This window comes from Mustela nigripes, chromosome 7 (genome assembly GCF_022355385.1).
Source record: "Mustela nigripes isolate SB6536 chromosome 7, MUSNIG.SB6536, whole genome shotgun sequence".
Lineage (NCBI taxonomy): Eukaryota > Metazoa > Chordata > Mammalia > Carnivora > Mustelidae > Mustela > Mustela nigripes.
In genome coordinates this window covers 124330771-124392657 of record NC_081563.1, presented here as the reverse complement: position 1 = coordinate 124392657, position 61887 = coordinate 124330771, and the positions used below count along the sequence as shown (strand labels likewise).

At 49.4% G+C, this 61887-nt stretch overlaps 2 protein-coding genes and 1 long non-coding RNA gene across 10 annotated transcripts in view; 1 reads left to right on the top strand and 2 right to left on the bottom strand.

Annotated features, from left to right (window-relative positions):
- Nucleotides 1–2525: 2525 nt before the first annotated feature.
- On the bottom strand, nucleotides 2526–37895 carry L3MBTL1 (L3MBTL histone methyl-lysine binding protein 1). 7 transcript variants are annotated; one of them, XR_009405474.1, is made up of 23 exons: nucleotides 37820–37895; nucleotides 31497–31649; nucleotides 31117–31343; nucleotides 30654–30795; nucleotides 30237–30390; nucleotides 29975–30107; nucleotides 29266–29350; nucleotides 20351–20439; nucleotides 19726–19830; nucleotides 18649–18784; nucleotides 18247–18338; nucleotides 16861–17012; nucleotides 16371–16447; nucleotides 15764–15849; nucleotides 15470–15580; nucleotides 14961–15075; nucleotides 14040–14139; nucleotides 13656–13853; nucleotides 13516–13565; nucleotides 8823–8980; nucleotides 8331–8393; nucleotides 5482–5675; nucleotides 5091–5172 (listed from the first exon to the last, which is right to left on the bottom strand). XR_009405474.1 is itself a non-coding variant. In XM_059407032.1 (22 exons), the coding sequence occupies exons 2-22, from the start codon at nucleotides 31630–31632 to the stop codon at nucleotides 5074–5076; spliced, it is 2544 nt and encodes an 847-aa protein (XP_059263015.1). In that variant the 5' UTR covers nucleotides 31633–31649; nucleotides 37820–37895; the 3' UTR covers nucleotides 2526–5073. The 7 variants fall into 7 exon arrangements, 6 of the variants coding, with proteins under 6 accessions (XP_059263015.1, XP_059263017.1, XP_059263016.1 ...); XM_059407032.1 differs by lacking the exon at nucleotides 5482–5675 and having other exon boundaries at nucleotides 2526–5208; XM_059407034.1 differs by lacking the exon at nucleotides 5482–5675 and having other exon boundaries at nucleotides 2526–5172.
- An 11299-nt stretch (nucleotides 37896–49194) lies between these two features.
- Nucleotides 49195–53798, bottom strand: SRSF6 (serine and arginine rich splicing factor 6). Of its 2 annotated transcripts, XM_059407030.1 has the most exons (6): nucleotides 53539–53791; nucleotides 53166–53314; nucleotides 51707–51831; nucleotides 51353–51561; nucleotides 50991–51074; nucleotides 49195–50895 (listed from the first exon to the last, which is right to left on the bottom strand). In XM_059407030.1, exons 1-6 carry the CDS (start codon nucleotides 53643–53645, stop codon nucleotides 50535–50537), a joined length of 1035 nt encoding a protein of 344 aa, XP_059263013.1. In that variant the 5' UTR covers nucleotides 53646–53791; the 3' UTR covers nucleotides 49195–50534. The 2 variants fall into 2 exon arrangements, with proteins under 2 accessions (XP_059263013.1, XP_059263014.1); XM_059407031.1 differs by lacking the exons at nucleotides 49195–50895; nucleotides 50991–51074; nucleotides 51353–51561 and adding an exon at nucleotides 52178–52445 and having other exon boundaries at nucleotides 51744–51831; nucleotides 53539–53798.
- A 56-nt stretch (nucleotides 53799–53854) lies between these two features.
- LOC132021938 (uncharacterized) overlaps nucleotides 53855–61887 on the top strand; it is a 138293-nt gene continuing 130260 nt past the window's right edge. Inside the window, exons 1-2 of the long non-coding RNA XR_009405473.1 lie at nucleotides 53855–53935; nucleotides 57409–57614. This is a non-coding gene — a long non-coding RNA (uncharacterized LOC132021938). The remainder of the gene's footprint in view (nucleotides 53936–57408; nucleotides 57615–61887) is intronic.

The window sequence follows — 61887 nt, the reverse complement described above, 5'->3', positions numbered from 1 at the left end:
AGAGAGCCTGATGAGAGGCTCGATCCCAGGACCCTGGGATCATGACCAGAGCCGAAGGCAGAGGCTTAACCCACTGAGCCACCCAAGTGCCCCGACTCTCACATTTTTAAAAAAAGATTTCATTTGGGATACCTGGGTGGCTCAGCCAATTAAGTGTCTGCCTTCGGCTCAGGTCATGATCCTACAGTCCTGGGATCGAGCCCCGCATCAGGCTGTCTGTTAAGTGCGGAGCTTGCTTCTTCCTCTCCCTCTGCCTGCTGCTCTGCCTGCTTGTGTTCTCTCTCTGTCAAAGAAATAAAAACAGTCTTTTAAAAAAGACTGTATTTATTTTGCGAGAGAGTGAGTGAGCTAGCATGAATGGCAGAGAGGAGAGAGGGATAAGGAGACTCCCCTTTAAGCAGGGGGTCCAGGAAGTATCTATCCCAGGACCGTTATACTCTCACTTTGATGGAGCAATCCTCCAGGGGGTTTCTGAGGAAAGGTTTATAGGAGATTAAAGTTTGAAACTTTGTATGCCTTCAGATTTAACTGACAACTTGGCTAGGCACAGAACTCTAGGGAGGAAATAACTTTCCTTTGGAATTGTGCAGATGTTGCTCCACTTCCTTGCTTCCAGCATTGCCACTGGGTTCGATGTTATTGATTCATGTTCCTTTGGATGAGACCTGTCTTATTCCCTCTGGAAGCTTTTAAATCTTCTCTTTGTTCTCATTATTCTGATATTTTGCACTAATGTAGCTTAGTGTCATTCCTTTTACATCCATTGTGTTGGGCATTCAGTGTAACGTTTTAGTTTGGCCACTACTACCTTTCAACTCTGTGAACGTTACTTTAAAAAAAAAAGTTTTTAAAAAAATATGTAATTTCTCTGTTCCTTTTTTTTCTTTTAAAGGTTTTATTTATTCATATGACACACAGAGAGAGAGATCACAAGCGGGCAGAAAGAGAGGGGAAAGCAGGCTCCCCGCTGAGCAGAGAGCCCGATGTGGGGCTCGATCCCAGGAATCTGGGACCATGGCCTGAGCTGAAGGTAGAGGCTTTAACCCACTGAGCCATCCAGGTGCCCCTACTCCTCTAATTTTTAAAGTTCTTTCCCCTTTTTCTTTCCTTGTCTTTTTCTTCTTTTTTCCCCAAGATTTCATTTATTTATTTGAGAGAGAGAGAGAGAGAGAGAGAGAGCATGAGAAGGGGGAGGACCAGAGGGAGAAGCAGACCCCCCACCGAGCAGGCAGCCCGATGCGGAACTCAATCCTGGGACTCCAGGATCATGACCTGAGTCAAAGGCAGTCGCTTAACCAACTGAGCCTTGTCTTTTTCTTCTACTTTCTGGGCACTATCAACTTTATCTTTCAACCTGTGTGTTGAATCATCCCTGCCATCAGTTTTAAATTTCCCAAAGTCCTTTCTTGCCTCTCAATGTTTCTTTTTCTGGGATAGCAGCCATGGCTGGTAGAGGGAGAACTTCCACAAGGGGAAGGATCAGTTCTTCTTCTGTGATGAGTAGGGGAGAAGGAAGGAGGGATATGGGTGGAAGAAGACTGGCAGATGAGGCGGCAGGAAGGTGGGGGTATTCCTTCTGATGACTTCCATTTTCTCTGTGAATGAGCATGACAATGAGCACATATATTAAGACAACAAGGGAAGTTAACAGGGCAGGAGGTTTGAAGACAGTGAAAAGGGAAATCAAAGGTAATACACTGTTCAAAAACCCAGCTGCTTCCTGGGCAGCCCTGAGGGTCCACACTGAAGCTGGAGACCATCAGTCAACCATGGCACCAGTGGGCTTAGTCAGATTAGCTCCGGGTAAAGGTGTGGAGAAGATGGGCGTGGACAGCTCCGTGGTTGGTGTTCTAGCCGAGCAGTCTGGAAGAGCAGCGGGGCCAAGAAATCAAGGATATTGACAACAAAGGGGTTGATGGGATTGGACAGGGCATGTCTGCTGCTTTTGTTTGCTCACGGTCTCTGGGAAACTTAATGAAGTTTGACGGTTTAGCTTGACATTTTCCACCTGAAAGTTTGATGTTACCTTTTTTTTTTTTTTAAAGATTTCATTTATTTATTTATCTATCAGAGAGAGAGAGAGAGAGAGAGAGAGAGAGAGAGAACACGCGCACACACAAGCCAGAGGAGCGGCAAGCAGAGGGAGAAGCAGACTCCCTGCTCAGCAAGGAGCCCGAAGCAAAGTGAGACTCGGTCCCAGGACCCTGGGATCTTGACCTGAGCCGAAGGCAGACACTTAACGACTGAGCCACCCAGGGGTCCCAGTTTGATGTTATTTTAAAAACTGTAGGGCTTCGCTGAATTTTCCATCCCTGTCCACTGTTTCTGGAGGTTCCCATTGTTTACGTTTCTCTGTGTAGACAAGTAGACTGGTTTATCTTTACCCTTTGTTCCTTACCTTTAAAATAGAATAAGGACCCCCTAACAATAAAGGGAATGCTTTATTCTCTTCAATAATGGCGCTATTGATATTCATTTTGGTGTTTTCTGGATGTTTTACCATGAAAATAGAAACAGACTCTGACTGTGTATCACCCGAAGTTCAAAGTTTATTTATGTTGTTTCAATACACTGACAACACACCACAGCTTGTAAATTTTTCTCCCTCAAGAGCCAAGAGTCATTTTATCTTAAACCAGAAGATGCTCTTAAAGAACACACACACATGCACACGCACACGCGTGCACACACACACACATACGGAAGATACAAAAACAATCCCACCAAAGTGCATGTGAATGAAAGTGCAAACAGGCTTCGTTTTCAAACTCTGGGTCCGTTCTCTCTGCTTCAGAAATTTAACAGAAAGGTCCTCACTGACCTAAGCCAGGGCCGGGCCGGGGGCTGGGTGCAGCTGTTGGGGGCCAGAGTGTGAGCCGTGTCTGCTGCCCAGAGCAGGGCGCTGGCGCATCACCTGCATCCCCGTCAACGTGGGAGGATCTCCTCTAGGGACAAGATGTGGGTGAAGGGGCCAGAGGGTCGACTGCTTTCCCCCTTTCTTATGGTTTCTTTCTGAAGAGTTTGACGTTGGTGCAGAAAGTGCTGAGGTCTCCAAGTTCGGAGGCCTGGGGCCCCTCTCCTCAAGGCCCGTTGGTAGTCCAGCCTGCCTCTCCCGTCGACTGCGAGTGTGGCCGGCAGATCCGCGTGGCAGAGCTGTCCCAGTCCTGCTCCTCGGGAGTGGGGAGCTCCCACGGCACAGCCGTGCATCCTTGCCGCCTTCTCCTCACACCACAAAGCCAGCTTCTCCTCAGTTTCAAAGAGAAGCCGACCAGGCCAAGTTGCTAGAGAATTCCGCCACCACCCAAGCGAACCAAGGGAAAGAGGCTCGGACTGGCCCCTCCTGCCTCTTGGCCAAGGTGGGGCACCAATGCAACCTCTGGGAGCCTGAGCCTCAGCCAGAGGCAGGGCCTACCCACTTTCTTCCCAGGAAGGCTGTGCTCAGAGCTGCCTCTAAGGGCCGAAAGGGCAGGAACATTAGAAGTCCTGTGGGAGTTCAGCGGGGCGGCTGAATGGCTGCCCCGGCCCAGAGCTGTCTGGGCCCACAGGAGGGAGAGTCCCCTACTGGGCTGTGGCAGGAAATCAACAGAGCTTTGGGTGTCCCACTTCTATGGGAAAGATAAAGCTTCATATTTTAACAATAATAGCCCTTGACATTTTCCCAACACTGAGCCTCACAGATGCACCTGTCAAACACTTCTGGGGGGGCGCTGATGTGCACACACATACCACGTGACTGAGGGAAGGGTCGGGCTCTGCACCCCGCAGGCCCATCGCAGCACCTGGGGCCACGGGAGCTTGGCGGTTGCCCCTCACCTCCCTGTGGGGCCAGCTGCTCCGGGCCCTCTGCCCCTGCCCCACCCTGGTTGGTTTGGCAGCGGCTCGGTGGAGGCTCAGCCCCCACTTGGACAGAAAGGTTGAAGTCCCCGAGCCCCAGCAGACACCCGGCTGGCAGTGCAAGACAGATGGAGAGTGGTAAGAAAGGCTTACGGAACACAGAGAATTCAAAGACAGAAGAATTCACCTTCCCAACTCCCAACTTCAAGGGGGCTTTGTAAGACCTCAAGAGCAAGACATTGACGGGACAGGTCGAATGTGATGTTGTGAGGTATGCGCGCTAGACCGAGCGGCACATCCCCACGGCAGGAGGCCTGGCAGGCATGGGGTCCTCACCCCAGGACCAGTACCCTGGCTGAGATCCATGCCTGCAGGGAAGGATGGTAGGCCCAGCTTCAGGGACCATCATGCTTGCTGGAGATGCCCCTCTGGGGAGCAAAGACTCGAGATTGTCTGACATACCCTTGTGCTGCCTCTTCCCCACACCTGATACAGGAAGGGTATATGGGGAACCCATGTGGAGCCTTAAACTCTTCCGCACAAGTGAAACAGGTCCTAACCATCCACTCTGCTGGAAACAGGGTTTGGCGTGGGCCACCACAATGCCAGCTCATCAGAACAGCATGCTCAGAAAGGCATCTGGGCTTGGCATCCCGAGAAAAGCAGCCAGAGACGCCCAGTGTATCCTAGGACAACCTGTTTCCAAAGCTCACCCATCCACGGGGGAAGAGCCAGTGGGGTCTGGGTGGGCCCTGCCCAGGAAACCAGACAGCAGAGCAAGTACGTATGTTTGTGGCTGGGTCACTTCCTGGCTGGAGCCAAGGCAAGAAAAGCATGGAGAGAGGCCCAAGAGAAATTAGCCTCTGACTCGAGGATTCCCCTTCTAATAGATTGTCCTTAACCGCTAAGATAAAGACCCTTTGGTGATCACACAAGTCAGCTAGAGATGTGGGGCGGCCAGAGGCAGGGCCCCTCCGGTCTACTCCACCGGTAATGTTCCCCCAGCCCAGTCACACCCTCACTGGTGTGCCTGCTGGCAGATGAGCCCCAGGACTCGGGGGCTAGGACTCCCAGGTATCCTGTAGGAAGCAGCCCCAGAGAGAAGGAGCACCAACCCCTGGTAAGTCGTAGAGGGGGGTGGGGATGGGGGTGGGATACGAGGAACTCGAGTTGGGAAGGAAGCGTTGGCTGCGGAGGGAGGCCCAGCTTGGGCTGGAGGTGAGCCCGGCCCCGAGCCACTCACTTTAAGGTGTCATCGGCGTTTTTGAACATGAGAATGGCGTTATAGATCTTCAAGGCCGGACCCAGCTTGACGCTCATGATCTTCACAATGTCCGCCTGTGTCAGCAAAAGGAAGGCCTCGCCGTCAATCATCTGAGGGGTCGGGGGAGGGAGGCGGAAAGCGGAGAGGGTGGAGGGAGAGGGCCGCGGGAAGGAGTGGCGGGGAGGGGGGCGGGGGGATCGACCGGGTGCGGGCGGGGGAGAAAGAGAAACGGGGGCGGGGAGGGGGGAGGGGGGGGGGGGGACAGAGATGGGAAGAGGAAGGAAAAGGAGAAACGAGGGAGGGAGAAAGGAAAAAAGGAAGATCGCGATGGGGACAGAGAAGGACAGAGATCTCCACTGGCTCCCCCACGTTCACCCACATACTCTTTCTTTCTTTCTGCTGCCTGGTCTGAGGTCAGTGTGTGTGCATAACGTCTTCTGAGTCCTCCCGGCCAGTGGCCTCAAAACACCTGCCCCAGGTTAGTGTCCCTGCTGCTGGCAGGTCAACACGCAGACGCAGGGGGCGTGCACAGGGGATGCAGTGGGATGTGCACGGTGTCACCTATGAGCTCTTCTTGCTGGGGGTTTGCGGGGAGAGAGGATGGGAGAGTGATTTCGTCTGAATCTGGGCTGGGCCAACCGCCAGACTGGACAGACTGACTACCCATGAGACCGTCAGTCTGCTTTGCCCTAATTTCTCACGCTAATGACTGGTCTGTGTCCCAGCCAGAGAGAATCTTGACGTTGTGTGTGTCGGAGTGGACCATTTCAGCCCAACCACGGCCACTCCCTGGAGCGTGGTCCAGATCCTGGGGGGTGGGGGGTGATGCCACGGACCAGATCCTGGGAAGGGTCATCTTCAGCTCTCACAGGCGTCCTGCTTCCCACTGAGACCCCATCTGATGCTGGCCGTCCACCCTTTGCCCCTTCTGGCCACTGCTTTTGTGTCCCAGACCATGCCGAACTGAGACACACAGCAGGTGCTCAGGGTGGGAGAGAGCCCTTCTTCTGACAAGGGGAGGATGTTGTAGCACCTAACTTTCGTGTGGCTCTGTGGCTGGCTGAATGACTACACTCAGCAAGGAGTTATGACTGTCGTCACAGAGGGAGACCTCTAACCAGTGAAACAGGTGTGGTAAAGGTGTGGCTGAGTCACCAAATGACAAGGTGTATGACACTGGAAAGGCTTACTGGTATTAGAGATGACAGGATCAAGATTTAAAACAATGAGACTATGAAACCAACAAAATAACATTTAATAGGGATAAATGTAAAGTTGTACATTAGGTTAATAAAAAAAAAAGAACAGTGGTACAAGTAACAAACTGGAAAATGTGGTTAGAATATAATGGAAATTGATATAATAAACGGCACTTGGGGACTTTTGTGACCTCCAAGCTGGTCTGATGTGGCTATAATGAAGCTAGTGCAAACTTAATTTTTGCTTAAAAAAAAAAGAAAAAGAAAAGAAAAAATTATATAGGGTTTGCGTCTAGGGCAAGAGAAAACAACTCAAATATCCAGTAACAGGAGAAGCATGGGCTCTTCATAAAATGGAGCGGTACTGAGCAATACGAATGGACAGACCACTGGTTATACACGGTAACACGGATGAGCCTGAGAAACGTCACACTGAGTGAAAAGAGACAGACACCAAAGGATAAAAGCTGCACCCCCCTTTATGTGACATCTGAGAACAGGTATAACTAACTTACGGTGCTAGAAATTAGAACAGTGGCCACTGATGAGGGCAGGGACTGACAAAGGGGCCAAGAAAGACTGTAAGAACTCCCTGGTATGATGGGAACGTTCTAGATCTTGGCTGAAGTTCTGGGTTCAGGTGTGTTCGTCTCACAAAACTCGTGGAACTGTACTTCTAAGGTGCGTGGATTTTGTTCCATGTACATTTTTAACTCCATTAAGAAACATCTGGGGGTCGGTTCAAGGATTCTAACAAGTGTAACCCTGCGGTGGGTGCAGCTGTTAAGGGGGGGGGCGGCTGTGCCTGGTGACAGGTGGGGGTATCAGGGTGGGGGCTGGATGGGGAATCTCTGTACTTTCCTCTCCATTTTGCTATCAATCTAAAACTGCTCTGTAAAGATAAAGCCCTTTTAAAAACAAAACCAGAAAGCATGTACGGGAGAACTCAACCGGCGTGTTCTGTGCTGGTCAGAAAGCATCTGACACCGGGGTACAGCCCTGAACACATATGTCAGAGTGAGACCACCAGCCCAGCAGGCAAGCACCGGGAGTGGGGTGGCATCTGTGGGCTCCCCCACACGAGGTTACTATGAAGAACTGGCTATGCTGGGTCTAGAGGGAGTGAGTCTTCTCGGGGAAGAGGAAGAGACTTCTTTCCTATGGGCGCCTTTCCCACTTATGGGGAGCTGAGACTATGCTTTCCTGGATGAAGGGGTATGGACGCGTGTATTCTTGGGAGGGGAGATCTAAACAAACTCCAAGCTACCCTTCCAGTTTCAAACTGTGTGAATTCGGAATCACGATAAAAATCTTCACTTGAGGACTTAAGGACGACTATTCAGAGTTAAAACCACCACTGAGCCCCCCTCCCCCACCCCAGTACCAGGCATTCTGTTATAGTGATAGGATTTGTGTATTACTCTATAGCAGGCGAGCGATATAATTATACTAGACATTCTGGTATCACGATCCATTCATCATGGCCATTGTTCAGGACAGCCCTGTGAGGTTGTCACCGTTATGGCCGCATTATCCCTGTTTTAACTCATTTTATAGATAAGAAGATGCAGTCACACACAGTAAAGAGCTCCAACTGGCAGAACTGGGATTCACACTCACCCTGTCTGTAAAGCTATGGTTCTTTTATGTACGACTTACTGCTTCTTGTCCTTGGTAAGCTTTCGGGTCTTGGTACTACGTATGTGTTAGGACCCTGGCGAAAGAGGCAGACCTATGCCTTTCAGGACCCACTTGAACTTACTGTCCCTAGTGAGCTGGGTTTGGAAGGCAGGCCGCAAGGAGAGCAGAGGAGCGAATGGAGCCCCGTCTCCGAGAGGCATTCTCCTTCCTGTGGTGATCTGAACACAGAGGGTTTACAAGCTGGGCCACGGTCCGTACTGGATTTTTCCCAGAGTCCCCACAGGCAGGACAACAGAGGGCCCTTCCTGGCAGGGGGCAGCGCTGCTGAGGGCATCTGCTCCCTGTCGCCTCAGTGACTGACCCTTCTGCCCCACTCTGCACTTGTACCTCACCTCATCTTTGAAGAGTCGTGCCTGGTCCTCACAGCCGGTCAGGGTCTGAACGAAGCTGAAGACCTTGGAAACCAGAGAAGCACCTGTTGCCAAGGGGATGGGGCCTGGGAGCGCAAGGGAGAGGCGGTCCCACGTGCACTGGCTGCTCTCGGGGCTTTGACAATGTCATTTTTCCTTATTAGCCTGCGAGGATGCTTGTGTCCCTGCTGCTGGGTGAGCGAGCCGGGGCCCAGGGGAAGCGTCTCTCCCGCTGGACTTGCCTGGGGACTAGAAGTGCGGGGCGCCCCCACCGGCCAGGGGAGGCCTGCTGAACCATCGATCGGCCCCCGCTGGGCACCCACCCAGAGGGACCACGGACAGGAGACAGGAGCAGCGGATGCTGCCAGGAGCCGAGTCCGCCTCTGCCTGCCCGGGGCCTTTCCTGAGCCCTCCCGCCAGGCTGTGGGGAGGGCACAGTAAGGGAGAGGAACGGGGATGGGTCCTCGCTCTCACCTCATCAATGGTCCACTTGGCAACTGCAGAGGCGGAGATGCCCGCCACTCCCGGCAGGAGCTTGCAGTGCTGTTCCCAGCACACGGACAGCGAGCGGTCCGGGTGGGCTGACAGGGCTGACATGAAGAGGGACTGGTGCATGGCGTCCGCGGCTAGCGCTGCAGGCGGAGGCAGAGGCCGAGGCCAGCAGGCTGACTCTGAGGACGAAGCTGGTCCCCAGGGCCCGCTCGTACCCCTGCCCCTTGGGAGGACCGCGGCCCCTTTCTGAGAGTCTTGCAGAGCCAAGAGGGAGGGCGATGGGACCCCTCACGCACAGCTCGCTCCCTCTGGCCAGGTACGCTCCTCACTTCACAGACTTCTGGGGCTCAGCTGTCAGGAACGACCCCAGCCCCCTGTCTCTGAGGCTACATCACCCTGGGCCCCACGAGGAGATGCTGTAGCATTCCTGACTGTTCTCTAGATGCCCTGCAGCAGAACGGCCTCTACCCGCCAAGGATCTCAGCCCCGGCAGCAGAAGCCCATTCGGTCTGCCCTCCTCTTCTTGAGACCTCCGGGGCCCCGAACCACTGGCGGGGGGCGAGGGAGATTCTGTGCGGGAACCGGGCCTGGAAGCCGCGGCCATCGCCTCCGGCTCCCGTCCTCGTCCCTGTGCTCACCTGAGCCCGGTCCGGTTTGCCCGCTGCCTACGTGGACCTGCTCGCCACCTCCACGCTACCAGCCACCCGCCGCTCTGCCTGCAGTCCCAGCTCCTGGCCTCCAGCCTCGGCTGCTACAGGGTCTCCTGTGGGACTCCGCTCTGCTGGGCCTCCTTCTTGGCCAGGCCTGGCGCCTGCCTGCCTGGACTTCAGTTACCTTTGGCCGCTCTGACAAGCCTGGCCCCTGCCTCTCTCACCAGCCTCGGCAGGCCTGGAGCCACGCGGTCACTGTCCCACGGGGCTTGCCCTGCCTCTAACAGTCCAAGAGAGCTGCCTCTTTCCTGTTCACGGGGCATTGGTTCTGGACACGCGGCTGCAGCTCGCCACCACCCCCTTCCCATGGGGCCTCCCCTGCTCGTCAGACTGTCCTTCCCTGACCTTCGGCCCCTAAGCTTCAGCCTTTCGCCTCAACTCTGCACCTTGCAGCCACCCAGCCACCCCCCGAGCCTCTGGGATCCTATCGGCAGCCCCATGTGCCGTACTCTGCAGCTCCTCCTGCCATCCCTGCTCATCGGCCCCAGAGAGCCCTGCCTTGGGCACCACGAGGCAGCTGCCACCCCGGCAGCCTCTCCCCTGCCCGCTTCCGCCCCAGCGCTTTGTTCCCTGGCCACAGGTCTGGCCTCCTGCCTTTGAGGTCCTGTTTCTGGTTCTCCAGGTACTGGTGGAGGAGTCCTGGGGGACAAGGCCAAGAGGCTGTAGGGAGCTTTGCTCCTTATCTTTCTTCCCCAGAAAGATATCACAGGACAGGAGCTCTCACTCGCCGTCGGGGTGTCTTACCGAACTGCAAACTGCCTTGGAGCCGGTCAGAACCTGCTTAAGTTTGTTTTTTGTTTTGGGGTTTGTTTTTTTTTGGCCTTATAAACAACGGAAACATATTCCTGACAGTCATGGCAGCTGGGAAGTCCAAGATCAAGGCACCAGCAGATTTGGTATACGGCGAACGCCCACTTCCTGGCTAACAGATTGCCAGTTTCTCACGGGGTGTCATTTCGCAGGAGCACTGGAACCTCTGAAGTCTCTTTTATAAGAGCACGGATCCCATTTGTGAGGGCTCCACCCCTATGACCTAATCACCTCCCCAAGGCCCCACCTCCTAATACGGTCACACTGGGGATTCAGTTTCACATATGAATTTGTGGGGGGACACAAACATTCAGTCCATAGCATTATTGTTGTTGTTGTTATTATTATTATCATATTATTGGATAAGCCCTTCTTCACCCTCTCTGGGCTGCAGCCTCCCTCTGAAGAGACTTAAGTTCTCAGGATGCTTCTGGAATGAACACACAGGCACACGCCCTCTGGTGGTCAGAACATGGCTCTGGATGGCAAGCTGGCCAGGTGTCCGTCCCACAGACGGCTAGAAAAGGTGCCCACTACAGTCCCATCCCCAGAAGTCCTCACCCTGGGGCCTGAGAGGCTGGCCAAGCCCCTCCTCACTCAAGCCTGAAGCTGCACGACGTGCCTTCTGCTTCCACCAAGAAGAGTATGGACCGGCAGCACGAGGAGGTCAGCCACACTCAGGGCTAATAATACCAGTAGGGACTGGTGTTAAGCCCTTTACTTGACCTTTTCATTTAAGCCCCCTACTGCCTTCTGAGGTGGGGCGTACTATCAGCATTGCACAAATGAGCCAGCCGAGGCTCAGAGAGGGGGTCACCTGCCCGAGGTCTCACAGCCTGTAAAAGGCCATCTGACTCCAGGGCTGTGCTTTTAACCACCATCCTATACACTGTCCAGGTTGCAGAGACTATTCCTGAAGAACTGGAATAGCTTAAGCGCTGCCCACCAACTAGGCATGAACTAGATGCTCTCCTACCCACTCTTCTGGCCTCAAAGACAAGGGCATTCCACTCGACTGAGGTGAGATCCCCAGCATGCCTGCTGTGTGTCAGGCCCTGTGTCAGTGCCTGAAGCTGTGAGGTCAATCTGTCACCCAACGGGAGGCTCAGTCACCCTGTCCCTCCCTTTGGAACGTGCCATGGGGTTCACTGTGTTCCCCTCAAATTCACATGGTGAAGACCTAACCCCCAATGCCCCTGAATGGGACTATACAGTTAATCCTTGACCGGTGTGGGAGGGGTCAAGTCAGTCATGACCATACAGTCAAGTCCACGTAGAACTTTGACTTCCCCCAAAACTTTGCTGCTAACACCTCACTGTTGACTGGGAGCCTTACCAACATCATATACATTACCATAGGTTTTCTATGTTATATGGATTATATACTGTATTCTTTTTTTTTTTTTTTTAAGATTTTATTTATTTATTTGACAGAGAGATATCACATGTAGGCAGAGAGGCAGGCAGAGAGAGAGGAAGGGAAGCAGGCCCCCTGCTGAGCAGAGAGCCCGATGTGGGACTCGATTCCAGGACCCTGGAATCATGACCTGAGCCAAAGGCAGCGGCTTAACCCACTGAGCCACCCAGGCGTCCCTATATACTGTATTCTTTCAATAAAGGAAGCTAGACAAGAAAACGTTATTAAGGGGCGCCTGGGTGGCTCAGTGGGTTATAGCCTCTGCCTTTGGCTCAGGTCATGATCCCAGGGTCCTGGGATCGAGTCCCGTAACAGGCTCTCTGCTCAGCAGAGAGCCTGCTTCCCCCTCTCTCTCTGCCTGCCTCTCTGCCTACTTGTGATCTGTCAAATAAATAAATAAAATCTTAAAAACACAAAACGTTTTTAAGAAAGTCCCCCCAAAAATACATTGGCAGTACTGTGCTATAAAAAATTCACATGTGGGGCGCCTGGGTGGTTCAGTGGGTTAAAGCCTCTGCCTTCAGCTCAGTTCCGGATCCCAGAGTCCTGGGATCGAGCCCCGCATCGGGCTCTCTGCTCAGCAAGGGAGCCTGCTTCCCTTCCTCTCTCTGCCCGCCTTTCTGCCCGCCTCTCTGCCTACTTGTGATCTCTATCTGTCAAATGAGTAAAAATAAAATCTTAAAAAAAAAAAATTCACATGTAAGTGGACATGCATAGTTCAAACCCCTTTGTTCAAGGGTCAGCTGTACTGGGAGACAGCGTCTTTCAGCAGATGACTAAGTTCAAATGAGGGCATCAGGGTGGGTTCTCATCCAATCTGGTGTCCTGACAACAAGAGCAGTTTTGGACACGCGCAGAGAGACACCGGGAGCACACACGCACAGGGGGCAGACTGTGGGAGGACACAGTGAGAAAGCGGTCATGTGCAAGCCAGGGGCAAGGTCTCAGAAGAAACCCACCCTGTGGATACCTTGATCTGGGACTCTGAGCCTCTGGAAGTGTAAGAAAATAAATTTCTGTGGGTTAAGTGGCTAAGTCTGTGGTACTTGGTCATGGCACCAAAGCTAAAACAAAGGAGCTGGAGGGGTAACTGACATCTGGCTAGGTGCTTCCACACTGTTACACCAGTGGCAAGGGCAGAAGTCAGACCCGAGTCGGAATCCCAGCTCTACCCCCTACAAGTTGATTGACTTCGCCCTCTGAGCCTCCCAGTCCTCTTCTCTCAGCAGAAGAGAATGGTGTCCATGTTATAGGATGCCTGTGAGGGTCAGCGACCGTGTATGTAGAGCGCCTGTGACAGTGCTGGGCCCACAGTAGGTACTCAGTAAACAGCATCACTAAGTAGTTATTCCAGGTACTGGATGCCCGAAAGAAGTATTAGTCATGTCTTCAAATGAGGCTGAGACTCGGAGATATTAAGTGACTTGCTTAGGGTCACGCAGCTAGACAGTGCAAGCCAGGCCTCCCTCCCAGGAGGAGCAGAGCTGGGGGCCTCCGCCTGCTGCACAGTGGGGAGCCTGAGGCCCAGAGACTCACAACAGGGTCTCCGGTGAGGTGGGGCTGGAGCCTGAAGGGCCTCCTGAGCTCTGGCCTCTGCTCTGTGCTCCGCGAGGCGTGAAAGGAAGAGGCGCCTCCCTTCCACTTCCCCTGGGTCCCCTCGTGACTCATCCCACCAATCACTAAGCACTCACTGCGAACACGGTGTGGAGGGCATGGCAGTAGAGGACTCTGGACTTACTTGGGAAATCTTCCTGCGGGATCTTCCGGTATTTAGGAGGGCGTCCAATCCTGGAGAGAGAGGGACCCGGTCCGTGGCAGGGCATCAGGGCCTGGCCTGGCCCCAGAGGACACGAGGCCCTGTACCCTTGCCCTCCGCACCGGCCATGCTGGCGAGGCTTCTTCCTTAGGGAGAAGCCCGAGAGGTTCCTCTTACGGGCCGAGGCCTCTGTGTCGGATAACTCCGCCTTCAGCCGACTCTGGTTCCTCTCAGCCAGCGGGCAGCCCGAGAGGCAATGGTGAGCTGTGAACTTGCCTGTGACGTGTCCGGAACCATCACAACCAGGAGTGGGGCACTTCCTGGGGAAGAGTTAGAAGGAGAAGGCTTACATTGGGCTGAATCCACTTGTCCCCACTGAGCCCTTCCCCAGGCTGGTCCCCTTCAGAGAGTGTTTTGGGGAACCCTGATGGGCCTCACGGAGGAGGTATAGAGGACCCCTCTCTGAACAATGCCTGAGAGTCTCTAAGCAGAAGCCCTTCGCTCACCGGTGGTGAAAGCTGTACTTGGAGGTCCGAGTGTGTGGCAGGCTCCGACAGCTGAGAGGGGGACAGCCCCCGGGGGAGGCAGAGCTGGGCTCTCTGGGTCCTGGGGGAGCAGGAAGAAAAGAGAGTTAGCATGAGGTCCTGGACTGGGGGTGGGGTGGGGGATGGAGAGCAGGGAAGGAACAGTTTCTCTGGGGAAGGTCAGCACTAGGAGCTAGCGCCCACCTAAGGGGCCCTAACGTAGACTGTGACATCATTTCCTGCTAATGAGTAGCGCCCCTCCTTGGGGAATGAGGGCTTGGCTCTTATACGCTTTGTCAAAACCCCAGGCCATGTCCATTGTCTATGAGAGGAGATCCCTATGGGAGAAAATCAACTCCAAGCTGGTGTGGGCACAGCAGTAGCTTAGAAGCCACATCAGGCACAATTATGTTACCCTGTTTGCTTCCCTGTTTCGTTCTTGAGACTCTGGTAACTTTCTTTAGGCCCTACTCGTATTTGGAGAAAAATCGAGAAGGATCAACACCGCATGTGTCTTGGGGTTAAGTAGTCCAATGACCTGACCTCCCAAGCCACCCGCAGGGACCAGGATCTTATTTAAGGGAACCCAGCTTCCTCAGCAAACATAATGTGTGCTCTGTGTGGCTCTGCTGGGTGCTGAGGGAACCCCCGGGGTGCAGAGCTCCCTCCTAGGCACACTGAAGCAACCTAAACCCAACAGCCAGGGAAGCCAGAAGCACAGCTCAGTGTAGCAGAGACCCCTGATACAGGGAGGATGGGGGACCCAGAACTCACTGTGGGCACTGGAGCCCACCTGTGCATGACGGTCAGAATCCCCTGGATTCTACAGGAGGGGGACGGTCAGAGCTCATGGGGTTGGGACTTCTTAGTAGGAAAGGGTCCGAGTGTCCTAAGTGTACGCACGGAGAGGAGGCTGCAAGGGATGTCCTGTCTTGGAGCACCAGCCCGCAGGGTGGATGTCTGGGTGGTCGGCGTCAATCCAGAAGTCATAGGCGTGACTCCAGCCATCGAAGTGGAGCTGTGGAGGAAAGGCCGTTGGCGGTCAGGCGTCATCCTGGATTGGAAGGACCAAGCAGCCAACCTCACAGTAACCCGCCTCCACCACCACATTTTCCAAGGGCATCCTTCATTAAGTTACTGGCATCTTCCATCAATCTAGGCACAGGACAAGGGTCATCAGACCCACGTGGAAGGCTCAGAGAGGGGAAAGGACTGGTCCCAGCTCATCAAGATCACTCACGGACGAGGGCAGAGCGAGACCCAGGATCTTCAACCTTGAGTATAGAGCTCTCCTCCCTACAACCTGCAGCCTCCCTTACGTCTGGCTCCTACCATGCCCTTGACCGCAAAGCTGTCAAGAATTCCTGCCCAGACAGCCTGTGCACTCCCCAATTCAAGGGGCCCAGAGCCACCTTTATCCGATGGTCCTCCACGTCCTCCACACTGGCCACGCGCACCAGGGCTGGGTTCCTGCGGTCCACGGCCTCCAGTTTCATGTTGACCAGAAAGCTGTGTGGGGGTCGCTGCAGGGGGACAGCAGCCTTCAGGCCAACGCCCAGCTCAGGGGGGCCGAGGCCCCAAGGACAGAGGCCAAGTCCTGTGCCTTGGAAATCATGGTGTGCCAAAGGGGCAGCCTTCCATTGGGCTGGCTGAGTGTTCCATGCCTTCCCAGAGGTCAACTCTGAGAGCAGAGAGAGCTGACTCACCACCTTGAAGGCCCAGGTGGGCACAGCAGATGCCCCGGTTTCTTCCAGATACTTCTCCCAACAGAAGCTATCAGGGTCTGGGTAGTCTGGAGGAGAGGATGAGAACAATGTCTCGGCATCCCTGCACACCAGGGGAGCTCTCTCTCCCCAAAACAGGACCAGGAGCTCAGAAGGGGTACAATCCCCCTCACCCCCAGCACCACCAGCACCAGCTCCAGGCAGGGGCTCCTGAGGCAGAGGGGCACTAACCAGAACTAAACACATCACCACCCCACAGTTCACTGTGGGTTCCTGGGCTATCTTCCCCCCTCCCCAGCCCTACTGCTGCAGCCCTAGCCCCAGCCCCCATGGGAAACTTTCTTTGCTTTGGATTCCTGCTGGGGCTGGGGAGGGAGTCATTTAACTTTCTTCCTTAAACCTCAACAGAATCGGGGGCTGACAGGTCTCTCCTGACATCAAAGACTTCTCAATTCCCAAGCCAAAAAGATGAGGCTCTAGGACCCAGATCCTAAAGGCCCTGCTACTGAGGCCCTGTGAAGGGGTTGGCAGAGGAGAGGGCTGTGGGGCCAGGCCTGGGAGGGGGCATCTTCTCAGACAGCAGGGTCACCTTGTGGAGGGGTGAGGGGCTTTCCTTGCTTCTGGCACCAGCCCACCGGGTGGATGTAGGGGCTGCTGGGGTCACACCTGAAACCGAGAATGCTTCACTGTCCCAAGGGCCACTCAGGACGAGGACAGCACGGCCTCAGTGCCCATCCTCATTTTGCTGCTTGGCGACAGCTACACAGACGGCTGGTAAAAAAGTCAGAAAACTGCAGCATTAACTACAAACTATAATAAACCATAATATCGCAGGGAAAACCATGAAACACAGCAGCTTGCTCATCCTAACCTTGGTATTTTTAGATGAAACATCTGATATTACACCGGGTTGCTGAGGATACAACAGATCAAAGCCACAGGACAGTCAGTGAGCCCCAGAGCAAATATCAATGTCAGGACCAGGCAGGGGCCACATGGGGCCTAAGGTCTGAAAGCCCTGCCTTGGGCCCCAGCCTCCCACCCCCCGACCCAAGGCCAAGTCTGGGCCCTCTCACTACCAGTAGTCGTAAGTATCATCCCAGTTGTCAAAATGCACTAGGAAGCGGCTGTCCACCACGTCGGTCACGCTGGCCACACAGACGAGGGACGGGTTCATGCGGTCCACTGCCTCCAGCTTCATGCCCACCTGGAAGCCCAGGGGTGGGGGGCTCTGGGGGCAAGAAGAGGGGCTGCCATGGCCAGCCCCAGGCTGGCCAGCATGAACCCAGAACCCCCTGGCCCAGGAAGGAGGAAGTTCTCTAGGAGTCATCCCTGGGGTGGGGTGGGGAGCAGGAGAGAAATCAGCTGAGAAAGAGTGTCCCCCAGGGCAGAATCCTAATCCCCAGCCCTGAGCCACTCGGGAGCTTCTGCTCTCCAAGGGGCACTAACAGGCAGCCTCACTGAGCTGGACGAGGAGGGACAGGCAGGAAGTTACACATTCCCCTAGAGTCCGTCAGGGTGAGCACAGCCTCTCCTCCCCAGGCAAGCCTGGCCAAGCTTGCACTGCTGCCGGCTGGGGCGTCTGGGTCAACACCAGGCCACTGGGGAGGGAGGAAATGACATGACGGGGGAGAGGGAAGGGAGGGCATCTGTCAGGCATAAGCTTCCAAAACTGTCACCTCCCTGTTGACCTTTATCACAACCCCATGGAGACAGGTACGATCATCTCCATTTCAGAAGGTAAATAACTTGCCCAGAACCACAATGCTAGTCAATGGTGGGACCAGGATTTAAACAGTTTGACTTAAAAGTCTGGATTCCCTGTCCTCATAGTGGGTAGAATGCCCCCAGTCACCTGGGATCCTGGGGCCAGACCACAGTGGGGGAGTAAGGGTCCCTGTCTGCATGGCACGGGACCCTGCCCTTTTGATATAGTGACAACTTTAATGGGGGTTCCTGAAGTCTCTCGGACCTTTGGCTGGGGGTCAGGAGCTACTTTAACTGCTGGATAAAGCTGCCAGCCGCCTTGAACAGAGAAGAAGGCAAGGAGCGAGTGTTGGGACTAAGTGGGAGAGCTGCGGTATGGGTCAAAGGGAAGGAAAAAGCAGCTTCCAGAACAGAGGCTTGGTCCTTAACACCAAGACCTGCAGAGCAAACCAGAGCAAGAAACCAGCACAGTGACATCCCTGGGCCTGGGCCAAGCTGGTGGCCAGGGACTCGCAGGGGGTGCTAGGAGGAGAGGGCTTCTGCAGTGGGGCGGAGGGGAAAACAGGGTGGAACCTATAACCAGCTCTCCCTCTGGCCCTGGGCCAGCCCAGAGGCCCCGCCTGCTGGGTGGGAGGGACCAGAACAAAGCTGAGAGCACTGGTAGGAGCACTTTCTCCTGGAGGAGTCCGGACAGCCAGGCCCGAGGCAGGGACTCTGTCCCGGAGGGTGGTGTCCACTCTTGCCCCAGGGGCACTCACGTGGCTCTGGCTCACGAACAGGTGCTTGGGGGCGGCCTGAGCTCGTGTGCTTCGCAGGTACTGGCCCCAGCTGAACTCCTCCTCCTTGTAACCTGGGCCCCTCAGTGGGGGAAGAAGAGAGGGCCGTGCAGACAGAGGCTAGGCCGCAGCAAGGGTGGCCCGTACCCAAGCACCAGAATAGGGAAAGCCCAAGGACCTCCCAACCCTCAAGAGCCCACCCAGGAAACCCTGCTGAGGCAGGATGTGACCTGGGTAGACTCCCAAGGGGCAAGCGCAAAGCAGAAGCCTGGGTTCCTAGTCATAGTGGGACTGCATGAAGGCCAGCTGTGGAATGGGGAGTAAGGAAGGGCGACCGACGGGCAACAAGGGAAGGTCACTGTAAGCAACCCAGCCAGGCCTTACCTTTGGGGGGCTGCAACTTGTGTCCAGTCTTCTCAAACCAGCCGGCAGGGTGAATGTCAGGGGAGTTGGCATTGATCCAGAAGTCATGGCATTCGGAATACCCATCAAAGTGCAGACGTAGGCGGTAGCCACACACCTAGCCCCATGATGGGGAAATCACAGGGACTGACGCCAGCAGACACCCACTCCCTCCCCCTCACCTCTCCTAGCCCAGGCTGGTGGTCTCAAGGGTCTCAAATGCTAGCAGATTCCCCACCCCACCACTCTTCCCCCCGATCCCAAACGTGGCTCTGAGCTCTCTCATCCCACGTTGAGGACAGATCAGGTACTCATGAGCCCTGAGCTCTGGGTGTGACAGGCGGAGTCTAGGACATCCTCTTGCCCTTTGGAGCCCTGGACAGAACCCCACGGGCACCTACCAAGGCTCAGGCCTGTTCAGGGCCGCTGACAGCCTTGCCTTCTGCTACCATGTCTCCCTGCTCTCTGCTCACACACTGCTCTGACCTCACCAAGCTGATGGCAGCTCCTTGAACGTGACACCCTTGTCCATGCCCCAGTACTTTTGTTCCTTTGCTACTTCTGCCAGGAACACCCTACTCATTCACAACTTATCCCTCAAGGCTCAGCAGGAGGACTTTCCTCTATGAAACCCCTTCTGCCCCCTCGGTGCTGCCCTGCGCAACCTCAGTTGCTCCACTCTCATCCCTGCCGCCCCTGCCCGCCTGTGCCGCACGTTGCTGTGTTTCTCTCACTGATTCCCACACCACAAGCTCCCAGAGGACAGGACCTTGGTTGGACACACACACACATCCCTGCTCTCAGCCCCTCTCCTCCTCGGGCTGCCCCCCACCCCTGCATGGAAGGACACACCATTCAGTAACATCACCATGCCCAATACTCTGGTGTTTGTTCCTTTTTTAGCTTTCTGTGTGTTCCACTATAAGCCCCTAAAGATTGTGCTTTCTGAGGGCAGGTCAGCATTTCCCTCATCCAAACCAGGCCCTCCGTGCCCCCAGCAGTCCCCATCGGTCTACCCAAAGAGACATCGCCAGAATGTGGGTGCCTGCCTCAGCTCACCTCCGCCACGGTGAGGATGAAGTACATGGACGGGTGTTGAGGGTCGATGCCTTCCAACTTCATGCCCGGTCTGAAGCCATTCTTATTATGAGTGACGGCCTGGTACTGTCAACGCACAGATTGGGGAGGACCCAGCCTCCATCCAGCCTTATCCTTGCCTAGTGGGCTTGGGGTGAAGGAGCGGCCTTTAGGCCCCACCCGCCTCGTGTTACCAAAGGGTAACTTATTTGGGGATCTTCAGTGCAAGGAGCAGGACAGACCAGCTCCCGAGTCCTCTGAAAAATGTGGGCTAAGTCAGGGCTGGTCTAAAGGGCTCCCCCTTACCCACGCCATGGGAAGATGAGCGCACAGAACTGGGTAGAAGGTGCGAGGGTTGCAGAGTCCACAGGTGCGGGATGGGCAAGCCTGGGTCCCACCCCTCTACTTTCTCCTACCCTGAAAGCCTCTCACGGTGAGTCCCTTTTCTATTCTGGGACCCTAACCAGTCTCTCCCCCTTCTATTCTGCCAGGTTTTTTTTTTTTTTGAGGGTTACCAGACACAAAATACACCAGAAGGTCTGAGTTTGGTAGTGAGTTCCTGGCCTGGGCATACAAGCTCTTCCCAGGTAGAAATTATCCGACTCACGTCCTGGAAGAGGCTGACAGGGGCAGTGACAGCCTTCTGCTCCTCGAGGTAGGACTCCCATGACCAGCCTTCTTTCTTCTCCCCTGATGCTGTGAACAGGAGACAGACAGACTGACCCCTGGACTGCTCCTGACAGATTTTTCTTCTCAGTTTCCCCCGAATCAACTTTACCTTACCTCCAAAACAAACCCTTGTCTATGGTTGTGTGCCGCCCTCTGGGCCCTCCCAGCCATGATGGCCCCAGGGGCTCAGACTTTAGGTGAGCCTAATCTCCGGTGGGGCTACGCCAAATTCTGTCCGCCCTCATCCCCAGGCCACTGTCAGGAAAAGTACTTTGGACTGTAGAGCACGTAACTGAGGTTACAAAGTCTCAGTCACAGAGGGACCCTGCTCTCTGACAAAGCTGAGTGGCAAGTCCTGAGCCAGAGGACTTCATTGCCTAAGCTCATGGGAGAAAAGAGGAAGAGAGAAAGGAAAGAGAAAAAATGGAAGGAGGAAGAAACAGAGGAGCAAGATCACAGGGAAATGAGAAACTCATATTTCCATCCTTCTTCTGAACACAGAGGTACGCACAGAGACACAAATACTTATCCATGTGTCTGGCGTGCCCACAGAATAGAGACAGATTGTATGGCCCTCCCAGACATACACACACTGTACGTGCACGTGCACCCCCCCCCCCAAGCACATGCACGCACGCTACAGCCCGGGCCTACAGCCCTCAGAGCTCCAGGTCCTGGGGAGTGCGAGGGGAGACCAATCCCCTGAAGGAACTTCAGGTTAGCCTGTGGTGGGGACCTGGCCAGCAGCAGGGAAGAGAAACATCCTTTAGAGACTAGAACAGCTGGCAACGTGTGAGGTAGGCTCACGAGGTCAGCCTGGGCTGCCTTCAACTGAAGGCCACGGACAATGAAAGAGGCAACTACTTGCAAAAATCAATTCATGTCCCTTGGGTAAACAGCTCCAGCTTCTTCTAGTAACTTCTCTGCCCCCCCATTTTGTCATCTGCAATATGCAAACGACTTCATCTACCACAGGGAGTCGTTGGGAGGAGTAAATGAGATGCTGGGAATAAAAGATCCTCACGAAATGCAAAGTCTGGTCTTGAGTTTCTGGATTCCCAGGGCTCCCCTGGTCTGTCTTACCTGGATTCTAGCTCTGCCATGCTCTGGCCCATTTGGCAACTGCCCTGGGTCATTCAGATGTGGAGGGCTCTGTCACTCACAAAGACGCTTTTTTCTTTAGTTGGAACCTAGGTGGCTAGAAGCTCCTCCCCGGGAGCTACCTAAGGTCTGGGGTCACTGGGCTGAGCCTGACCCAGCTGGGCCAGAGCAAGGATTTTCTTCATCATCAAACTCTCAGACACCCACAGGGACACACCAGACAGAGCACATCCTCTGTCCTGAGTGAAATCTGGATTGTTCCAAGAACACACCACCTACTGTGCTCCGTCAAGAAAGCCTTGCTTTTCCCACTTGGCCTTTCTCCAGACTTCCTGAACATGCCAGGGGAGAGAGCAGGCTTCGGGACCCCAGTCTTTGGGACAGTTTCTCTGTCTCTCGCCACTAGTTCCACATCATCCTGGATAATATCTCCCCACTTTTTCCAAATCGCCACTTCTACCACTAGCCCTTCCCAGCACTCATCCCTTTCTCTCTAGAGATGAGATGACATTCTTCTCTACTCTTTTCCTCACCGTAACATGAGCCACTTGTAGGATTTCTCCCCTCAGGTACCTCTGCCCCTCCTTGGTCCTAACTCCCAAGTTCATTGTCTGTTGGCTGTACCCCAAAGTGGCTGAGTCCAAAGACCCCCGTGCTACAGCAGAGGCCTCTGACTTCATCTTCTGTCCCTTGGCCTCCCAACCCCCAACCTTGTCATTGGCTCTTTAATTATCTGGATTCTCTCACTAGTCATGATGCATAATAGGTATACAGACGGCGCAGTTTGTTCTCAAACGCCACTTCCATTAACCTTAACCGTTCCTTTACCACTGAGTGGGACCTCCTGTGTGACAGGGCTGGTGCCAGAAACTGGGGGTACGGGAATGCCTCAGCGACTTCACATCCACGGACCCCTTTCATTCTCATACAATGCCTTGAGGAGAAAGGTAGGATTCATAGTAATCCTTTTCACAGATGAGAAAAGAAATTATCCAGGGGCACCTGGGTGGCTCAGTGGGTTAAGCCGCTGCCTTCGGCTCGGGTCATGATCTCAGGGTCCTGGGATCGAGTCCCACATCAGGCTCTCTGCTCGGCGGGGAGCCTGCTTCCCTTCCTCTCTCTCTCTGCCTGCCTCTCTGTCTACTTGTGATCTCTCTCTGTCAAATAAATAAATAAAAATCTTAAAAAAAAAAAAAATTATCCAGAATCCACTGGAAAAGGGGCCCGATTACTAAACCTTTCAGTCCTGATTAGACCTCCCCTCCCTGACCAAAACCCCAGCCTCCTCCAGTTGCCTGCATCTGTCTTCCACGGTGAACAATGGGCTGAGCTGTTAGGTACAACCTCCAGACCAGAGAAGTCCCAAAGCTCCTGGGTACGGGTGTGCGGTCTGTGCACTGCACACAGACACCCAGCAAGGAGGGTGAATGTGGGCTGACATTCAGTTGGGGCTCCTTGAGGAGCCATGTTGCTGTCTACTCAGGTTGTCTTTTTCTAATTGGGTCTGCTCAGAAAGCGCACCTTTTTACGATGTGTCCCAAGGTATGATACAGACTCCCTATGGTCCTGATCCTCTCTTGACTTCCAGAAATGCTCTTTTGCTTACTCCTGCTTCCTTAGACCTAGCGCTCTCGGCTAGCACTTTCTTCGGCTAGCCCAGGCTGTAACTAAGCTCGTTGCTTCTCTGGCCTTCTTGGTGCAGTCTATTTCAGTCCGTGGCATCCGTTCAACCAGCCACATAAGGCACGGACTTGGGAGGGATCCTTCAGGCCTCTCTTTTCACCCCCAAGGATCCTTCAGTCCCCGAGACCTGTTGACTCCAGCTCTACCTGGCTCTCCAACCATCCCCACCTCTCCGTGATCACTGTTCGTCTGGCTTTGAACCTGGTCCAAGAGCCTCTGGATTGATCTCTCTGCCTTAGATTCAGTCTATTACCAGAAAAGCTCTAAAATAAAACCGGTTTATTTCTTTGCTTTAAAGTCCATGATGGCTTCTGATTTACAACCAAAAAAAATTTAAAAATCCAGACATCTTTCTGCAGCATACGGAGCTCTCAGTGAACTAGCCTGATCATGCGTTTCCAAGACCCTGGGTGCTTCTGCGCATGTGCGCACCCTAATCTCCCGACCTCATAGATCCTGCCCATCCTATCCCTTTACCACAGATCCTGTCCCATCCCATCTTCTTCTCATCCTTCAAGACCCAGCCATAGCTCTGGCACCTAGCACAGGGTTTTACACAGAAAGATGATCACCGAATGTTTGTTAAATGGATGACCAGAAGGGTGGATATATGCATACATGGATGTACGGATGACTGAACGCATGGATGCTTGGATGCGTGGACAGATGGATGCAGAGATGGAATGTCACCCCACCTACCTACCCCATGAAGCCCTCCTTGACTATATGAGGCAGTTTGTTCTGTGACGGTCCTTTGTACCTACACATCTCAAACATAACACTTACTCTACCATTGCATGATAACTACCTGTTCATACATCTCACCCTGACATCAGACTACAAGTTTTCTAAGGGCTAGTACTGTGTTTTGCTTAGTCTGAACTCTTCTATCTCAATAGAGCTGGGGGAAAAAAAGAAACAAAGGGAGAAGGCATGCATAGTATTAAGAGAAATTTTAAAAGGGATATCACCACATATCCTGCAGACTTTAAAAGATAAGAGGGTATTATGAACAACTTTACATCCTTCTGACACACTTCCTCCTGCATCACCCAGTCTCAGGCCCACCTCTGCGCACTAGTGAAGTTGTTCTCGAGTCACCAGAGCCACAGTCCAGTGACTTTTTCTCATTCCTCAACTCTCTTGATCTCCATGTGCTACCAACACCCCTTCCATCTGCGCATTTCCTTCTTGCCGCGCTCTCTTAGCTCTATCTTCCTCCTCTTCTTTTGCCATCAGTGGTTCTTCTGTCTCTGACCCCAACCCTGCTCCTCAATGGTGGATCCCTCGAAATACAGTAAATCCCCCCGATTTTCTCTCTTTCTGCTCAATCTCTTAGGAAGCTTCTTTGGCACTTCTTCAGTCATTTAAGTAGAGAGAATTTGTTGGGGCACTTGGGTGGCTCAGTTGGTTGAACAACTGCCTGCAGCTCAGGTCATGATTCTGGAGTCCTGGGATCGAGTTGCGCATCAGGCTTCCTGCTCAGCAGGTAGTCTGCTTCTCCCTCTGACCCTCACCCCCTCATGCTCTCTCTCTCTCTCTCATTCTCTCTCTTTCTCAAATAAATAAAATCTTTTTTTAAGAAGATGTTTTTATTTTTTTTTATTTTATTTTTTTTTTTTAAAGATTTTATTTATTTATTTGACAGAGCGAGATTACAAGTAGGCAGAGAGGCAGACAGAGAGAGAGGAGGAAGCAGGCTCCCTGCTGAGCAAAGAGCCCGATGCGGGACTCGATCCCAGGACCCTGAGATCATGACCTGAGCCGAAGGCAGCGGTTTAACCCACTGAGCCACCCAGGCGCCCCAAGAAGATGTTTTTAAAAATTTATTTATTTGACACAGAGAGAGGGAGATCACATGTAGGCAGAGGCAGGCAGAGAGAGAGGGGAAAACAGGCTCCCCATTGAGCAGAGAGCCCGGTGTGGGGCTCAATCCCAGGACCCTGAGATCATGACCTGAGCCGAAGGCAGACACTTAACCATCTGAGCCACCCAGGTGCCCCACAAATAAATAAAGAAAATTTTAAAAAGAAAAAACATTAAAAAAAAAGAGAAAGAAAGAAAAGGAAAAACATAGAGAGAATTCACAAATGGTTCTAGCCAGACTTTCCACTGGGAACACAGAACTGAAGAGGGTGAGCTCCAAAATGGTATGGTCTACTTTTTACCTGGCCTTCAGTTTCCAGTAAATATAAATGGACCTTTCTGAAAACCTAATGAAAGCCATGGACCATCTCCTCAGAAAAATAAATAATTCACAGAATTTTGCATGTAAATTTGGACTAGGGACCTCAGTTAAGAAGGCATCTAGAAGAGTCATACTGATTAATGACTTATACTAAATCATTCCCAATTTGTTCCCCAGCTCTGTAAGGGATTCCTTGTATTTTGATTAAAAAATATGTTTCTTCTATGTCATTAAAAAAATGGCATGGCTCTGAATAAACTTTCTTTCTCCAAAGAAAATATATACATGGCTAATAAGCACATGAAAAGATGCTCACCATCATTAGTCATCAGGGAAATGCAAATCAAAACCACAGTGAGCTACCCCTTCACACGCACCCTTCACACCCACCCCGATGGCTATAATAAAAAAAGATAAGGGCGCCTGGGTGGCACAGTGGGTTAAGCCTCTGCCTTCCGCTCAGGTCATGATCTCAGGGTCCTGGGATCCAGCCCCCCATGCCACTCTCTGCTCAGTAGGGAGCCTGCTTCCTCCTCTCTCTCTGCCTACTTGTGATCTCTGTCAAATAAATAAATAAATAATAAAATCTTAAAAAAAAAAAAAAAGACAACAGCAAGCCCTGATGAGGGTGTGAATAAACGAACCCTCATATGCTGCTGGGGTTGGGGGGAGAGATAATGGTACAGCCACTTTGGGAAACAGCCTAGCAGTTCCTTGAAAGGCTAAACGTAATTAAAAAAAAAAAAAAGCTAAACGTAGAGTTACCACATGATCCAGCAATTCACTCCCGGGTGCATACCCAAGAAAAATGAAAACATATCCACACAAAAACTTGTACACAGGGGCGCCTGGGTGGCTCAGTGGGTTAAAGCCTCTGCCTTCGGCTCAGGTCACAATCCCGGGCTCCTGGAATCGAGCCCCGCATCAGGCTCCCTGCGGAGCAGGGAGCCTGATTCCTCCTCTCTCTCTGCCTGGCTCTCTGCCTACTTGTGATCTCTCTCTGTCAAATAAAGAAATTAAAAAAAATTAAAAACAAACAAACAAACAAAAAACTTGTATACAGATATTCCTACCAGCATTACTCATGATAGCCCTGAAGTGGAAGGAACCCATATACCTATCGATTGACAAAGTGTGATACAACCATACAATGGACTATCATTCAGCAGTAAAAAGGAATGAGATACTGATGCACGCTACAATGTGGATAAACCTTTAAAACACAGGGCTAAGGGGCGCCTGAGTGGCTCAGTGGGTTAAAGCCTCTGCCTTCAACTCAGGTCATGATCCCAGGGTCCTGGGATCGAGCCTCACATCGGGCTCTCTGCTCAGCAGGGAGCCTGCTTCTCTTCCTCTCTCTCTGCCTGCCTCTCTGCCTACCTGTGATCTCTGTCTGTCAAATAAAAGAAAAAACAACAACAACAACAAACACGGGGCTAAGTGAAAGAAGCCTGTCACACAGGGCCATGTATTAGATGATCCCACTTATGTGAAATGTCCAGAACAGGCAAATCATATCCGCAGAAAATGAACTTGGGGTTGCCTAGGACTACAGGAGGGTGGTGGTTTGGGGGGAATGACAGCTCATGGGTACAGGGCTTCTTTTTGGAATGATGAAAATGCTTTAAAACTGAATGTGGTAATGGTTGCACAACTCCGTGGATACACTAAAAAACACTGAATTTGTATAAGTCAAATGGGTGAATTACATGGTATGTGAATTCCATCTCAATAAAGCTGTTCGACACTACTTTGTAAAGTTATGTATGAAGCACTAACTGCTTAAAATGGATAAAGTCGACATCATCAAAATGAAAACATTCAGTTCCTCAAAAACCATCATTTAGAAAGGAAAAAACAAGCCACAGAGTGGGAGAAAATATTTGTAACATATACATATGACAAAGGACTTATATGCTGAATATATAAAGAATAGGAAGAAGATAAACAACCCAATTCAGAATGGATAAAAATGTGGGGTGCCCGGGTGGCTCTGTTGGTTAAATGTCCAGCTCTGGATTTTGGCTCAGGTCATGCTCGGGGTTGTGAGATCGAGCCCTGCACTGGGCTCTGTGCTCAGCAGGGAATCTGCCTGAGATTCTCTCTCATCCTCTCCCTTTGCCCCTCCACCTCTCTAAAATAAATAAATAAATAAATAAATAAATAAATGAATGAATGGGCAAAAACATATGTCTGAGGTAACTAAAGGGAGACAGAACAGGAATTTTGGGGGGCTGCTCTGAATCTGAAAAGGCTGTAACAGGTTGACTCCAAAGAACGCCACCACAGATACCCGATCTGGACGTCAGCAGAATGAGAGATGACGCGAGAATATCAAAATAGCTATTAATAACGACATATATTGTGAAGACTTTAACCACGGTATGTTGGAAAGATTCCTTACACGAAGTAGCCGTTGAAAACGTAATGTGGATACATGAGAGAGAGAGAGAGCCCAAGTGCATACACGAGTTACAAGGCTCTAACTCATGAACTACTGGAACATTCTGTCAGGACTAGACACGTCAGGCCGTTCAGCATGGACCCAGGAGCTCGCCATCCAACTGCCAGAGTGTAGCTATAACGTGGATTCTCCACACACACAGGACACTCAAACAACCCTGCTACCCCTACCCCTCATGCCAGATTCTTCTGCCAAAAGACCCCAAAAACAACTGGAAAAAAACTGAGCCATACATGCAAACTTCTGCCAACTGATAGAGTAGCTTCCCTTGGACAAAGGAAAAAAGACACAAGGAGGAAAGTATCCAGAAATCAATGCCACACCAATGTTTATTTACCGTTGAGATGGCAAGAGGTATGAATCAAAAGATAACCATACTGGCCAACAGGACCCAACTAAAAGAATGCTGATTAATGAATGGATTCCCTAAGTAAGAGCAGCTGAGCCACTGTCTTGGGTGGTTGGACTGTCTCCTTCTTCTAGGTAAGACTTAAGAAGCCATAAACCAATGAGAGCTATGTTTTCGGCTTCTGATGTGAGAGCCTTGGGTTGAGAGACAACAGTGAAAATGTGGTTTGCTTGCAGTGCGCAGAACTTCTAACAGGCACTGCAGAGTTCGGAGCCCAGGACATAGACTGGGTTCCTCTGGCTGGTACTGGATCCATCAAGGCAGAATGTCCTAAGAACTCACCTCATCCTCTGGCTCTCCTGAGACAGGAAGGACAGTCACTCAGGCAACTACGCCACAGTCCGAGCGGAATCACCAACACACACCTCATGCATTCCTGAACCGAGCAAACACTGAGAGTCTACGTAATACCAGTCGCTGAGCTAAGCACCGGGGATACAATGATTAATCAAATAAATTCAGTTTTGAGGGAGAAAGATAGACATTAAACAAGCTGATATACAGTACCTACGTGATTACAAGTGTGATGAATGTTACTCAGCTCCAGCTGACTGCTGTCACATGGAAATGGAGAAGGCCTGAGGGCCAGAGATGACTATAAATGGCCTTTGTTTCCCCCTTTTTTTAAGAACCAGAAGGCCAGAATGGGGGCTCAGATAGCAAGGACAGACCAACGGCCAGCACAAACTTGCTCACACCACCAAGGGGAAGCCATGCCATGTGATGCCATTAAAAGCTGCTTAAGTCTTTGGGTTCCGAGCCTGGCTGTGAGGCCTATTCACGACTGGCTAGCACATGATACAATTCCTCTGCAAACACATATACTAACGTGTAAACCAGAAACATCGTGTCTCATTTTTCTCTCTTTCCCTCACACATACACTAATTTCTACTTATCTCTATATGTACAACACGCCACCACATACGTAACCCATACTTCCAGCCTCACACCTCCAAAGACGTATACACACATTACAGCAACGCAGACACACAGGGAGACCACCGTACCAGACTGGCTGTTGTTCCACTCCTCACTCTCTGGGGTGCTAGCAGCCGGCTGTCCCTCTGGATCCTTTCCTTCTTCTTGCTTCTCCTGTGGAAGGCAAGCCTCATTCCTGTCCTCACGGGTTGGAGTGAAGCCCCAGACTTATTCCAGGCCCCCGCCTGGCTCTCTGGTCACATGGTATTCTGCCCCCAAACAAGTGGAATCTCTTCTAGATTACCAGCAGGAGCATGGCTCCAGCGGGCAACCCCCTACCACGTGGGCACAAACTCACATGACCATACAGCCCCTAGTTACACAGTCTGACTACAGTCCCCTCCATTCCTCAGACCAGCTGTGTCTTGATCTTTCTTGTCCACTGGAATTTTCATGCTCTGTCTCTTCCAGCTTCTCTGCCTCTGGCTTCGTGACGGGGTTCCAGTGATGGAGCTTTCCATCTGCCTACTCATCTCCTTGGGTGCTGGTGTATGTGAATGTGACTTAGCCCTGACGCTAGACTGAGATGGGAGCTCCAGAAAAGCGGGAAGGTGATTTAATCATTTTCCTCTAACCCTGTACAGGACCTGAGTTAAAAACGGGACCCCCAAATAGAATGAGTGAGTCATCATGTGTCTTCTCTGGCCCTGCCCCACAGCCTTGATTGATGGAGAGGATAGTGGGAATAGACGTGTAGCCTCTAGCCTCCCCTTCCCCTCCCCACAGCCCTCTTCCTACCAAGGTCTCAGGCTCTGACTCCTCCTCTGATGGGCTGTGGTATTCCCTGCGCTTCCTCTTCTTCATGGGTTTGAGAAGCTCAGAAGCGCTGGTGCAGGAGTTCTGACCGGAGGAGTTCTCCACTATGACTGACCTGAGGGACAGATGGCCTGAGAGAAAGAACCACCCACCCTACACCACCCAGTCCCTCTCCTAAGCCCAGAACAGGGGGAATGGGATCCCTAAATCAGAGCAAGTAGGGGTGCAATCCCCTCCCCCTTACCGCTCTTGGAACAGCGGCGGGCAGTCATCATTGGAGGAACCAGCAGGATCTGGAACCGCGCTTTGCTGAGGTCCACACTCCTGGCACTGACAGGTGCCATCATCTTCTGGGGGATCCTGGGGGGAATCTTCTGGAGGATCCTGGGGGAGGTCCGCTGTGGAGGCCAAAGGGGCCTCAGGCCGCCCATCCATCACAACCACACTCGGGCTCCGCCCACCTCGGAGCTCACGCCCCCTCAGGCTCCCCGGGACCTTCCCCCCAACAGTTTTTGCCATCTCAGGACCAACCTCTGGGTGCACCGGCAGAACCCAGGTCACCCACCCCAACCTCCCCCTGCAGCCCCATGAATACTCCTTAGGGAGCTCGGGCCATGCCCCACCCGGGCAGGGCCCCAGCCTGGGGACTGGGGGTTCCTACCCGGCTGTTGGGTGCCCGCATCGCCACCTCCCGCCGGGGCCTCGCCATCTTCATATTCGGCCACACCTTCGGGCCGTAGCTCTGGGCTCGGGGGCTGCTCCGCTCCTACCATGTTCAGCGGTGCGTACTCGCTTATCCGGAACTGCAGCGTGGGAGGGTCTGAGGACGGGACTCCCGCACCCCCTCGACCCACCTCCGACCCGCAAGGTCCTCTCCCGCCGCCTTACTCCGCAAGGCTCGGCTCCGGGAGCCTCGCTCCAAGCCACGCCCCCGGCAGCCCGCCAGACTCCCAGCGCCTCCACCCAAGCCATGCCCCTAGAGTCCCTCTGTCAAAGCCGCACCCCAGAACCCTCCATCGCGGGCTCCTTCCTCCTCCCTCCCCTCGGGCCCCGCCTCCTGCCCGCTGGCCCCGCCCCACAAGTGCCCCTCACCGGCCCCTCCGCCAATCCCCACAGACACTGACCCGAAGGCCGCTCCCAGGAGGCGGGGCCGCGGCCTCCGTCCACTCCAGGAGCCGCACTGAGGTGGCACCGGAGCTGGCCGCAGGCCCGGGGCTTAACTGCGGCAGAACGGTGGCCGTGACAGGTACGCTGCCCGCCACTCGCTCCGGAGTGCCCACATGGATGGGCTCCCGTGGAAAACAGGAAACATCCAGGGCACTGCTGGGCAGGCCAAGGGTGGCCGAGCCGGCTACGAACAAATACACAGACATGACACAGGTGAGCCTGGCGGCCCTGGCCCATGCGTGTGTGTAGGCAGGTGAAAGCATGTCCTTCGCGGGATCCACACCTGCTTAGGCAGGTGTGGGGCTGCTCCTCCCCCCAGGCCCCTGGCTTGGCCCACCTGGGATGATGAAGGCGGTAGCGGGCAGGTGAGAGCTGGAACCTGGGCTGTCTCTGGCCACCAGGTGCACGTTGACCTCTCCTGTGGAGGGCCCCTTCAGTGTCCTCAGCATCTCCATTTCGGCATTCCCCTCCATCCTGGTAGGCCTACAAGCTGAACACGACCCCCACGGTGATCAGGGAGGGAAGAGCCTTCTTTGAGGAGGAGCTGGTCACCCTGTAGAGAAAAGCCTCAGCCCTGAGGAGAGCACGGTTTCTTAGGAGACCAACACTAAGTCTGGCTCCTGGTTCTAACCAGGTCACCCAGGTGAGGGCTCTGGCCAGGCCCTGCCTCTCCCCCGGACGAAGATGGGCATGTGTGAGGGTGCTTTGTAAACTGTGATGTACAGGTGCACCACTGACTCTGGGAGTAGGTCTCAGGCCAAGGTTCTGTCTGGCCAGCGTCAATGCAGAGCTCAGGCTAAGTCCAAACTCCCCTCTTCTCAAGCCCCACCTCCAGCCCCACTAGACTCTTCTTCCTGTGGGGACTTAGAGCCCTCAAGTACCAAACTCACTCTCACTCTTAAGGTCCATTTTCCTGGGAGGTCATTTTCCCAATCACATTCTTTGATGCCCCCTGGCCACAATCCTTCCAACCCTAAGCACAGAGTGAGCACTAGAAGGTCCGCTGAACAAACGCACACATGTGAAAAGCAAAGACGTGCTCTTGGAGAACCCAGATAGTGCATGACTCTTCCATATAATAAAGCAAGGGCAAGAAAGTATTTAATAAAGAGGTGGGTGGATAAGTAAATATATGGGGAAAAAAGACCTAATGATGTAACAACTATACTTAATAAATACCTATCATTTACTTAACTCCTAAAACGTATTGGCCACTGCCCTAGTGGCTTACCAGTCCAGGAGAATTTTCTGTGATGATGTAAATGTCTTATGCCTACATTGTCCAACACACTAGTAGCCACTAGCCACATGTGGTTCCTGAGCACCTGCAATGTGGCTAGTGTGAATGAAGAACTGAATTTTTAAAATCTTAATTCAAATTAAAATTTAAATAGTCACAGTGGCCATAGTTACTGTACTGGACAGCAAAACTTTACAGATAATATAATTGGCCTGTCGCCTCTATTTGCAAAACACCTCTCAGAGTCTGACTTCTCTCCATCTCCTTGCTGCCTTGCAAGTCCCAACTCCCATCAGCCCTCCTTGGACTTCAGAAACTGCCTCCTGCCTCCTACAGTTTATTCTCCAGTAAGAGAAAGCTTTAAAAACGTAAAACAGGGGCGTGGCTCAGTGGTTAAGCATCTGCCTTCGGCTCAGGTCATGATCCCAGGGTCCTGGGATGGAGCCCCACGTCGGGCTCCCTGCTGAGCAGGAAGCTTCTTCTTCTCCCACTCCCCCTGCTTGTGTTCCCTCTCTCACTGTCTCTCTCTCTCTCTGTCAAAAAAATAAATAAAAATCTTAAAAGAAAAAAAGATGTAAACCAAATCACATAATTTCCCTACCTAAAATTCTTCCATGGTTCTCCACTGCCCTTAGAATAAAATCAAAGAGTTTTACCCTATAGAATCTGACCCCTGTGTTCCTCTGACCTCATCATCCACCACCTGTTCTCCACCCCTGACAAATATTGGTTTCCTTCTACTCACTAATAAACATGTTCACTGCAGAGCCCTTGATCCTTGTTCTAAACTCTGCTTAGAATGCTCCTCCCCAAGCTCTCTGCTTGGCTACCTGCTTTCCATGCTCCAGGCCTCAGCTCAGTGGTCACCTCCTCAGAAGAGGTCTTTCCTGGCCACTCAGTTTAAGCAGCACACCCCTCACCCATGCCACTACTGCTCATCCCATTATTGTGTTTCTTTCCTTTGCATCCTTCATTATAATCAGTAATGATCTTCATTTACTTATTTGTGTGTCATTAGTCATCCCTATAGAAATCTAAGTTCCACGAAGGCAAAGACTTTAATCCGTCTTGTTCCCTGCTATAGAGCCAGCCCCTGGAACAATGCCTACACACAGTAGGTGCTAAATAAATCTGTGTTGGATTTCAGTAATTTCAACGTGTTAATAAAAAGCTCTGGGTGTGTGATTGATTCCTGGTTGCTTTAAGGTGTTGACAGTCCTTGACAATGGCTTGTGGCATTAAGTTAAAGGAAAACATGGCCTCAGCTCAAGACAGACTTAAGACAGTGTGAAACTCAGCTCCAGGGGTGCCTGGGTGGCTCTGTGGGTTAAGCCTCTGGTTTCGGCTCAGGTCATCATCTCAGGGTCCTGGGATGGAGCCCCGCATAGGGCTCTTTGCTCAGCAGGGAGCCTGCTTCCCCCCCCCCCCCCCCCCCCCTTTTGATTTCTGCCAAACAAAAAAAATCTTAAAAAAAAAAAAAGAAAGAAAGAAAGAAAAAGAAACAGCTCCAGAGCTTAACTCATGGGGCTCTGAGTAAGAAACTTACCTGACTGAAGCCTCAGTTTCCTCGTGTGTAAAATAAATACAGAAATGATATCTGTCTCAAAGGGTTCTAGTGAATATCACATGTAAAAAACAGGTAAAGTCTTGGTAGCAGCAGGTCTTCAACAAACACCAATTCACTCCCTTTTAACAGAAATCCCAGGGGTGCCTGGGTGGCTCAGTGGGTTAAGGCTCTGCCTTTGGCTCAGGTCATGGTCTCAGGGTCCTGGGATCGAGTCCCCACATCGAGCCCCGCATCGGGCTCTCTGCTCAGCAGGGAGCCTGCTTCCCCAACCTCTCTCTGCCTACCTCTCACTCTACTTGTGATCTCTGTCAAATAAATAAATAAAAATCTTTAAAAAAAAAGAAATTCCAGGGAGCTGGGTCACTTCTGGTAACATAGAAGCTGCCTGCTAGCAGAGGGGGCTGCTCTCTCTCCCACCTCCTCCCACCTGCTGTTCCTGTGCACTCGTTTACTTTCCAGCTTTTCCTCTCTAAAACAGAGAGTCCATCCTCTGTATTATATCATCAGGTAGGTGAAGACTAGATATATAACCTGATTAATGAAGGCAATACTCAAACCAAGGTGTGTTTCCCTTTGTTAAGATTGTAAAATAGAATTCCCTGAATTTCAATTCTAATTATTTTGCTTTTCACAGATGATGTACTTGGACCACTTTTAAGTTCTTTTAGATAGAGTCAATCTTTTTATTCAAAACCTTGGCAGTCACTGAGAGTGCATGTGGTTACTCCTGGAAGAACTCTGTTCCTGTTTCAGAACCTCTCACATGTTTTGGGGATGTCCAGAAAGGGAGGCCAGGGGAATGGCCTTCTGCTCAGGGTTGTTGTCGTTGTTTCAGCAAACACTGGAGGGCAACTAGGTGTCAGCTCCATTCTGTGCTCTGGGAATACAGTCTCAAACCAGACAAAAGTGCTCTCACGAAACATATTGTAGAAATAAGGGGTGAAGTTGGGTTGGAGATGTAAACTGGACAGGCGTTGTGGATAGCTGGCATTGAAAAGCACAGAACTGAGTATAAAGAAACAGGTAGGAGCTTTGGAGCTCACCAAGATTTATAGGTTGGGAAGAGGAAGATCTGGTAAAAGAGGCTGCCTTCAAGTCAGAGGGAATCCAGAAGAGTCTGAACTTCTGGAGGACACAGGAGGAAAGTTTCAGGACCGTGGGACTGCTCAGTGTGAAATGCCCCTGACAGATCAAGTCAGATCTTGAGATCTGACCACTGACCAAAGGAGTCACTTCGGAGGAGCTGTGGACACATAAACCAAATTGGAGTGGGTTCTAGAGAGGGATCCTGGATTAGCTCAATGTTTACTGAACACCTACTATGCACCAGTTACTGTTCTAGGCAATGCAGATTTGTCACTGAACAAAACAGACAAAAACCTCTGCCCTCTGCCACAGACTCTACATTCTAGTGGAGAAAACTGATAATAAAGTTTGCGCCTCACAGAAGAATGAAAGATAGGGAAGTGAGCTGTGATATCAAGAGGAATGCATGGAATTGGGGGACGGCTGTTTGGAGAGTGATGTGGTCTCAAGGAAGGGGCGTGGTGTGTTTGTTGTTGTTTTTTAAAGATTTTATTTATTTATTTGTTAGAGAGAGAGAGAGAGAGAGCGCACAAGCAGGCAGAGTGGCAAGCAGAGGCAGAAAGAGAAGCAGGCTCCCCACTGATCAAAGAGCAAAGCGGGGACTCCATCCGAGGACTCTGGGATCATGAACTGAGCCAAAGGCAGAGGCTTAACAGACTGAGCCACACAGGCGCCCCTGGTTTGTTTAAATAGGAGATATTAGAGCATGTTTGTATTTGATGAAAATGAGCCTACAGAGAGGAAAAAACGGTCAGTGAAGGGGAAAAGAATAATTCTAGAAGACAAGTCCTTAAATATGCAGGAGGAAAGAGGAGCTGGTGCATCTGAGCTGTTGGGACCCATCACACCTACTTGTGGCCTCCTGGCTCGCGGCACCCACTGCTTCCGTGTCCATCCTCCCCAGCTAGACCATGAGTTTTTCTGAGGCCCGTACCTGCCTTCTCTGTGATCTGAATTCACTCTTCCTCTCCCGCTGCCACCCCTTGTGTTTGCAGCTCATGCAGCATTTTCATAAACATCGTCTCACTCGGTACATACAGCAGCACAACCAGTCTGCAATGGCTCCCAGGCCCCAGCCACGTGCTAGGAAGCCATCTACTCCTACCCTATGGCCTGATCACACCCTCAGAACCCCACTCCTCTGTCCTCTGCACACACCTCTCCACATCCCATAGGTCTGGAAATATCTCAAGCAGCCTCCCAGATCCAGCTTGAGTGACACCTCTTCTCTGAGCTTTCCCAGAATCCACCCCCAAACAAAGTTAATCATCCCCTCGGCTGTACTCCACTCCACCACAGTCTAACTATGCATTAACTTGTCTGTCTCCCCCAGGGATGGAACAAAGCTGCCGACGTGCGAAAAGCCTGACAGGCCCGCTCAAATCGGCAGTGCATGAATGAATCAGAGAGCTGGGAGTAAAAAGTGGTCAACAGTGTAAGAAACAATGGTACTGAAATTCATAAAAGGTTTAGCCATTCTTGCCTTAGGGGCTGGAATTCGATCCACCCCTCCCCAAGCTGTTCAGGGACTCCGGGAGGAGGGGATAAAGTGGGAGGTCCCAGCTGCCCTGCAGGTTGTCAGGGGGCAGTCCTCAGCTTCTCTGGGAACTGCCCTTAGCCAGGGGAGCTGCCTCGCCCAAGTGCCCTCTCCTGGAAGCAGCCATCCTGTTAGACCAGCTGATAAGGGGAATGAAGACCTCGCCCCCTAGCCTCAATTTGAGATTATGTCAGCAGCGCCCTCCCTTGTCCACTCCAGAGCTTCCCCTGGGACAGGCTGGGGCCTGTCCCAGGCCATTGGCTGTTTAACTTCTGCCCACCACCTTGCTGTCTTCCCTGTCCTACAGGTGATATTCGCAAGGGCACTCCAGTAAACCTGCGCTCACATCTCCCTCTGGGAGTCTGGTTCCAAGGAACCTAACCCAAAATACCCATTTGGGTCCCCGGGCCAGAGCGGTGTCCGGCCCATAGCATATGTTCAATAAATATTTATTGCATGAGGATGTCCCTGTTTATTTTCTCGTCGTCTCTCTGCTAAGGTTCCTCCCAACCGCCTGCCCTTCAAGGCCTCGTATACAACAGACGCTCAATAAAAGCCCTGGCTATAGGGGTTGGGGGTGGGGAGCGACACACACTCAGAGCCCGGGTCTGACAGAGCGCCGCAAACTTGGGGCCACCCCCCCCGCAGCTGCGGCCGGGACGCGGGAGGCGGGGCAAGCCGCTCCGGGTCGGGACCACCGCCCGCGAGCCCTCGGGGAACCAGCACACAGGGCTGCGGGTGGGGCGGCCACTGACCCGTCAATTCCGCGCAACGGTTACTTTTTAAGACGCCAAAATGGCGGAATTCTTTTTATTCTTTATCTTTATGGCAAAATAGTAATAATCCCATTTCCCGTTATAAAAATCGGAAATCAATGGTAGGAAAAAGAAAGTTTGCCAAATGACCCATTTCCTAAGAAACCTCAAAGCCCGCCCTCTACACCCTCCGTCGTATTAATGGAAAACTCTTAATTGACTGCATTTCGCTAAAAATCGGAGCCGCCGCCTCCCCCGCTCGCGGTCGCGGCCCCCAGCCCCGCTGCCGTTGCCCCCGCCCCGCCGCACTCTGCCCGGACCCCTTCCGCTCCGCTCCCCTGCTCTCCTCCCCAGCCCGCGCCCCCCGCCGGCGGCGTTCGCCATGGGCCGCGCGCTGGGGCCGCGCACCGGGCACTGGCGGCAGGGCGGGCGGCGCCCCGCATCCCGGGCCGAGCCCCCGCCGAGGGCTCCCTACCTGCGAGGCCCGCCCGTGGCCGCCCAGCGCCGAGCTGCCGTCCGAGACCCGCGCCGCGCGCGCCTGCGCGCACAGGGGGCGGGCCCGCCTCCCTGCAGGACGCGGGGCGCGGAGCGCGCGCAGAGCGGGATCGGGGGGCGCGGGCCCGGCCGCGTGGGCCTGGTGGCTTCTCCCCGCCGCGACCAGAGGGCTGCGCAGGCGAGGCGGGTGGGGATTCATCCTGCCCTCCGCCGTCCGCGTCACGGCCAGCAGCTAGCAGGGGGCGCGGGGCCCGCCGAGCCGAAGAGCGAGCCTGCCGGCCCCCCGCTGAGTGGTCAGTGACAAAAGACGGGGTTGCGCTCCCGCACGCACGCCGGCTGGGTCGCTGAGCTGTCCAGTGCCTTCCCACCGCGACAGCTCCATCCCCTCCCTTGAGAAGTGGAGCCAGGGAGCGTCCGAAAACGGTCCCAGAGGGGGCGAAGGGCTTTGGGGCCAGAGGATAGGAGGCCCAGGGCAGCGGGTTCCGATTCAGCCCCTGACAGGCATACAGGGCCTCATTAGCCGCGCCTGCGTTTAGATGACCTATTGCCATGGCTTCTAGTGTGACCTGGAGGACCTCACCTTATCCTCCTGGTACTTCATTTCTCCATTTGTAAAGACTCACTGCTTCATGGCATATCGTTCCCGCTGCGGTGTTACCTTGAACAAGTCACTGCCGCTCTGTGCTTAAATATCCTTGATCTAACTAGTTACATCTCTGTTGTTGGTTCTTATAGCACAAAATACCTCCTTTCACACTTAACACAGCTGTAGCTTCACATAGATTTGTGTAATTAGAGAGGTTAAGAGACTGCAAGCTCAGGACGCCTAGGTGGCTCAATGGGTTAAGCCTCTGCCTTCGGGTCAGGTCATGATCCCAGAGTCCTGGGATTGAGTGCCCCATCAGCTCTCTGCTCAGCGGGGAGCCAGCTTCCCCTTCTCTCTCTGCCTGCCTCTCTGCCGACTTGTGATCTCTGTCCTTCAAATAAATAAAATCTTAAAAAAAAAAAAAAAAAGAGACTGCAAGCTTTAAGAGACATTTTCTTGTATCCTTAGCACTAAACTGGATACTGAGTGGGTGCTCAATAAATATTTGCTAGTAATACGCTGCATGCAGATAACAGGGAAACTCTTGGTATAGCCTAGAGCTGGGGGCCCCCCTCCCACACAAAAGGATTAAACCTAATACCTTATTTTACAGAAGAGGACATGGAGGTCCCTTTGGCCTAAGGTCATGGACACAGGTCAGACCTCCAGACTCCTGACTTCAGTCCAGATGAGAAAAGAATTCCTAATTAATCGTAGACAAATTCCCCAAATTGTGATCATCGGGTTTAAATTTATGCAGACTTTATTCTGGTTGCTACACCAACGCATTACATGTGTTCTTCCTTGCTGCAATGTCAATTTTTAATCACATCTCATATTATTGGGAACAGAACAGCATAGTTGAGGATGCTGGTTGCCATAACAATAGTGGTCTCTTCATACACACCAATACACACACAGCCATCCTCTTTTTCTCTCCTCTCTACCCAGACTGCTTGTTCTAGATTTTCCAAAAGATTTATTTTAGGTATTGGATTATAAGAAAGTGATGAAACTACACAAACACATGGCTTCTCAATTACAAATGTGTCTTACAGTGATTCAGACAGACAAATGGAATCTGAGCTAGCAGGATGCAGGAACCAACAGGAATTGCTGAGACATCATTGTTCTGCCCATTAACAGTCTTAACAGGTGGTCCTAGCACTTTCAGTAGTCTCGCTTTGTTGAACATCTTCAGGGATGGAGAGCTCCTCCCAAGCTGATGGGATTTGGGGATGGTGGCTTCTCCTAAGGCCACCCTTTGTTCCGCTGTTCCAGTATGCCTTTAGGAGCAAGGAAGCAAGTCCTGTCCTTCCCTCAAGTGACAGAGCCCTCTTGTACAAGTCAAAAACCTCCACTGTCTACTCCAAGTTGAACTTCTACCAAAGAATGGACCCAAATTTGTTTGAAATGTTAACAGAAGCACTGGGAAAATTGTTAAGCCCACATCTGTTTCTACAGAATTCACCATTGAGGCAGTCTATTTAGGAAAATCATTAAAATGTGCCCTTTTTGTTCAATGTGAACATACTTCTGGTTACAACCTGACAGACTTTACTAATAGGGAGACTTTTCTAGCATAAACACCCCAGATTCGTGGGTAAAATATTACAAGAAAAAAAGCAAACAGAGGAGGAAGAGTAAATTCATGGCTGAAAAGGGTAACAGGAAGAGCCAGAAACAAAAGAGGGAAACAGAGCCATGGAGGTGGGGGTGCCCTGGTGTCTCTCCTGTCCTGGAGGTGGTTATTGATTAGAGATGGGGACCAGCTGCTAGGGACTTGGGTTTCATCACACACTTAATGGCAGGAGATGGGATCTTAGGTCTAGCCAATACTGGGAGTAGTATGAACTGAAACCAGCGTTAAGGACTGGACACTTCTCATACACAGACTACGTATTTGTGGGTCCATAGTGGGAAAGGCAAGGGAGACCCAAGTTCCCAAACATGATCAGCTTCAGGTCTTGCTCTCCCCGACGCATGGCTTTGTTACTCAGAACTTCATTGATAAAATTTTATTTGGCTTTGGGAATGGAAGCTTATGTTTGTAATTGCTAGAACTTGTTTCGGTGAGGGCCAGAGCCTCAGCTATTTCCCTTACCCCCATCCTGCTAAACATTTGAACCTTGTTCTCAACATACTGATAGAATTCCTGTCTTAGGACACTGAGGTGCCAACAAAAAAGAATCACTCAATCAAGGCTTATTTACTTTTGTGGAACAAATTAGTGGCTTAGAAAAGCACAAATTACCTTGTAGTTCGGGAGATCAGAAGCCCAAACTGGTTCTCACTGGCTCTCAAGGACTTTCTTCCCAAAGAATTGCTTGTCAGTGGGGACAAATACCACTTAGGAAAGGTGATCCAAGATCCTGGTCTCTGTACAAGGCAGTATGTTGCTTTCTTCTGGCTCTATCTGCTCCAGGCCATCTTCTGATTTCATTTTTCAGATACCTTCATGTCCTAGTGCACTCGGGCTACTAGGACAGAACACCAGACAAGACTATGGCTTACAACAACAGAAACCTATTTCTCCCAGTTCTGGATGCTGGAACATCCAAGGCGCTGCAAATTTCATGTCTAGTGAAGTTTTCCTGGCTTCACAAACAGCCATCACCTTGCTGTATCATCACATCGGGATTAGGCTGCCACATGAATTTTGTGGAGAGATACAGAATCCATCGCACTTCCCAACACACAATCAGCTATTTGGAACTTCTTCCACTCAAGGAACAAAACACACTGGCTTTCTGGTACAAGCCAGGTACTTGGACAATGTTAGCCAGATATGAGGGTGGCAGAGTGGGTGGGTATGTCCCTCAGAAAAGCTTATCTACTGAGAGCTGAGAATAAAGTTCCTTGGTGTACTTGTTAAGAGAACTTTTCCTGGCTTTGGATTGCAAATGAAAAAAGCAAACTTCATCAAGTGCGTGCGATGTTTTATACTTTATTGAAATAGGAAATATTTACTTTTTTCTGTTAGGGTCAGGAAACACGGCATACACTCTAAGTAAATTTGAAGAGAATTTAATAAAGGGTCTGCTTTTAAAGGTATACGTCAGTTGCTGGAAATTCACAACTGTTAGCAAAAGATCACTGGGGCTAGGAAAATGTGACAGTGGTTATCAGGACTTGTAAAAAGAGGGCTGTATGTAGAAGACAGTATGTCCTTCCGATGAGGGCCACCAACCTAAACTCCAACCACTTCCAACCTAAACTCTACAGGGAGGGAGCTGTTGGAAGTACTCCAATCTTAAAAAAAAGAAAAAAAAAGTCAAGTATCTCTTTAGGCAAAATGAAATAACCCCCTAAGTTTTCCCTTTTCATTCATCTGCAGGTTGGTGGATTTAGGCTGGGCTGTTGTTTCAAGCTATAGGTGGCTGAGGCTAACTGACAGCTTGGCCCCACTGGTCTCATCTCTTACCAGCAGGCTTACAAAGGGTATTACTGTCATGGTGATGACTGAGATGCCAAAGACCAAGCCCATTTGTACAAGTGCTGCTTAAGCCTTTCCTTGTGCTGCAGTAACTACAACTTTGGTGGCTTAAAAGAAAAATGTGTTACCTTAGAGTTGTAGAGATCAGAAGTCCAAAATAAGTTGAAGGGCCTGTTTAGCCTGGAGAGGACCTTCAGAGTCTAGCTGTGGGTAGGCCTGTACTCCGTCCAGAGGCTGTTGACAATTTAGTTTTCTTGCCTAGTGGTCCCTTCCATCTTCAAGGCCCGTAGTGTAGCATCTTCAAATCTCTCACTTTGCTTGTTTTCACATCAACCTTTTCTGATCTTTTTACTTTCAACCTTCCTATTGTAATTACACTGGACCCACTTGGATAATCAAGGATAATCTTCTCATTTCCAGACTTTAATCACATTTAATCACATTTACGTTCCTTTTTCACGTAAGGTAACATAGTGATAGGTTTACAGGATTAGAAGGCAGGCATCTTTGGGGAAGAGAAGGGTAACATCTGGTCTATTTAACATGTTATGCCTGCCAAAAATCCACTGGCCAAAATCAAGGGACAGGTGGTATTCTGCTCATAAAGCAGGGGGCGGGGGGGAAGATTTATAGAAATATATGTAGATCTATGAACAAATCTGGCAAGGCTCTTACAAGTGTTTACTGAGTTTGGACCATTATGACTCAGGATATTACACCGATCAGCTTACTACAATCACAGCCACAGTTATCGATGCTGGGTCTGCAGAGGTATGTCATCTATAGCAAAGGTGTAACTTTAAGATTTTACTCATTCCAATTACAATGCTGTTGTGTACTCTACAACCACACTGAAATTCATGCTCTGAATTTCCTTCTCCCCCTATTCCTGTTACCCAGAGCAGGAGAACACAGTATTTGCTTAAACACTCTGAAGGAGCAGAAGATATTTTTTTTGTTTGTTTTTTAATTTTATTTATTTATTTGACAGACAGAGATCACAAGTAGGAGAGATAATACAGGCAGAGAGAGAGAGGAGGAAGCAGGCTCCCTGCTAAGCAGAGAGCCCAATGCGGGACTCGATCCCAGGACCCTGGGATCATGACCTGAGCTGAAAGCAGAGGCTTTAACCCACTGAGCCACCCAGGTGCCCTGTGGAAGATATTCTGTAGGGATATTAAAAAGTTTCCTCACTCCTTTGCCAGAACTGACCCAGAATTAAGCTAAGCATCTATTAGGGCAAGGTGTCCACATACTACGTGCTCGTTCTGAGCAGTTTATTCATGATTTTAAAATTGGTATTCATTCATTCGAGAGTTAGAGCACGTGTGCACACATGCACAAGCCGGTGGCGGGGGGGGGGGGGGGCAGAAGCAAAAATAAACTCTCCATCCCAGGACCCCAGGATCAGGATCCAAGCTGCAAGCAGACACTTAACCAACTGAGCCACCCAGGCACCCCTGCTCTGAGTAGGTTAAAGCAAATCTGGAGTGCTGTCTCTAACTAGCAGGCCCCGCTCTGTAAGAGGGACCTAACCACCCAGAATACAAGGAGACAACAGAGATGGTTAGGGGCTTTAAAACTGCCACACTGAGACAGCTGAGGGGATGTTTAGCCTGCAGGAGAGGACCTTCACAAGAGCAGAGATCCAGTAAGAAGCAAATAACACCCAAGGGCCCAGGTTGTGCTTGCTAAATACCGTTTCCAAATAAAGATAACCTGGGTTCATTAGAGAAATGGCTGCTTCCACATCTGGGACTAGAAAGTTTAGAAATCCCACCATATTAGAAAGCAAGGAAACTGGTAAGATTACTAGGGCTGCTTTGAACTCAGGAGGCAACCTGAGTTGACTTCCACTGACTAAACATTAGAAAAAGGCCACACCAGTAAGGAGAACTGCCATGGATTGAAAAAAAGCTCATGAATTCATGGTTTAATGAGCCTAGGCAAAGATCATCAATGCCTCCCAACGACAAGAGATATCCAAGTAGTTTTGGGAAGGAAAAAACCCCCCACCAGAATCTGACAAAGCCTCTAGAATAATGGATCTCCAACTTGAGCATGGACCAGAATCATTTGGAAGGCTTATTATAACACCACTATGGCTGGGCTACAATTTAGTTTCTGATTCAGTGATCTAGGGTGGGGCTTGAGAAAATGCATTTTAAACAAATTCCCAGAGGATGCTGCCGATATTACTGGTCCATGCACACTTTGAGAACCACTGTTCTTAGGTCCAGAACATGCTAGATGATACCATGAGAATGCAGTCAGCAAAATCAAGACTTAGAAACTACTCAACAGTGACCATGAACAAATATACTACAAAGAAGAAACTGAGGTGACTTAAGATGTTTTTTAGAGGTATACAGTGAACTACCCTCAACTGGAATGTCTAGGATTTCCTTCAAAATTATCTGGGGAGGAAGCAGACAGATCTATATTGTTAAAGCCAAGTAACTACCCAAGTTTCATCACTATTCTCTATTTGGTGTCTGCAATCTTCTAAAATCAAAAGAACAGCAATATATTTAAATAGCACACTCAAAGCTGTTTAGGATAGCTAGAAAGTAGTAGTGGTCAATGACTCTCATACTTGGGCACCATATTCAGCAACTCTGCTTTGCCTACCTTCTCCTCCATTGGCTAGAAATGTTAAAGTTTGACTATTTACAGAATGTTTTAGTAAGAGCAGCTAATTTTTAAGGATCTGCCAAGAGTGCTTAGGTAACAGCATTTACCCCCACAACACTAGAGGGCACTATTTTCTATGTGAGGCCGCAGCTTATTTTCCAGTTCATCTTTGCCATCTCTCATCTATTTAAAGTGGCCTTCTGCTCCTTTTTGGCCCTGGGCTAGAATCACTCTCCTGCTTTCAGGGGTAATGGGGTATTATCTGCTGCCAATAAAGCTCTCCCTTCAGCAGCTCTTAAATTTGAAAATGACTGGCTCCCTCCTTAAAACCAAAAACTCCTTCTTTTAACTTTTTCTTTTTAAGGTTTTATTTATTTTACAGACAGAGATCACAAGTAGGCAGAGAGAGGAGGAAGCAGGCCCCCTGCGGAGCAGAGAGCCCAATGTGGGGCTTGATCCCAGGACCCCGAGATCATGACCCGAGCTGAAGGCAGCTTTAACCCACTGAGCCACCCAGGCACCCTTTCTTTTAACTTTATAAGACTGTCTATTCACAGAAATAGTGACTTACAGGTTATTATTACAAAATGACTAGATATGGTGCACTGAGCACAGTCTCATTCTTGTGACATTCCTGCTAAAAATGCAATCACGAGTACGTATCAGACAAACCCAAATTGAGGGAAAATTCTACAAAGTTAACTGTCCTCTACTCTTCAAAAATGACAATGTCAAGAGGACCTGGTCTAGATTAGAAGAGACCAAAGAACCAGGACAACAAAATGTGGCAAATGATCCTGACTAATGTAAAGATTATTAGCAGGCCACTAATGAAACAGAACTATGGACCGTGGAGTAGAAACTACTGATGCTATTTTTGGTACGCACTGTAGTTACATAGACAGTGTCCCATTACTAGGAAATAGTTTTTAGGGATACAACAGCAAGATGTCTCTACTTTCCTAGGAATCAGGAGGGAAAAAACCAAAAAACCCATGTAAATGAAACAAAGTATAATTAATGAATTTGAAAAGGGCAGTTTTTCGTAGAGTTTTCCTATTTACCAGAATAATTCTGCTTGAAAGCATGTGCATTCTGTACTTTCTGAGCCTTCCTCAATCTAATTTCTTAAGTGCTTTTCACTAGGAATTATCTGACACACATTTTTTTCTGATGCTTCAAGGCTGTTAGGAACTGAACTAGGCTTTAAATCCTACCTCTGCTTATAAATCGTAATTCTAGGACTTCCTTAGAAATGATACTGGTAATAGGTATAAAAAGATGGATGTTAACAGTAAAAATTTAATTACAAGTAGTTTCCTAGTGTTTGAGCTCCAATACTTATGTTACTTGTCTTTGTAAAATTCCAGTGACCTATGATAAACTATCTGGGGACTATCAATTTTTCTAGATTTGCATTTCCAGAAGGATACACAAAAAACTAGCAATCCTGGCTTCCTCCAAAGGGTCAAAGGTGGAATTTGCTGGTATTAACTCTTATGCTTCTCTTCCAACTTCTGAAGGAACCACAATTCCTTCCTGCTCAAGTATAAAAACTTAATCACTAGGGCACCTGCATGGCTCAATTGGTTAAGCACCTGACTCTTCATTTCCACTTAGTCACAATCTCAGGCTCCTGGGACAGAGCACCCAGTCAGGCTCTTGAGCTCAGTGGGGAGTCTGTCTGGGGATTTCCTCTCTTCCACTCGTGTGCTCTCTCTACAATAAATAAGTAAATCTAAAAAAAAAAAGTTAACCATTTATTAAGTACTACACTGTGGGCCCATCTGTGGGCTGCTGTTACACAGCCAAGACAATCTAAACAAGCTATTGAGGACCTACATCAATTACATAATCCCATCAACTCATCCCTTCAGCACACAGAAGCATACATGGTATTAAACATACATATATCCATCTTATTCCGGAAGTGGTACTGCTTTAAAAAGTTCAAACTTTAATGTTCGTAAATTTACCAGGTACTAAACTATGTTAAAACTCTCTATATTCTCATTCTTTGATATTTAATGTTAAAAGTAGTATTTTTCATTCCTGCCACATAAGCCAAGGGATTACTTCAATGAAACAATGTTGATACTGAAAAAGTATGTTTATACATTCAGGAATATACTTGTCAGTCATTTAAAATAGCAGATCTCTAAGTAAAAACAAGTTGTAGGATACCACTCATGGCAAGAACAGCTTGTTGGAACAGATTTTAGGACCAAAATCTAGGCACAGACATATTGTTAATAGCAGCTACCTTAGACAAAGGGCTCTAAGGAAAGACACTTTATGTTCCTCAGTACGTATACTTTTGTAATTAAAATTAAGTCAAAATTTAAGAACATTTGGGGCGCCTGGGTGGCTCAGGGGGTTAAGCCTCTTTGGCTCAAGTCATGATCTCAGGGTCCTGGGATGGAGCCCACATCCGGCTCTTCTGCTCAGCAGGGAGTCTGCTTCCAAACCCTCCCCCCCAGCTCTCTGCCTACTTGTGATCTGTCAAATAAATAAATAAAATCTTAAACAAAACAAAACAAAACAAAAAAAAAACCCTTAAAATCATTCAAGTGCCACAGGACTGAAATTGAATAGTGACAAAACACTTTCTGAACACAATGTGAAGTTTCCTAAATGTAAACTGCCAAAGTTTAGAGTGCTCCAAGTCCTAAATGAAGGAAATTAGATTAAGGACTTTGGAAAAGGTGATTAAAAGCTTCCTAGTTTTCCTGAGAAATAATTATTATGGAAAATGTTCAATCACTACAAGGTAACAAGTAAATTTCATGTGAAAATAAGGCAAGACAATATAGAAAAGGTTTCGTATGCTTAATTCTTCACAGTAGCAGATAGTACTCATTATGGTACTAAACACTTCCCTCTTACTAACCTTTATTTTTATTTATTATTTTTAAAGATTTTTATTTGACAGTGCGAGCGAGCACATAAGCAAGGGGAATGGCAGGCAGTGGGAGAAAGCAGACTGTTGAGCAGAGAACGCTACATGGGGCTCAATGCCACGCCTCTGGGATCTCGAGCTGAGTGGAAAGTAGACCCTTTAACTGAGTCGCCCAGGCATTCCTAACCTTTGTTTTTAAAGATTTTAAAGCAATCTCTATACCCAACATGGGGCTCAAACCTACAACCTTGAGATCGAGTCACATGCTCCACCAAGCCAGCCAGACACCCTAGATATTAACCTATCTTCACAACTCATGACTTATGCTTACCATTTCACCCATAACATTCAAGACTGACTGGATTAAGACCTTCCCCCAAGATAAGCCATACACTATGTTGATTCTAAACGCAGGTCTCTGGGGGACTGAAAACAAGGCCCTTTTCTCCTACTCAAGTCAGGAATGGCTTGCCAATGGCCAACTCTAGTTCAAAAAACCATGTGCCAAATGTTTGGCACTAAGTGGGAATACAAATAAATTCAAAACGAGCCTTTCCCTCAGTAAGCATTTTATTGAGATAAAGCATAAAGTGGGTTAACAAAGTGGGAAAAAGAAGATACCAAGATGAAGGTAGTAACAACACAGGACTGGAACGTAATCACAGGAACTGGTAGGACTCAAACTGGCCTTAAAGGCACTATGGCGTATCAAACAACATTATCAGGTAAAAGAAAGGGGAATCCTCATGTTGCTCATTTCTGTTTTTGCTGTTTAAATTCTCTATCCAGCCACAGATGTACACATGGCATGTTGTAGACTCTCAGATTCTACTTATAAGTTAGCAAGGAACTAAACATTTCAGTTAACTCTGCTCTTAAGTGGGTCAGTGTTCCGGGGCTTCAGCATATCCAATGATGTATAGGTCCACAGGTATGGACTAGGACTAGGTTTTCACTAAGTTGGTCTTTACTAGTACCAGAAACTTATGGGTATAGGCATTTACCTTCCAATTACCCACTTTGGGGGCAGCTAACAACGTACACAAAACCTATTACCATGTGATGTTACACTAAAACAAGAAAGCCCAGTTGAAGGATGACTTTACAAAGTCAAATTTCACATTTTGATATTCCCTCCCCTTCCTTTTTAAAAGGCTGTGGTTTTAAAAGCTTTTGTTTTTTCCCTGAAAACAAGAGACCTTTGGTCAAAGCCAATTCTTAAACCAAATTTTGAAAGGCAGCTGGAGATGTGCCTCTTCATGTAAGAGTTGTAATTTCTGTTCTTTCAAGTAGGCAAAATAATGAACTACGACTGCAGACACCAGTGTCTTCTCTGAAATCCTGAAGTTTATACTGGAAAAAAAAACCCATTTCATATGAATATCTAAATTTTAGGAAGTAAGAACATAAAGAAAATAAGGTTATGGAAGAAGCATCAATCTTTTGGGGCACTATATTCCTAAGAGTAGGTTCTAAGATTTTGTAACAGGAAGCCCAGAAATTTCTCAATAGCAAGTCTTTTTACTCATTATCAAGTACTCCCAGCTACTCTGATTTTGATGCCTAAAATCTTTTGACTCCTTTTTTTTTTAAAGTACCTCATTTTATCAGGTATGCCTTCTGGATTATATGAACCTATAAACCAACTCTAGATTATCATGCTTTCTAGTCATACTTGCGCCATGAGCACCGTACCATCATGCCCTATTTATATAGTACAACCCAGCCCTTGATACCTACAGTGACAGCTCCTGAAAGATAGAAAAGCTGAGTCAAATAACCTACATCTCAGTTCCAAACCAAGGTTAATGAGTGCTTTAATTTCATTGAAAAGTACCTGAACAAAAAGATCTAAGGTCATTCATTTCTCAAACTGCAATTTCAACTAATTAGGTCTACAAATACAGGAACTGGTTACCCAGTACCTCCTAGAAATTTGCAGTATAATTTGGCTTCCATAGCATATTACACTTCATAATAAAGTACAGAAAGGTTAGGGTTTATCTATGTAAATCCTTTTCAAATCAACCATTATGTCCTAAAGTTACAGGGATGATCTAACCCATTATTACATAACCTCATCAACTCTAAGGAGGACTGACTGTTGGGTAGAATTTTACTTTAATAAGCAACTGATTTTACCAAGCAACCTGTTAAGTGCCTGTTAAATGTAATGATCTTCCAGCAGAAAATGCAGTATTTGCTTTTCTACTTTGAACAAGAATATACTAAATTTCCAATCAAAGAAAGGCTACTTCCATTTTTATGTAACAAACATTGAAAACCACAGAACCATACTCTAACAAAACACTAATTACACTGACCACTTCCAGAAAATAGAATTACTAGGCTAAATGGGATCCCAAGTGTTAAGAACTACTTCTTCCAAGAGTTTGAGCAAACTTAAGTTTAAAAAGTTTCATTATTTAAAACCTACTAATTTAGGCAAAATCATGTAACTGACTACAAAATACCTTTTATTTTTAACTTAACTCAAAGGGGCAGATAGACTTTGGCAAATTTGATTAACAGCACAAATGTTATCCAAATGGAATAATTTATTGCTGGTCTGAGACTTGCCTTCTTTTACACTTATGTAGAATTTACACTGTTTCACAAAGAACAAATTATCAATATTTAAAGGAACTTAAGTGACCTATTCAGTAAGGCAATCAACTTGGTAGCAAATTTTTATTGAAATCTTACATAACTCAAGCTTTATAAAAAGCCAACATAATTGAAAATCGGGATCTCCCTCTAAAGCCTTAGGTATTCAAAGCTTGAAACGGTTAATTTAAAAGCAAACAAAACAACAAAATCCCTGCAGCAGATCCTGCTGAAATACTTAAAAAAAAATCTAAATGAGCTTAATCTTTACAAAAGTTATTTTAGCTCAAAAGCTATAAAATCAAAGTTATCTTAATTCTACAAAGAAGGGAGAGCGTCTTTGACTTCATGCCACCATTTCTTTAGAACCTCATTTTTTTTTCATCAAATTTGGCCACAAATTAAATTTCTGTGTGCCCCATTTTCAGGAGATTCCTCTTGCAGAAGAGGCCAAGTACAAACATGGAAGAGTAACTGCCTAAGCAAGTAGGAAAGTGTTCCATAATAGTGTGCAAAGAATATAGAGTTCTAGGTTAATCTCTGGAACTCGATCTGGACCGTGATCTTGACTTTGAATGAGATCTAGAGCGGGATCTTGAGGCTCTTTTTGGTGGAGGGGACACGGATCGTGCCTTTGAGGGTGGGGCAGGTAGGGGTGAATTGGAACGAGACTGGCTTCTTGATCTAGATTTTGACTTTATATCACCTTTTCCATTTTCTTTGGGGGAACGAGATCGAGAACGAGACCTGCTTCGAGATTTCTCATACTCCTTAGATCTGCTTCGAGAGCGCGAACGGGAGCCCCGATCAGACTTGGGCTTTGATTTGCTTTTTGATCTAGATTTCCTGCCTTTTGATCGAGAACGTGATCGACCTTTGCTCCGAGACCTGGATCTGGACAAGAAGAGTCGATTTTTTTTTTCAGTACCTTGCCAGAACACACAAGCACAGTAACAATCAGAAAAAAAACTAAACAGCTTATTATTTACCGGGAGCGGCTTTTTGAGATACTTCGAGATCTACTGCGGCTGCTCCTGCGACTCCTACTTCGTGACCTTCTTCTAGACCGTGACCTATAACCAGAAACACAATAAAAATCTTAATCTCAATACATCTCAAAACGAACTTTTGGGTCATTTACAAAAAATAATACGCAAACAAAACGTAATCGTTTACTACAAATTAAATCCACCTGAAAGCACCCTGGAAAAGAACCCAATAATGCACAATAAAAAGGACACCAAATACTGAACTTGTTTCAATTAAGTTCCAATTCAAGTACTGCCATTTGATTTTCCTCTACTCTTGGCAAGTATTGTTTCCTCTCCTTTCCCCTCTTTCAACAAATTACCTTGATCTGCTTCCAGAGTAAGATCGCCTATGGCTCGTTCGTGGTTTATCCTCAATGAGCCTAATATTCCTGCCATTTATTTCTGTACCATCCAGTTTATCCAGAGCACGCTTCATGTCAGAGTAGGAACGGAACTCAATCACGCCTTCATTTGTGCGTTCTTTGTGAGCATCCGCATAGGTTACTTCACCTGCTTGTCTCATGAAATCCTAAGAAAGCAACAAGACTGGTCAAACCTAGAAACGTAAAGAAAAAGATCTACATACCGTACTCAATTCTCAGAAGTAAAATGAAAGAAAAGCCTACCTTTTCAACATTAGTCATATTATTTTTATCTCAAATTATAACACATACCTTTAAATCTTGCCAACTGCAACGACTAGAAAGGTTTTCTACAATAAGCCTGAATTCTGTACGAACAGGTGGTCCGTATTTGTCTCTGCCAGAGGTTCTCCGACTGCTGTATCCACCTCCACCACCTTTATCACATGAAGAGAATAATTAGATGCTTTGTAATGATAGGGATGCATGTTTTCTTGAAAGTTAGTACAAACATATCAACTTTTATTTACTGGAGTAGGACTTTGCTATTATATTGCTAAACCTTCGATACAGTTGTGATTTGCCATAAATTAAATTAAGGGCAAGTCAAATAGACTAAATCCAACTAAACTTCTCCTACAATCTGTTAGAGAGTGACTGCTCCTTTATTCAATTTACCTCGCTAAGTTTTATTTTACAGAACATTGTAAAATATAAAACTTAACTGATTACATGCATTTCTACATTTTACAAAAATGTTTACTAGTTACACTAAGTACTTACATCACAGTGTGAGGTTTTTGGTGGTGGTTTGGCCACAAAACACGCAAGGTAACAGTCACCTAGTTCAGATTAACCAGTTTTGTCTAACCCTTGGAATCCTCACCATCACCCTGCGTCTAATGGCAAAAGGCTGCTGTCGTCATGGCTTCCGGTAAGGTCAGCCAAAGGGTCATAGGGCAAGGGTCACACAATGTATGGAAAAGCCAAGGCCAATCAGGAAAGGCAGTCATCTTAGCCTCAGTGGACACAGCCTCAGCCCCATTGGTCACTTTCAAATTGAAACATCAAGGACTTGTTAAAAAGTTTGAATTCAACATGCAACAATTTCAACATCAACATTTAACATAACCAAACCCCTCCCACCTCCTCCCAATAACATGCCCCAACTAGTTCGAATATAGCATGAAGCTCATTTAAGTCGACTTTGTGGTACTATACCACATTACTTCAAAACAGCATTTTCTTTGGCCCCCGCCAATTTAATTAAATCTAAGATCTAAACTTAACACCCTTCCCCTGACCCCGTCCCCACCCCCCACCGCCACCCAGCCTGCCCTCAAACTTCTACACTAACACATTCCCATTTCTAGCTAAAGCACTGTCAGGTAAGCAAGGGGAATATAACAAATACAGCCATCCCTCACTTCCTCCGTGGGCAGAGCCCACGACAGTGCTGACAGGGGCCCAAACCACCCCCCCTCCCAACTTAGCAAATAACCAAAAATAAGAAAATTTAACCCGCCCCCTCCCCAAACACCCCAACCCTGGCTAAGCAAAACCCACAACCCAGTCCCCGCGCTCCGGCGTCCCGTGGCTGCCCCGGGCAGGCGCGAAAGCAGCAAAGCCCGGGGACACTGTAATCAATGGACCCCTGCCCCCGCGCCTGCCCGGGCTGGGAGGCCCCACTCCGCCCACCCTAAGCCTGCGCCCACCCTAAGCCCCGCCCCCAGGGTCCCAAGGACGCGGAGCGCGCGGGGGTGGGACTCACTGCGGCTTCCGTAGCTGTAGCCGTCGCGATCGCGGCGCGGACCCCGAGCGTGCTCCACGATCACGCGCTCGCCGCAGAGCTCTTTGCCGTTCAGCTCGTAAACGGCGTCGTCGGCGTCGCGGGAGTCCTCGAACTCCACGAAGCCGTACCTGGGGGCGGCGCGAGGGCCGGGAACCGGCAGGCGTCGTTAGGCCGAGGACGCGCACGCGCGCGCTCCCACTACCCGCGCGCGCTCCCGCGCCCCCGCGCCGCCGCCATCTTGGAGGCCCTGCCACGCGGCGCCGCGGCCTTGGCCCTCTTCCGTCCGGCAGAGCCCTGCCGCCGCCAGACCCGGGGCGTTGCGGGAGGACGCGGGCGCCCAGTCCCGACTCACCCATTTTTGAGGTCTATTTCGAGGAGGCGGCCATAGCCACTGAAAAAGCGCTGAATGTCCTTCTCCCGGACGTTGTAGCTAAGGCGTCCTATGTAGACGCGCGGCATGTCCGTGGCGGGCAGGGGCCCCGAAGGCTGGCTATCGAACAGCGGACCGCAAGTCAAAAGCCGCGGTGCGGGTGCGGGGACGGCGAGAGCCTGTACACGCGCCTCACACCGCAGCGGCGGCCGAGTCCAGCCACACAATGGTGCGCGCGCGCCAGGGTTACGCTATAAGGGCGGGCGGGCTGGGGGGCGGGGCCGGCGCGTGACGTCAGCGCGCAGCGCGTACCCTCCCGCGCTGGAGCCCTGGGCTAGGGGGTGACTGGCAGGTCCCCCGTCCGCGAGGTTTCTGTGAGGTGAGGTTCTGTTCGCTCACACTGTTTTCTGCACGCAGTGCACTGTAAGCGCAGTGTCCCGTTGTCGAGCCACAGACTTGTTTTCTAATTTGTACTTTCTACAAAACTTCCTCTCGGTGACTCTCCCGGGACAGTCGCTCGGGAGGCCGGCCGGGATGATTCCGGCTTTTCATTGGTTCTCGAGGTTGTCACACTAGGCCTCCGTGGTCTCTGATTGGCTCCTGAAAGCGAGGCTGCTTGTTTCTGCCGCTGGTGCGCTCACGGTCCCCTTGGCGGGGAACCGGCGCGCGGGGCGCGGATGATTAACTCATTTCACCGCTTTCTCGGCTTGAGCTCCAAAGTCGCTGTGGCCGGGTCGGGATCGCGTTGTGAGCGCCCAGCCCTACTGGTCTCTGTCCCTGGTGGTCTCACTCCCAGCCATCGTCAGCCTTGACCGCCTCGCGGCACATCCCCCCTCTCCCTCCGTGGGCCTTTCTGGAAGCCCCGGCAGCTGGAGTCACCTGTAGATTGCTGTGTACCTGGTCATTCCACGCTCGCGGTGGGCGCTCGCAAAGGGAGCCCCTGGCCCAAGAAAGTCGAGCGAGACCTGACAGCCCTCTTGCAGAGGTGCGCTGCCCCCGGGTGTCCCAGCGCCCTCTCTTCCCCCACCAGGTTGGAAGGCACCTTTTCTAAATGTGGCAGAAATATACACTTTTTAAAGTGCATTTATAGAGATACCTTTTAAAGCTGGAGAACTGTATGAAAACCCCGAAGAAGTAGGTTTCAGTGGAGAGCAGAAGGCCCTGGTGTACTCTCGAAACTTGACTACAGCAAAACAGACTGGGAATGAGGGAGCAGAGAGACGGGGAACACCCGGAGAGCACAGGGTCACAGAAGCCAAGAGAGGAAACCGTATCAGTGAGATACCACTTGCTGTTCAAGTATCTCCGAATACTCCAGCTCTTTTTGAGTGGTCCTACCTCAATATTCTTAAGAGGGTTGAAAGAGGGTGATTTTGCCCTCCAGAGGACTTGTGGCAAAGTCTAGAGGCAAGCTGGTTGCAGGGACAGGGGGAGCAGTGTTAATACTGGCATCTAGTGGTAAAGGCTAAACAGCCTGTGGTTAAAGTTAGGTAAATACAATACAAGTTAGATCTTTAAAAATTCGTGGGCTATATTAATTAGGGAAAAGAGAATTCAACGATGAGACATTTTCACACTCATCAAATTGTCAATATTTAAAAACTCGTTAAAATTCATTATGGGCGAGAGGTGAATCAAGAAAAGCACCGATACAGTGTTGGTTGTACTGAACATTCCTTTTGGGAAGGTAATGGGGTAATATCCTTACTAAAGGATATGTACAGGAAATGGGGTGTTGCTGCCTCTTTTTGCAGTTCATTTGTCTAAAGAGAAAGGTGCAGCGGTGTCATCCTGTGCTTCCTCTCACCTCTCTTTCCCCAGAGCTCAATGGCAACCCCCCTCCTTTTTTTTTTTTTTTTTTAAATAAATAATCTCTGTACCCAGCGTGGGACTCAAACTCATCACCCTGAGATCAAGAGCCACACACTCTATGGACTGAGCCAGCCAGGTGCCCCACAATGGCTACTCTTACAAAAAAAAAAAAACTACTAACGCACCAGCTACAGACAAAGACACAGTCTCAAATATCATCATTAAAGGGAGTTTTGGGTCCTCAGCATTCTGTGGAGTCTTAATGATCTAACTCACCTCTGTTGATATTTCGAAAGAACAACTCAAAGGAGAAATCATAGATGTACAGCACAGGAGTTCCATTTCTTTAGATACCTACAATTGCAGCAAATAAAGATCACTTTGTTGCTAATTCTAAAATTGTGGGGAAAACTGCTGAAATCTGTCATTGAGAGAGAGTGTGTTAATAACTTTGAATCCATAATTTCCCAGATTGAACAGTTTAGAGCCCACATTGTGGTTTTCAATCCCAATGCCATCTGATTGGAAGTGTGTGTAAGCTGGATTCTGGTCGGTTTTGCTCTATGATGTCTGAAAATATTAGCATCCCAGAAGCTGTCATCCTGAGTGGATTTGGTGTGAACCATGGCAACTCAAGTATGTTTACTTGGAGTGAAGCAAATGTAGCAGGAGTTGTTGCAGAAATGGAATTCAGTAATGGAAATTGTCATGGACATAGTTTTTTTTTTTTTTAAATTTAATTTAATTTATTTATTTGACAGACTAAGATCACAAGTAGGCATAGAGGCAGGTGGTGGGGGGGGGGGGGGGGGAAGCAGGCTCCCTGAGCAGGGAGCCTGATTCGAGGCTTGATCCCAGGGACCCTGAGATCATGACCTGAGCCAAAGGCAGAGGCTTTAACCACTGAGCCACCCAGGCACCCCAGGGACATAGTTTGAAAGAGATGGGAAGTACATGATTGAAAGAACCTCAGAAGGGATGAGATTAAAGGTATTTTCCAAATGCAGTATTAGATTAAATATTGCCAATGTTGGGGGTCAACGAAAGTGTCTTGACATGTTGACAAATGTCTGCTGAGACACAGAATTGCCCCCTGAGGTATTGCTTGTGACAGTGAGGGCATGTATGGCACTGAGAATGGGCTGCTTCTGCATTCAAAGTGTTCAAGGATTAACCAGAATTCTCACCAGAAGTGGCAGGATAACAAGGTTTCATCACTCAAGGCAATGGGATATACTAAACTATTTAAATATCTGCTGTCATCCGAGCAATATGATAAGGAAATGTAATCATCCAATTATGATTAACTGTGAATGTGCAGGTTTTTTTTTTTTTTCTTTTCTGAGTACATGAGTTTGGGCCAACAGCATCCAAGCCCATGCCCAGTAAAACATGCATTAAGAACCTATAAACAAATAAAATTTATTAGTGTCAAGTGGGAAAAAAAATGCACACAGTGGCCCAGAGATATAAATCTGTGAGTCACAAACTGGATGGAAACCCCAAAAGAGTACATTTAGATGGAGAGCAGAAGAAAATTCAGAACTACACTCTGGGGAACTGTATTAATTCCTATATATAAAGCGAATGGCGGCTCTAAAAATTACCACCAACTCCATGGTTTAAAGCAACACAGATTTATTAGCTTACAGTTTGGGAGGTCGGGAGTCCAAAATGGTTCACTGGGTTAAAACAGGTTTCAGCAGGGCTGCATTCCTTCTGGAGGCTCCAGGAGGGTTTTATGTTCCTTTGCATTTTCCAGCTTCTAGAGACTGGATTCTTTGGCTTGTGGCCCCTTCCTCCATCTCCAAAGCCACGAATTTTGGTTGAGATCTCCTTGCATCCAGTTACTTTGACCCTGACCCCTGCTTCCATTGTCAAATCTCCTGATGCTGAGCTTCCTGCCTGCCTTTTAGGAGACCCTACTCCCACCCCACCCCCATGATTACATTGGGCCCACCTGGATAATTTGGGATACACTCTCCATCTCAACATCCTTGACCTAATCTCTTCTTCTTTTTTTCTTTTTTTTGTCCTAAGATTTTGTGTATCCATTTGTCACTGAGAGAGAGAGAGAGAGAGCACAAGCCGGGAGAGAAGCAGACAGAGGGAGAAGCAGGCTCCCCACTGAGCATGGAACCTGATGAGGGACTCATCCCAGGACCCCGGGATCATGATCTGCGCTGAAGGCAGCTGCTTAACCAACTGAGCCGCTCACTTCTGCAAAGTCCCCTTGGCCATGTAAGGTAACATCTTGCATTCTGGGGAGGAGGACGTAGACATCTTCGGTGGGGGGGCCTTATTCTGCCTGCCAGGAAGACTCTGGAAACTTCAGTGTAGGAAAAGAGACGGGGAAGAGAGGTAGGGAAATAAACCATAGTGTCACAGAAGCCAAGAGAACAAAGGGATTCAAGGAGGCAGTGAGCCACCAACCGATAAGCTGAAAGTTCATGAGGCTTTGACCCAACCACCTTACTCCTGGAAATCTTTTTTTTTTTTTTTTTTAAAGATTTTATTTATTTATTTGACAGACAGAGATCACAAGTAGGCAGAGAAGCAGGCAGAGAGAGATGAGGAAGCAGGCTACCCGCTGAGCAGAGAGCCCGATGCGGGGCTCGATCCCATGACCCTGGGATCATGACCTGAGCCGAAGGCAGAGGCTTTAACCCACTGAGCCACCCAGGCGCCCCTACTCCTGGAAATCTTGATAAGAGGATTAATTTGTAAAACCTCAGGCCCTAGGACGATATTCTAGCAATGGAATACTCTGTAACCACTTAAAAAAACATTAAATTTATTCATTTAACAAATATTTTTTGTGTGCCTACTATGTGCCAGGCACTACTCTTGGCATTGGGAATATAACACGGAAGCTGCATGTCAGGGTATGGAAGCCACCACCTTAGGTGGTTTCCTGGCCTGTCACCCATTTTGTAAGTTAAGTTCTGTTGGAATACAGCCATACCCACCCTCTCACATGTGGTCTGTATCTGCTCTGGAGTGGACGAGAGCAGGATTGAGCAACAGCCACGGATGCTGTCTGCCCACAGAGGCTCAAGTATATACGAGCAGGGTCTTCAGAGAAAAAGTTTGCCTGCCTCAATTCATGCTATGAACTTTAAAAAGATGCCCATGGTACGTTGTTAAGTGAGAAAGGCCAGTGTTAATATACACATGATTGCATTTTTATAAATAGCAGTGGGTGCCCCAAGCCTTCAAGCCCCAACACTTTGAGTATGTATGTGTGTGTTGGGTTGGGTTTATAGTTATCTTCGAGCATCAGTGAGGGCAGGTCCTACATAATCATGGCCTTACTAACTTTCTCCCAGCATTCCTTACTCTTCCTTCTACTTGCTTCTCACTGTGCCTTGAATGTACCAAGCACACACGCACCACAGGGCCTTTGCATTGAATGGCTCCCTGATTCTGGAGCTCTTTATTCCTATGGTTTCTTTCCCCATCTCTGGTTTCTATTCAAAGTCACCTTATCATTCCTCTAACCACTTATTATTTTTTTAATTCTTTCATATTTTATTTTTCCCCAGATTTATTGAGATGTTATTAACACACAACATGGTTAAGCTCATGGTAGAATGTGTGATGATTCAACACACAACAGTTCAGCGAATGCAAGTTGGTCGCAACAATCAGGCTGGTTACCACCTCTAGCCCCTCACGTCATTACCATTGTTGCATGTGGGATGAGGACACTTGAGGTCTACTCCCGACATTTTCCCAGTTGTTAATACAGTGTTGTTAATTGTTAATCCTAGTCACCATGTTGTGCATTAGGCCCCTAGAATTTACTAATCTTACAGCTGGGCATTTGTACCCTTTGGCCAATGTCTTCCCATTTTCCCACCCCCTCTCCAGCCTCTGGCAGCCACCATTCTGCTCTGTTTTGACAAGCTCAGCTTTTTAAGATTCTGTATATAAGGGAGAACATGTGGCATTTGTCTTTCTCTGTCCGACTCATTTCACCTAGCACACAATGCCTTTAAGATCCATCCATACTGTCACAAAAGGCAGGATTTTTTTTTTTTTTAAAGATTTTATTTATTTAGGGCGCCTGGGTGGCTCAGTGGGTTAAGCCGCTGCCTTCGGCTCAAGTCATGATCTCAGGGTCCTGGGATCGAGTCCCGCATCAGGCTCTCTGCTTAGCGGGGAGCCTACTTCCCTCTCTCTCTCTCTCTGCCTGCCTCTCCATCTACTTGTGATTTCTCTCTGTCAAATAAATAAATAAAATCTTAAAAAAAAAAAAGATTTTATTTATTTATTTGACAGACAGAAATCACAAGTAAACGGAGAGGCAGGCAGAGAGAGAGGAGGAAGCAGGCTCCCTGCTGAGCAGAGAGCCTGATGCGGGACTCGATCCCAGGACGCTGGGATCATGACCCGAGCTGAAGGCAGCGGCACAGAGAGAGAGAGAGAGATATCACAGGTAGGCAGAGCAGAGGCAGAGAGAGGGGGAAGCAGGCTCCTAGCTGAGCAGGGAGCCCGATGTGGGGCTTGATCCCAGGACCCTGAGATCATGACCCAAGCCAAAGGGAGAGGCTTAACCCACTGAGCCATCCAGGCACCCCAAGGCAGGATTTTTTTTTTTTAATGCCTGAATATTCCATATAGAATTTCAATAACATTCTGTATATATTCGTTTTCTTTATTTATTTTTCTGGCAATGGACACTTCAGTTATTTCCATACCTTGGCTATTGTGAATAATGCTCAAACAACTGTGGGAGTGCTGATCTCTTTTTGAAATAATGCTTTCCATTTCTTTGAGTATACTCCCAGAAGTGGGATTGCAGGATCACATGGTAGTTCTATGTTTAATTTTTTGAGAAACCCCCGCAGTGTTTTCCACAGCGCCGCACAAATTTGCATTCCCAGCAACAGTGCACAGGGTCCCCTTTTGGCCTCGCCAATGCTTGTTGCCTCTGGTCTCTCAGACAACAGTCAGATACATAAATAGTGACAGGTGTGAGGTGACAGCTCATCATAGCCCACATTTTCTTTTTTTTTTTTTTTTAATAAGATTTTATTTATTTGACAGAAAGAGATCATAAGTAGGCAGAGAGGCAGGCAGAGAGAGGAGGAAGCAGGCTCCCCGCTGAGCAGAGAGCCCGATGTGGGGCTCAATCCCAGGACCCTGAGATCATGACCTGAGCCGAAGGCAGAAGCTTTAACTTGCCTGAGCCACCCAGGCACCCCCTAGCCCACAGTTTCAAATAGCACTTCTCTCTGCACTCTACATCTTCTTACCCTGTTCCGTTTTTTCTTTAACCCACTGAGCCACCCAGGCACCCTCTGTTCCGTTTTTTCTTTACAGAACTTTCACCACTTGACATACATTGATTTACTGTCCATGCCCACTGACACTAGAACACGAGCTTCATTTGCACAGGGATGATGTCTGCTTCCTCTCTATCCCCAGCACCGAGGAGAGTGCCAGGCATGCGGCGAGCACTCGGTGAGAGTAGCGCCGCTCTAGCAATATTGTTCAGAGCTCATGAAGTGAGGCTGTCCATTCTGCAGATACCATTGCTGAAGGGCTTATCAGGGCGTGCTGGTGGGATGGATTCTTCTTCCTTCTGGTTCAAGCCCACTCGCTCACGCGGCCTGGACCCTCAGACCTTCTGTAGGGATGCTCCATGATCCCACGTTTCTTTCACTGAAACTTATCCAGACAGAGGATTCTGGTGTGGCCAGACAGCCCCAGATGTTCTCATACATTGTCCGTGGGAATGTCACTTGGTGCAGTCACTTTGGAAATTGTGTGGTAATGTCCACTAGACTGTTTACTAAGGCTCAAAGGGCTAGCTAGCATCTACCACTGCAACCTAGCATTTCTGTAAGTAAATTTGTATACATGCTCTCCGTAAGGAATCCACTAGAAATTCACAGCAGCATTACACGTAGTAGCCCTTGACTAGTAGCCTGCATATGAGCTCTCGGATAACAAGAGAATGGAGAAATCAGTTGCGGTTTATTCACACCACACACTACTACATGGCAAGAAGACTGATTGATAGCACACAGCAAAATCAGCGGACCTCATGGCATAACCATCTAAGCAGGGCACAAAGGAATCCATACCACCTGATTCCCTGCAGGGAGAAAAACAGCCAAACTAGTCTGTGGCGTTAGAGGTCAGGACGGGGGGGGGTGGTGACGAGGTTGGGTGCTTCTGGAATTCTGGTCATATTTTGTTTCTTGTTACACAGGTGGGCCCCGTTTGCAAGAACTCACTGAGCTATACGCTTATGATTCGTGTACCTTGCTATATGTATGTTGTACTTCAATGGAAAAAAATATTTTTTAAGATTTTATTTGACAGACAGAGATTACAAGTAGGCAGAGAGGCAGGTAGAGAGAGAGGGGGAAGCAGGCTCCCTGTTGAGCAGAGAGCCCGATGTGGGGCTCGATCCCAACACCCTGAGATCATGACCTGAGCCAAAGGCAGAGTCCTAACCCACTGAGCCACCCAGGTGCCCCAACGGAAAATTTTTTTTCGAGAAAG

What these genes read in the sequence shown, in the direction of transcription:
- L3MBTL1 (XM_059407032.1), bottom strand. Translation starts at nt 31,632, where the DNA reads ATGGAGGGGAATGCCGAAATGGAGATGCTGAGGACACTGAAGGGGCCC. An exon ending in GTGGAACAACAGCCAGTCTG is followed by an intron (nt 20,440 to 29,265) that starts GTACGGTGGTCT and finishes TCCTGTTCACAG; the next exon opens with CATCAGGGGAGAAGAAAGAA. An exon ending in AAGCCTCGCCAGCATGGCCG is followed by an intron (nt 13,566 to 13,655) that starts GTGCGGAGGGCA and finishes CTCTCTCTCCAG; the next exon opens with GATTGGACGCCCTCCTAAAT.
- SRSF6 (XM_059407030.1), bottom strand. Translation starts at nt 53,645, where the DNA reads ATGCCGCGCGTCTACATAGGACGCCTTAGCTACAACGTCCGGGAGAAG. An exon ending in CTACAGCTACGGAAGCCGCA is followed by an intron (nt 51,832 to 53,165) that starts GTGAGTCCCACC and finishes CATGTGATAAAG; the next exon opens with GTGGTGGAGGTGGATACAGC. An exon ending in TACTCTGGAAGCAGATCAAG is followed by an intron (nt 51,075 to 51,352) that starts GTAATTTGTTGA and finishes TTCTGGTTATAG; the next exon opens with GTCACGGTCTAGAAGAAGGT.